Here is a 63,813-nt window from a genome sequence, read left to right on the forward strand (position 1 = left end):
TTGTTCCTTTGCAGCCTACGCATGCTGACGCAGCTCCCCACCTGAACTACTTCATTTCACTACTACACTATTTCACATGATGCCACATGATGTGCTAAATGACTACATTCTAGTTTTAGTTGTTGTACCTATTAAGAATTTTCATCTTCCTTGATCCCTACCTTGATTTTCACCTTCCTTGCACCTGATTTCCCTTGACAGAAAAATATGAAACAGAAGAATAAGAACAAACGAAAGCAGAACATTTGCTACAGTGTCCTCATTTGGTTGCAAGCTGTTTATCAGTACATCTTTGTAGGAGGAAACCTTAGTAACCAGGAGAAGCCCGCACCAATACAGAGAGAACATACACAATTACAATAATAAAGTTTATTTTAGATTGCATATTTAAAGGAAACTTGCAGTGCCTTACTATAAACTAAAGCACATTAAATGAATTGAAATTGAAGAAAGGAACAAAACGAAGTGGGAATACACAATAAACCAGAATCAGCCAAGCCAAGATCACACGGGGTATATAAAGTGATTGATACTAGGGAGCCAAGCCCAAAAGAGCATAAGGATAAGGATCTTGAAATAAACTCAAAACCTGACAGGAAGCTAATGCAAGGGCACCAGTACAGGAGTGATGTGATCACTTGTGCATTTAGCTGCCAAGTTATGAACATACTTTAACTTGATACACATAGAGAGACCAAGAACGAGAGATATAGGGCATCACATTAATTAATCATTTTTTCAGCTATACAGACATAGGCAGTGTAAGACATAGAGGGGCAACATTTCTCATAGTGAAAAAAATATATTGTTTGCATGATTTAGAACATAATGTTCAAAGGTTAGGCTAGGATCAAAGGCCATCCCCATAGTCTTCAGAATGAATCAAAACTCAAGCACACTGTTATCGGTTAGAAAGACTACAGCATTGGGCTTACATCAATTTACATTGATGTCAGCCAGAGAGTGCAGCAGCGCTTAAAGTGATCCTTGTGGTTCTCCAAGGAACACATCCATCCACTTACAAATTCTTTCCCTTTAATAAAGCAACCTCTGTATCTGGTTAATTTAGCTAAAGATGCCCCATTCAAAGCTCTGGTTGGGATCTCAAGCAGCTCAATTGAAAAGTGAGCACTGCAGAATGCAGGCTGGGCCCTACTGTTCAGTTATCACTAGTCTGGGTCTGTAATCGAGATTTTCTATGCAGCACTGCAGAACTGGCCAAGCAGAACCAGGCTGGTAGATTAAATGTGGCTTGAGTATTGCTACCTGCAATGCTCATACTGCCAGCATCCAGTCATCTAGTTGTCTCAGTAGAGCTGCGTGCTTATGATGTAGAGATAACTGCTGTGCATTGCCTTCATCATTCATGCGCTAATTCTAGAAGCAATTAGACAGTTATTGGAACTGAAGATGATCATGAATATCATCTCTAAATGTTGGAGGGGTTTAGGAGTGGGACAAAACATGTAAAATTGTAAATCAATAAATGTAAAGAGAAACAAATGGTAAAGATGAAAATAACTTTTCTCCAACTTGGCTTTTCATTTGGTTGCTGTCACATTTCCTCCAGCAAAGAGCTGGGATCATGTTTTTTTTTCTTTATTTAAATCACATGCCTCATCACTATCCCAGGGAAAATTGGCAGGGGAAAAGCAGGGTGTGAATGGAAAAGCAACAAGACTCGAATAGCTGCCTTTAACACAACAGAGATCAAAACCAGGAAGACTCTGACAATGCTGTATAAAAGCTGGGGAAAATTCTGAGGCACAGACACGCAAGTATCATCTAGGTCATGAGTCTGCAGTAAGCTCTGACTCTGTGATTGGAGTGCGTGTGAAACTAAGAATCTCCTTTCTTATTTGATTTTATACCTGTTTTTCTTCAAGGAGATTAGCTTTATAAATACAGTGCCTGACAGGTAAGATTAACTACTATACATGCACATACAAGATGAAAAAAAACCCTGAAAAAGATGACAAACACATTCAGGTATTTGAATAAGCTTTGCTTGCCTGTCTGTTGTAGTGACAAATCCACAGTGAAACAGTTCTTCAAAGTCAATATCTGTGAATATGTGTCAGTTCTTTCTTTTAGACACTGTTCCCTAACCTTTTTTCATATCTGACTCACGGAAGTGTACTCTCGAGCGCCTTTTTGAAAGGCTTTAGTATTTTAATAACTTCACTGGTCTTTTGTACTCTGTGTGGAGTGAAGATTGTATCAATGATGCCTGTTTTATCTGTTTGCCTGACTCGTGAGTTGCTTTCTTCAGATTCTTGAGAGAGAAGAGTTTCCTCCTTTTTAAGGATGTATAAGACAGTTCAGGTGAAAGTGTTTCATTGTATTTATACAGCTCTTTTCGTCACAACAGATCCCAAAGCACCTTACACCGTGAAGAGAGCCCATTTCATCCATCACTGAGTGACAGCACCAGTATACAGAAGATTAGCTGGAAAAGTGAGAAATTATGGCACCAGGTGAATTAAGGGAGAAGTTTAGGGAGGCTGAAATTGTCTAGGCCAGGGACAGTTTCAATCAGGACACCAGGGATAAAACTCCTACTCATTTGAATAGTGCCTTTAGCTTTTTATGGACCAAGTAGTCAGGACAGCTTACTGCCTCATCTGAAGTGTCATTAGTCATCCTAGTGGGGCATCAGGAATGCTGGTTCTTGAAATGTGTTCTTTACTAAGTAAAGCAGCACAAACAAGCCTGACCCAGATCTGCTCAGACAACAGGGTCTGATGTCATTCAACACTTGAGATGAAAATTGGTGCTTTCTTGAGTCCCTGGGGCTGTTTTACAAAGTTGATCTACTGTATGGTTTACTGATTACACCACAAATAACAAAAAAAACAGAACCTGCAAGCAAAAGTATATATACGCATAATACTAACATGGTCTCTATGGGTGCTTATGCTTCTATATGTGATTGAAACAAGAAACCAAAAAGTTACTAGAGGCTACATGAAAGTTGCTGTTGGAGTGAGGCAGAGGGTTATCATCAATCATGCAAACAACTAAAGGAAACCGTTTCTTTTGACAAAAAATGATATTCCATTGGAGTAATTCTTAAATAGAAGCCTGTAGAGTTCCTATGTTTTCATTTTTGTTCTTGTTTTCAACAATTTAAAGTGGCAATGTAAAGTGTGAGGGGTGTGATTTCCTCTGCGGATTTCAGTTTCCAGTTTTGCCATTTAAATGAACTTAAACATTGCCTAATCATTTCTTACCATTAACGCTTTTTTGTCTTAATCCTCAATAAGATAGATAGATACTTTATTGATCCCGTGAGGGAAATTGCAGCTTTTTTTTTTTTTTTTTTAAACTTTATGTGCCTTAAAATGTAACCCTTACATATCTGAGCTCGCTTTTCAACTCATTGCTGTTGAACTTCCCTTTAGTTAGAAAATTGAGTCTCGATAAACGAAATAATGAGGTATATAAATTATCCATAGATTTATTGCATTTTTATACTGTAGTTCAGGGGTTTACGGAGAGGAAAGCACAGCTGAAGCTTGTGTATTACACTCTTGAGTGCACTGCCCTCTATCGGCCAAAATAAGTAATAAGGGTCGAAGCGATGGTGAGAACGTCGGACTAGCAAGCTTCTCAACACCTCACTCTGGTTTGTAATTAACGGCAGATTTCTTATTTTTCCCCAAGACCTTACCTCGTAAAACTCTAAGTGTGAAATTAATTGATTAGCTAGCACTGGGTATGCCTGGAGCAATTTAATCTACGTTAACTAGAAATGTCAGAGTAAATTTCTATAACATAATCCCGTTTGGGAAATCAGGTTGAATTGAAGAACAGAAACCCTGTTCTCTGAAAAGTACACATTTTCACTCGTGGCAGTTCGCCCAGTTACGGTTTTAATGCCGAGTCTTAATCTAAAGAGTTATAGGGGTCAATTTGATCTATTTTCTCAAATCTGACGTTTGAGAAGCAAGTTTTTGTCCAATACCTTTATATAGCTAAATATTTCCTCTTAAAACAATATTGGTAATCTCATGTAATACAAGACTATATTGTTTCAATTATTGAATCTAAGTGACTCTGTATACAGTGCTAATAATACCGACTATCTAAACAACTGGTCACCTTGCAACCTGAACTTTGACATAATAGGTAAGAAAAACCTGGACGATTTTTGTATTTTTTTACTGTATAGGTAGTGAGTGGAAGATTAGAAATAGACTTTAAAACTGTGACTGTAGTTTATTCCAACTTTATTTATTTTTTATTTCTTGGGTTTTAATTAACTTAATTTATAAAATTTCAAAGACGTGTGAGTGAAAAATCAGAATAATATTGTAACAGTTTCGGTCCCTGGGACTGTAATTTCATTTCAAGTTGTATTCTTAAGCGACTAGTATTATGATGCTGAGGTTTTTGTTGTCTTAATGCCCCGTTTTATTGCTCTGTTACTGTGTCTTCCGCAGTTGTAATTAAATTGCGCTGCATCGGGGGGCGATTGTGTCCAGATAGCGCAGCCTTCTTTACAGAGAAATAAACTGTGCCATTTTCCTCTGCTCCTGTAGGGACTCACGCATGCCATTCTTGGGTGGTGTCAGTGAGGTATATAGGTTGTATGTTAGCCTCTGTAGCAGGAGTATGCTACTGCCGTCATTGATGTATTTGTCTTCCTTTGCCGGTTAATTAAAGTGGGATGCACTGGACTGTTAAAACCAAAACGAAGCGGAGCCCACCCAAGCGATAAATTCGGTTACCATACGGTTCCTTCTACAATTTCTCAAGGAAAAAAGTGTTTAGAATTCACTGCGTCTGTGAGGCTCTGACTGGGATGTGGTTAATTGCAGGAGTGCTGCAATTTTGCGAGTGGAGAAAACTCAGCGGAATTGGAGACAGTTTGAAAATGCATTCCATCCAGCAAGCGTGTTGAACACCTGCATCCGACACGTCTCTCGGCCTGTGCTTGAATTCAGCAGCCTCTAGATCCATATTTTTTTTTCCTTGAATGAGTTTTTCATTCTCTGAGTGGTATTTAGATTGATGACAGAAATGGAACGCATTTTCTGCACAGTAACTGTGCCTCCAAGCCGAATCCGTCATTGGCGATCAGTTCATTTTAATGTGCCTTGTTAGTGCACAAGTTAACCAAAACGTTAACCCCTGTTGGCACCATAACTGCGGGTTTTCACTTCTTTGTCATGGCAAAATCCTGCCGATTGAATGTAAAAGACATATGAAAGCAGTTTCTGTAATAATCCCTGCCTCTTGTCTCTAGATGTGTGGGTGCGTTTGTGTCTGTGTGTACCATGTAAGGGACTGATGTTTTTTCCAGGGTGTACTCTGCTCCTGTTGCTGGCTGGGTAGTCTCTGTGACCAGTATTGGATAAGGAGGTTAGAAAATGGATGGATTGATGACATTCTCTTCTGTGGGTTCTTACAGGATGCTTTTATGACCTATCAATGGTGCAATGCACTGGGCAAATAGAGAAGAGAAAAAATCATAAATCTCTCTCCTACACTTTCCACCTAAAAAAAAAAACTGAGCAGAACCTATTTTTTCCCCATTTCATTATCACCTTCTGGAGCTTGGTCTGGCTCTGCCTATGTATGTGTCACTTTAAAAACTGAGATTTTTTTTCTCTTGTGTGTAGAACTTTCACCATTCAAAAACAGTTTATTTAAAAAAAAAATCTCATTAAAGCCCCTCAATTCTTCCCAGGTTTAATCAAGCGAGACTGCCAAGCTCTTTAGCTCACTGTTCTTGATGTTTGTGTTGTTTATGCAGAACCCATCTGTTTTCCAACACAGACTTCTGGCAGAAGGTCTTTCTCAGCCTTCTGCTTCCGTCTTTGATGTTGCTGTCAGAAGCAGATACTTGCTCTTTTAAACACAATCTTGACTTTTTATTAACATTCAAATGAGCGCATCCAAAGTCCAGAAAATAGCATGAGGACTGCTAAAAGTTACCCCCACCTTGGCTGCCAAACTTCTCCCAAGGTTAAGAAAAGAAAGCAAGCACTCCAGTATGTGTCTTTTTCTTGAGTTCAGCAGCTACAGTATATGAAGTGTGTCGTTTGATGAGATGACTGGTAGTGAGCGAGGTTTTGCCAGAAAAGTTTACGGCGTTAATAACAGTTAAACTTATTTTAGTGCTGATGGACCCTGGAAGTCGGAAACACATTATGGACGAGAATGGGTTTACAGTAGGTGTGATGGAAGGTCTTCTTCAGTTTAAGAGTTCATGCATAGTTGTGTTGAGGACGAAGAATGGGGAAAGGGTGTTTAATTTATCCTCACTGAAAAAAAATACAATACCTTCAATACCTCACAAATCACTTCATGCTTTATATATGTTGCAATAGATATCATATATAGTATATTTAGTTTCTGCATTGCTCATTTTGTTTCCTTTCCAGAAATGGTTAATTCATCCATAAGCTGCAGAAGCCAATGTTTTATTCTTAAATCAAATGTAGGCTAAAATATACGTTTTTAGTGATTTACTTACTGGGTCTCAATCAGTAATCCAAATGTGTGAAAGTACACCCCTGAGGTGTTGAAGCTAATGAGCCATCTTGGAACACAAAAATAAGAACAATCACCCTTTGCAGGGCTTGCAAATGATGAATAAGTGGGATGATATTAAGACAGGCACTGCAGTAATTTGTAAAATATGCCCTGCAAAGTTACTGTCTTGTTTTCCTTCATCCTTCCATTTTCTAGCTGCTTCGTTCAACTCAGGGATGTGGCAGAGCTGGTCACGGGCGCAAACCAGGGTACAACCTGGATGGGATGTCAGGATGTATGGAAATGTAAATCCAAAATATCTGGACACCTCTGACAGTTCAGGTATCCCTTAAGCAGGGAAATCAACAATAATAAGGGTGTAAATTGAATGTAAGTGTGTATCTGAAGTGGATTTAATTGTATAACCCCTTAAATGTCTTAATGAGAGCACTTGTGCTGAAACATTGGTAATAGTCGTCAAATGAATTAGGGGGAATTTTTGAAAAGCAGTAGAAGTCCATCCATCCAACTGCTTCTTTCAATTCTGAACTGCTGAGGTGCCAGAGCCTATCCCAGCCAGCAACGGGCACAAGGCAGGGTACACCCTGGGCAGGACGCCAATCCAAGACAGGAAACATGCACTCTCTCCCTCCAGGGCCAATTTTCCCAGAAGCCACATAACCTAGCAGTACATCTTTGAACTGTAGGAGAAAAGGCGAGGGAGTGCTGGAAGGGACTGTGGGCCCTGTACAGAGACTATAGAAGAAATCCCTGTTCACTGAGCTCCTGTGAAGGACTGGAACAACCGCAGTATCAGAGCCGGGATGATGAAAAGGCGTGAACAACAACCAGTGGTAGGGCTTGGAGGGACTCTTTCAATGTGCAAATCTAGCCCCAACATCCACCTGCTCTTATTGATTGATAAAGGACAATCACCTTTTCTTAGAACAGGTGTAATAGAGTAGAGATAGCATGACCTTGCTTGAGTGTGTACTTAAAGTAAAGTTTAGTGTGATAGACAAAAAAACTGTGGGAGAAAAGCAGAGCACCCAAAGGAAACCTACACGAATATAGGGAGAACATATAAGCTCCACACAGATAGCACCCCAGGACTGGAATTGAACCTAGGGCCCTAGCACTGCAAGGCAGCAGTGCTAACCACTGTATGACCATGCAGCCTTGGCAGTGTATGTGTTTCTCTTTTTTACTGATTGACCTCATCAACCATTTAACTTCTCTACAGTGCTCCTGGCTCTCTACCTTCAACAGCAGAGGTAAGACAACATCCTCTTGTTGAGAAACCAGAAAATGACTCAATTAATGCCCTTTTCAAAGCATACTAATTCTGAAAATTGTAAACACTTCTCCCAAATCTCTCCAAATGGCTTGAAGTTACAGTAAAAAAAAAAGAAGCCTGACGCGTTTCAGATTGAAATGAGTTTGTTATTTTGGGGGTTGAGGTGTGTGTAAGCAATATTAAAAATAATTGCCGCAATACGGTCAGAGGAGGCCAATGGTGATAAATTGCCTTCTGACGGCAAGATTTCAGAAATAGATTCAGCTGTATAATGAGCTCTAACAGCTTGTCCTGGTGTCATTAATAAAGATGCAAGGAATTTTAAATACCTTTATCTCAAACTGCAGTAAGGAGTGTAAGTTTCTCTGTCTAAAGAATTATCACTTGAAAAGCTTACTGTTATGTCAAGCAGGGAAATAAAAATAGCATATTCTGTTATTGGATGCAATGCATGTGATTATTTTAAACTCGGAATAATGCCAGAGCAACTAAATAATGCAGTCTGTTTTTCTCTGTTTTATTACATAACAATAGCTGGGAGCTTAATTAATGCCTCTTTGGCACAGTTAATATTTTAACATATACATTAGGAGCGTTTTACCCTTAAATTGTCTAATAACTATACAATGTTATTTTCATTTTAAACTGACTCCAAGGAAAGTTACTGGTTGTTTTTAACTAATTGCAAGCAAGCATGCCAAAAGTAGAAATATTCTTATTTAAATCCTTCTGCTGTTCATTTCCCTGTGTAATGCCCACAGGGGTTTCTCATCTGCAGTTTCTTATGTGATATATGACATGATCATCACAATCTAATTTCTTAAACTCATGCAGGTTTCAAAATATAATTTTATTGACTTAAGAAACACTTGTTAGTTTAGGTACTCTACAGACTAGAGATACCTGGGACTGGAGTGTGCCCATTTTTTCTGTTGCTGTAAGTGTGTCACGAAAACAAGATACCACTTTGAAGGGACACCAACCCACAGGAGGTTAAGACCTCAGGAGTGCTGGTACCTTTTTCTACATTGATCATGTTTTTATATAGAAAAAATCAGAGTAAAATACCTCACCTAAAGATGAAACACCGCAAACCTCTTGTGATGGATCAGAACCATAATACAGTGTTGAGAAACTCAAGTTTTTGAACCGCCATAATTAAAGATAATTAGGGGAATTACAATTTCTTACCTTCATACGCTATTTTAGACAAAAACATTCTTTCTTAAATAACCAAATGGATTTACTTTTACCTGTTCAATGTTATTTGAGGCATAATGATGAATGAAGTAGAAAAAAATGAGTATTTAAGAGTGTGTGAAATAAGAAGCAAACCCCTAATTTACTTGTGAGTTTGATCTTCTCCATACAGGTTAGTGGAATCTCATCATACGTCCTTACATTTATATAGTGCTTTTCTGGACACTCCACTCAAAGCCCTTTACAGGTAATGGGGATCCCCTCCACCACCACCAATGTGCAGCCCCACCTGGATGATGCAACAGCAGCCATAGTGCACCAGTGCGCTCCCCACACACCAGCTCTCAGTGGGGAGGAGAACAGAGTGATGAAACCAGTTCATAGATGGGGATTATTTGGAGGCCATTATTGGCAAAGGCCAATGGGAATTTTGGCCAGGACATTGGAATTAATACCCTTACTCTTTTCAAGAAACGCCCTGGAATTTTTAATGATCACACAGATTCAGGACCTCTGTGTTTTACGTCTCATTCAATTGACAACACTGCTTTTATGGTATAGGGTCCCCCTCACCATACTAGGGCATTAGGACCCACACAGACTACAGGGTGAGCGCCCCCTACTGGTCCCACTCACACCTCTTCCGGCAGCAGCCTTAGTTTCCCCAGGAGGTTTTCCATCGACATACTGGCCAGGCTCACACCTGCTGAGCTTCAATGGGCTGCCACTTGTGAGTTGCAGGGTGATGCAGCTGGGCAGATGACTGAAAAGTTGGACATTTTGGCTACAATGAGAAATGTTTTGTGTGGTGGAAATCAAACACTGCCTTTCCACAGAAAAGCCTCATCTCGACCATCTCTCAGCCATGGTGACTCAGAGGTCGCTTTGCTGACTTACAACCCAGACAGCTTATCATCATTGACAATGCCGTCCGTGAATGTGGAGTTGGATCAGTATATTTGGGCGAAAAATGCCAGGCTGAAGCTGATCCCAAAATGGGTCAAGCAGCAAGACAATAATATAAATAAGGAACAAGTAAAGGTTTATTCCAGGCTGGAAAGAGAAGAAAAGAAACACAACGTTTCGGCTAAACTTTGTGTTTCTTTTCTTCTCTTTTCAGCCTGGAATAAACCTTTACTTGTTCCTCAGCAGCCTGCGCATGCTGACGTAGCTCCCTACTTGAATGATAGAAATATACAAGCAGATTTTACAACAGAATGGGGGAAGCAAGAGAAGACATTTTAAATTTGATTGATTTGATGTCTGGACATAAACCCCACTGAAACATTACAGAAGGACCTGAAGCAAGCTTTTCTTGCAAAGGAATGCCTCCATGAAGGAGTTCTGTTAGGATGAATGGGTTAAAATGAATAAAAGCCAAAGCGAGAGACTGATAAGCAGTTACAGAAAAGTCTAGCTGAAGTCATTGTTGCTTTAGGAGGTGCCACCAGTTACTCAGTTACAATGATATTTCCTCTTCTCATTAATATTTGGGTAGTTAAACAGTTCAAATATATTCCACTTGTTTTACACGTGTTACTTGTTTTATGAAGACTTGCGTGAGGGTTTAAGTCCATTTTAAGTCAAAAATAGATGAGGATATGAACCAACTTATTCTCTCCTCAGACTCCTTTGTAGACAGTCCTATAACGACCCCTTTCTCCCCCTCTCTTTTAAAGAGGGAAACAAATAAGCAAAGTGGGGTCATGGTTCTGGATCACATTCAATAAGAAACAGCCTGTTTAAGTAACATCTTGTCAGAACATTGGGTGCTGTATTCCAAACACTTAGGTTCTTAGATGTTTATTGTTTCCAATAGAGATACTGTATAGGTGTTTTGAATTTGGGGCCCAATGTCTTTAATTACAGAATGGAAAGTAAGGCTCATCGGCAGATTATTTTTATTTAAATGTTTATTTAAAGCCTGACATCTTTGTTAGACTTTTTCATGTCCTTTCATTTGCTTTCTTTTTGCTTCATTTCAGGCGTTCTCCAGGAGCTCACAGTGCCATATGGAATTTATAGTACATTTTCTCCATCTGTTAGCAGAAAGTCACTCCTTTCTGTTGAGTGTTGTGGCATAATTGTAAATTAAACTTTGTATTTGAAGAGTCTGTGTAACAGAGGTCTAAGTAATGACCTCTTGCCCCACTCCTTCAGCTGTGACTAAGTCTTCTGTAAGGCTTGAAAACTGAATGATTGGGCTTGTAAAGCTGGTCTTGATTCCTCCTGTACTGTACAGGACGAAGTTACAAGTCATAAACAACTTGCAGTTCGTGAGTGTAAAAATGGAAAACAATTTCCTAATGAATGTTTTAACAGAGTATCAGTATTTAATTATGTATAGTAGTTATTCATTCAAGGGTTTGTAACAGTTTCAAAATATAAATGTCCACACAATGCAGAAATTGTTTTGGGAAAGTTCACCAGCTACTAACTTACCTATAGCTGAGAAAGCACCTGTTTGACCAACGTAAACTGAGAAAGCACCTGATTGGGAAACTTAAATTGATAAAGCACCTTATTGGCCAATGTAGACCACAAAAGCATTTGATTGGCCAACATAAACTGAGAAAGCATGTCATTGGCCAGCTGTAGCTGGAAAAGAACCTGATTGGTCAAATCCATCTGAAGACCCGAGTAAGATGTGCTGTAGCAAAATGTATTAGTAACTTCAATTGAGGAGGACCTTATTCTTCTTTTCTATTCCATTGAATATCTTCTCAAATTGTCAAATGAGATTTTGCCAAGCATTCTTTCATCTCTGTTCCTAAAACCCTCCTTTCACTAAAGCTACTGAAATTCTGGTTTGAATTTATCCATAAATGTACACGAGCTGGCTTGGGATGAAACTGCAGTCTTTTGGTACTCATACTAGGTAAGTTATGGCCTGCTTGTTAAATAAAAGTGTGCTCCTCTCCTCTCTCACACACGGTGGACCATATCGACCGTTTGAAGGGATACAGCTGCTTGAATCAATAATGGACAGGAAGGTTAAGATGTATCATTTATCACATGGCTTCTTAGTCCTTAAGTAATGAGGCAAAAACTTCACCCAGGAGGTAGATATACTGTAAGCTCTAAAGCTAGCAGAGTTCATTACAGTGTCAGCTCGTTTCCAATTTTTGTATTGTTGTCTTGAGAGGTTATTGGAGCTCTTGGCTAATGGGTTCAACAGTGCTGTAGCATTTTGAGTGGGCACTGCCTGAACAACATTAGTCATGACTACCGTGTGTCAGAACAGTGCCTGTTCACAAAAAAAGGAGACTAGGCTGCACAGAATAAAACAGCAATGTCCTTAAATATATAATGTGCTTATCAATATACATTTGCTGATAAAGGTATTATCATATTCAGTAACACAGTGGTTAGCATTGCTGCCTTACAGCACTGGTGCTCTAAGTTCACGACCTGGGGTACTATCTGTGTGGAGTTTGTATGTTCTCCCCATGTTTGGGTGGGTTTCCTCTGAGTGTCCCTGTTTCTTCTCACCATCCAATGAAATACTGGTAGGTTCATTGGCTTCTGGGAAAACTGTCCCTGCTGGGAGTGTGTACATGTTTGTGTCTGTCTGCACTGTCCCGTCCAGGGTGTATTCTGCGTTGCACCTGTTGTTTACCAGAACACGACCCAGCTCCCCTGTCACCCTGTATTGAATTAAGTGGTTAGAAGATGGAAGGATGAAACTGGCATATTTGTTTAAGAAAACCATCCATTTTCAGAAAATGTCTTATTTGTGGACAGTGTCCAATAACCAGGACCCTGTCCTAGAAGCACAAGGCCCATGTAGAGACTAGACCCTGGATACCACACCACTCCACTACGGTGGCACTTCAGAGAAACAACAGAATAACGATGAGCCTGCCTTTAAAATGACTGATGCAAGAATCATTCCACTAAAAAGGTACAGGAACATGAAGGTTCCTAGGGATGAGTAAATATTGAGAATCTGCAGGAAGCATTAGTCCTGGCTTGTCTTTGGATGGAGGGGGGTGACTGGAACCTCCACGTGAAAGCCACACTAATACAGAGAGAATGTGCAAACATTGAATGTACCCCAGTCCAGACTCAAAGTCATGCCCCCAGAAGCTATGAGGTAGCAGCTCTGTTCACCGTGCCACTGTGCCAGTACGTTTAAGAAATGTTGCATGCTAAACTGGGCTATTTTGTATCATTTAAATCATTTTCAAGTTTAATTAATCCTAGTCAGTGGTTATGCATATTCCACATAGGTCAGAAAAGGGGAAATCATACAACGTGATACGAAAGGTATATATCTTACGTATATGAGTCAGCATTCAGTCTACAGCCTACTCAGGTACAGCAGTGTCAAAAGCAAAGTTGAAGGGTCAATTCTGACTCATTGGCTGCACATTGCATTCCGATATTCAGTGATGTTTACCTGAGTCACACTGTAATGAAGTTGCTGGTGTGAGTCCAGGGTGGGATCTGAAATAAGGCAGTCATGGTCTCAGATCCCTCACCACGATGATGCCTAAAGAGCTGGCATCCCTGACGAGGCAGCAGGTATATGGTGTAAGACACATTAATTTCATTCTTCTTCAGACAGATGAAGCTCCGCGTTGAAATGCTTGGGTGAACAGTGAAGATCTGCTCTTCACTGTATGTTGGAGCCATAAGCACACAGCTGTTCTGGGAATACTTCCACTGAAATGAGGGGGATTCAGTTCTTCAGGTGCAATTTGCAATTCGAAGCTCTTGGTGCGAGTCCAATGGAAGGCAACTGATCCCAAGTTATCAAGATCTCAGAACACAGACACAGCTGCTATTGCTGAAAGAGCTCATTTGAGAAAAACACTCATTCTTCAAAGCTGTATGTGCATAACTAAAGAAGCATTCATTACACTGACACAAAACCCACGTTTAGCATGGTACATATGAGACGCAAGCATTATTTTATGGGTCTAATGCTTTTAGCCAAAGCAATTTACAGAAGTTGCAATTACTTATTTTCCTTTTAACATGCTTATTTAGGTGCCCACAACCCTTTAAACAGGAGGCTAGGGCCCTAACCACTAATCCATACAGTGCAGATTAAGGTGCAACAGGAGACCGGCAATACAATAATGCTGAGCCTGCCTTTAATGACTGATTCAAAGCTCATTACACTGAAAAAGTATGGGAATAGTAAGGTTCCTAGGGATGAGCAAACATTGAAATGATTCTGCAAGAAGAATCAGTGCTGATTAAATCAATACTTCAACCCATGATCCGATTGTGCGTTCCAACCCCAGGACTGGAAGGTGTCTCCCAGAATCTTGTGGAAAACGGAAACCTGTGATCAAGTGGAAAAAGTGGATTCGGTGATTGATAATTGTCTTGGGAGTTTATTTCAATCCCAGTATTGGTTGCAAGGCACTTACCAGTTTTTATACCATGTAGTATAATGCCAGAATTCGCATACAGCATATGTTATTGACTGGGAGACATCGGGATCCACAAAACAAGAAAGGAAAAATGACCTGTGAAATTTTCCTTACTTTAATGCTTCCTTAATGTAATTTAGCGTTTTAAATGATCCCCCTGCTAAGATTTGATTTTTTCGATGAAGGGTAAAAGCGTGTAGTAATTTATTTTGGGTCACTGTCCCAGGCTAGCTGCAGCATTGATTTAAGATGTGCAAAGTGCCTCATTAGGACTCAACGATGTCCATGGAGAAAACAAACAGTTTTTACTCTTCTTAGGAGTGTATTCCTGTTAAGATCTGGTGTCTTTGATGCCAAGATGAGTTAATTGTTACCTGATTCTAACAGTAGGCCCAGACTTTCTCTAGTTTCTATGGCAACATTCTCATTCCTTTGAATTCCTTCTAAATATAGGACATACTGCTAAGAAATTCCTTTGAAGGAAAAAAAAATAACCCTCTTTACCACCCCCTTTTCCCCTAAAAAAGTCCCTGTAAAAGAATCTCATCGCCTGCTGGTTCATTAGGCTTTTCTTTTTTTTCCTGTTTTTTCAACAGCATTTCTAATTACTGAATTTTAATGAGAAAAGCAATGTATCCAGCCTATGAAATGTAAATAGCCCTCATCAGAATTCTTGTTCCTAAGACTGTTGACTGGAGATGTGTTGAATCACATTGACTTACTTTGCAGAGGGTCTGTCCAGGGTTAGGCTTCTCCGCACAATTCATAGTTTTGATTAAGGAAAATGTGAAGTGCTCTAAAAAGTGATGCTGAGCCTTCGTATTTATTCTCTTGTTTTGCGCTGCACGTAATCTGATTGTAAGAAAATTCACAGTAAACACTTTTTAATTGAAACAACTTTTAGTTAACTTTCTTGAAACATTAAGATGCAGTAGATGTAAATACAGCAGGTGTTGAATAAGATGAGATCTAAATTGAATATAGATAACTCTGTTCTGCTCAGGGAAATGACAGAAGAACATACACACTCTGTAATGGTTTGGATTTTAAAAGTATAATCTAACCAAAAGAAAATACATTCTTTCAATTCCTATTAGTGCAGTGACTCAGAATAGTGCAGTGACTCATAACAGGTGGGTTGTGACTTTACCTTGATTGAAGTACTTTATCCCCAGTTGCTCCAGTTCACCCAACTATTCGAACAGGGAATAGGATTTCTGAGGGTAATTCCTGCAATTGAGGAGGAGAGTCACATGCTCTCCTGGAACCCGCTGTTGCCTTGCAGCTCTTGGGTCCAGAGTTTGATTCCAGGGTTGTGCTCATTCTGTGTGGAGTCTGTATGGTCCCCTGTGTTTGTGTGGGTAATTTCTGAGTGCTCCTGTTTCCTTTAACCTCCATAAGTTATGCTGGCTAGTTAAGTAGTGTCTGTAGATTGTCCCTGTGTTCATTAGTGAGCAAATGTGGGGTGAGTTATTGTCTTCTCTAGGGTGTAGTGTTGCCTTGTGCCGTAAGTTTCTAGTCGAAGATCCATATTTCAAAGTTACTTTTAAATTACCTGCCCCTTGAATGTAATAAATGGTATTTTGCAGTATTAAGCTTGCCGCCTAAAGACGGTCCATACAGTCAGGACTAGGAAATGTTATATCGGGCTAACAGTCGTGTGTTAACATCCAGGTCACATCACTGTGATTCAGCAGAGTTTAACAGATTGTTGCAACAGCCGAGGGGCAAGAATGAACACAACATCGCCACCTGGTGCATGTGTGTTAAGGTTTGCCATTTCCGGTTTGAAAAGTAACCTGGGTTTTATAATAACTACCTTATTATTCTAAAACTCATGAATCATCGTGACTTAGCATTTCAGCGCAAGCCTGAGAAATGTGCACTCAGGTGTTGCGCAATAGCGTCCTTCATTTTCTTCAGCGCAAACTGCCTATAAATATCTAATGTACACTTTAAAATTACAATACTTAAAAACGGAGGTGAAATAACTCTTCAAGAATAACATACAGAACTTAGCTGGAATCAGTCACTTAGCTAAAACAGTCACCCAATACAGGACTGTAAAATATTTCATGTTTTGGGTCAAATGGAATATTCCACCGTTTACTACTGTACTAGGATTTTTATCACTTTAAATAATAGACATTCGGATAAAAAACATACACTAATTGTGTGAATTACACAGAATAAATACACTTTCTGTTTAGGCTCCAATACTTGTCTTTGCGGTCATTTTGCGGATAAAACTTGGCAACAACTCCTCCAGCGAATGGTTCCGTCCTGTTGCGTTGTGAAGCGAACACTTCCTTGTTTTCGGAACCACACTGACTCTGTCAAACCGAGATGTTCGCAGTTGTTTCAAGGATAAGATGTAACATAGCGGAGTTTAACAGAAACATTTTATTTTCTACAAAAGTATTTACTGCTGAACAGGGACGAATGGATAGCGAGAGGAATGAAAACAAGTCGATACACTCGGACAGCATTGAAGAAGTCCATAACGTGCCCATGAAGGTTATTATCCGACCCATTCCACCGGTTCTGGATGAGGAGAAAGTGCAGAGTCTGATGCATAAGATAAAGGTAGTGTCATTTCGTTTTACAATATCAGCGGGTAGCATCTAAATGCAATGTTGAATTAAAAGTTCTGAAATAGTTGATGTTAAGACATTACCTTTGTTTGACAGTACAAAGTTGGTGATTTGTAAAAAAAACTTTTAGAGTACTTAAAATTACTCTCCACTTTCAAAACTAAGAGGAGGCGGATCATTTTGCCCGTGTGCAAATTGCACGTCTCTTGCATTTACTACGGAGAGCGCAGTTTACCCACATGGAAGATAAGGGGCGGAATCTGCCGATGTAATACAGTACGTTGACTTACATGCAAATGGTGCTCACGATGAAAATATAGATGACTATGTTTTAGTTCTGTTTTGATTACGCAGTGGCAGATGACAGTGGTTTCCTATCACTTTCACCGTTTTTCTCCTGCACATTCTCCTTTTTAAATATATATTTTTAACAGTGAATGAACAGTTGTCGCTCCGTGATAACGTGCTATGAAGTATCTGTCTGTATATGATGTTGTAGGAACCTAAGACGGTGCACTGCGTCCCTCCGATTGATGTGCTGTGGATTAAGGGCCGAAGAGGAGGCGATTACTTCTATTCTTTCGGGGGCTGTCACAGGTTTGCAGCCTATCAGCGATTGAACATGGAGACTATACCGGCGAAAATTGTCAAATCAACCATTACAGACTTACGTACTTACTTAGGGGCCTCGACCCCTGATCTGCAGTGATCCTAGCACCTGCTACAGACTGGGCTGAGCTTCGTTTCAGACTTACTGTATATCTACAGTATATAAAGTGGGAGAATGAGCTGCACCGGTTAATTCCACTCCATCTTCAGTTAATCCACTTGGACACAGGTAATACAGACAGAATTACTGGACAGCGTGGACATACCGAACACAGAAGTTTTTCCAAAAATCAGAGGGACTCTATTCCAGTCAGGTGTGCCGTCATGCTGTGACACAATGGCAAGCCAGCCTAATGAACGTTAACTATCTAAATCTTGGTTTTAGTGTTTCCTAATCTCAGGACTGTGTATTTTAGCACAGGACATTGTAGGAAATAGATTTGTAGAGTTAAATGTATGCACCACCACTTCCAAAATAAACAGGGACAATGGGACATGCAGTGGAAGATCTCTACGAGATATGTCTTTTGATTTATGGGACTTGAGCACACTAATAAGAGAAGGATCTGAGTGGTGAAATGGAAACGGTGTATTTTTGAACGGCAGCCATGCATTCTGTGTGCTAATTTGCTGGCTGAATGTCAGAGAAGCATCGTGTGGAAACAGCTGCACAGAACAGGAAAGAGACAACAAAAGAGGCCAGGAACCTCTCTGATTGAGGTCAGAGGCACAGAGCACTAGCCGCCCGCTGGTGCTGCTGCTCAACACGTCAGATTCTATATTTATTGTCACCCCTTTATTTAAGGAAGACCCGTAGTATTGTTTGCTAGCATGGGACTTTGGAATTCCGTGCAAGGCTATGTTTAGATCACATCCAGGTATTGGTTTGGGGCCGAAGCCTGTATTAAAATGACAGGCTTCCATTAATTAAGAAGCACAAGATCTTCTTTGGGTTTCCTTTCGTTTGTTTTTTCCCCCATGTGTGTCACGGTATGCTGTAACTGCAGAATTACTATTATTAAGTAAATGTACTGCAATCAGAAAGTGCAAATTGTGACATTAAACCTCTATGCAGGGAAACATTTTCAAGTTTTACTGAATGTGCATGATAAGGTGCAGCCCACAGTACTGTGCAGTTAAAGGAACACGCAATGTTTGAATTGTGTGATGGAGGTCGCCACAAACTGATTTTTGCCATGCTGAATTCATATGAATTTATCTTTTGACTTTTACCTTTTAACAATATAAAACTGGGGGTTACCAAAGAAAATTGCAGCTGCCAAAGGAATATTTTAGTGGACCTGTTGTACTGATTTCTCTCAGTCATTGTAGTGATTAAAAGTGATTAAATACGAAGTGTTTACTAATAAATGCAGAGATAGACTGACCAGCAGATGGAGGTGTTGAGCTGTTTATTTGTGGTGTTGATAAAATATTGCACCTGTGGATTTCACATCTGCAGTGGTTTTAATTATCTTTTTTTTAGTTCTAGAACCTCTAAAGAGTGCTCTGATCTTTTTTAGTCATGATACCCTTTGCTTTTTCTGATGAAATTGTTGAGCATTGGGAAAGTCATGAAATTGTGTGTATATTATCTAAAAATAGATAATCTGCACACGACTTGAACTAAATATTACCGTTTTATCTGTTAAACCTAGTTACAAGTAACTTATATTAATTTTCAATTTTAAGTGCTAGGATTTCTGTTGCCAAATTTCTGGAATATTATTATTGATACTGAATGTTTTTGACCTTTTAAACGTGCTCTTGCACATAGTTAAAGTCAGATCAGTAATTATGTTTTGATTTTATGACTTTTATGATTGAGTCAAAATTGGGTGTTTTAAGGTAAGTGTTTGAATGAGTTATATTTGCTTAATATTTGGTAAAGAACATTTTCATGCAGAAAAAGTCACCACTTCCTTTGCGTGCTGTATCATATTCCAGTTATGGAATTCACATTCCGTGAGATTGTCCTTTTTTGTGAAACTGTGAATTTCACATGGGTGGCACAGCGGTTAGCATTGCTGCCTCATGACACTGGGATCCAGGCTCAATTCCAGACCTGGGGTAATGTCAGCGTGGAGTTTGCATGTTCTCCCCATGTCTGTGTGGGTTTCCTCTGGGTACTCTGGTTTGGACAGTCCACATACTAGTGGGTTAATTGGTTTCTGAGTAAACCGGCCCTGGTTTGAGTGTGTGTCCTGCAGCCTGCAATGTTCTGGTGTCCCATTCAAGGTGTAGCCTGCCTTACGCCCATTGCTAGCTGGGATAGTGTGTGGCTTGCCATCAAACCCTGTAATGGATGAAGCAGTTAAAAAAATGGGTGGATGAATTTCTTTTTACGTTACATGTGGCCTGAGCCATTGGGATGTACGGAACAGGTATGTGACAAATGTTCTCAATGACAGAGATCATACATTAGACATTACCCTGTTCAGTAGGATTACACAGTTATACTCTGTAACACAGAATGCGAGCACCATATCACCATCAAAGACACTTCTTGGTTTGTTGTCAGAATGGAATCTAGCATATCTAGGGTAAAATGCATACAGTACCTGGAATAGCCTATAATAACCTTTGTTAAGCAATCTAATTGAGTGACATGGACATACTGTAATTGTGGTAAAAAGAATGAGGTAATATACTGATCAATGTGGTGGACATATGGGAATCTATTAAATATGACTAAGCTCTATTTGGAAGAAGGCACAGCTAACATTTAAATTAGTCAAACTTTTTTTTTTTAGTCTAATTCATTTTTTTCAGAATCTCTTGGATCAAAGTATTAGAAAAATAAGGGATGCTGGCATGCCAAATAAAATACATCAGATTAACAACAGCCCTGGGACCAAAGGGTCTCTCGTGTTGTTTCTCCTGTTGTCATACCACATAGAGCAGATTTGGAGGGCTTCTGATGATCAAAACAGCTTCATTAAGGATACAGTCCGGGCCACTTGGTGGGATTTCATCAAATCAAACACTGTGCTGCCTTTTTGTTTTTGTTTGCGGTCAGGAATTTTCTTTGGTATGAGATGGTAACCTCCAAAAACCAAGTCGTGGTGCCGCTAATTAGTATCGCAGTGATGTGCAGGAACGTTTCGCCCAGAGTCTTCCTGCAGAGGGCTGCGGCTTGGGGAGCACGGCCCTCGGCTTCCTCCGATCCCACTCGATCCCCAGCCGTTCCCCGGCAGGCAGGGGACAGGATGTGCGCGGGGTCAGGTGTCATGAGAACGGAGTGCTTCCATTTTCCAGGCTGGACTGAACCCGCCTGGCCACAGGGCCCCCCAACGCCATCCCAGTGGGAAGAGCAAACTCTATTTTTAAGACTCCTAGAGCGCGGTCGCTCCCGCTGTCCCCATTACAGCGTCCAGTCTACAAAGAGTCTGTAAAAGGATGACTCCAGTTAACCCTCCTGACCCCTTTCTGAGTCGGCCTCATACTTAGATTAAAGGACACACAGAAATGCTCCAGAAAGGTTTTTTTTTTCCTCTGATTTCAAGGTGGAACCAATCAGTCTTTCAAAAATGAGGAGTGAACCTTTCTCAGATCTAGCATGTTACTTGTGAATTTGGAATGTGGGTGAATGAATTTTAATTGAAGTGTAGCTTAGATGCATAATAGCCTGTCTGACACCCGTGTGTAATTGTTTTGCCCTTCTGCAGCACGCTTTAAATAGATATACAGCCAAGTTTCTCAGGTGGAAGTTCTGCCTGAGGTACTGTATGTTTGTCCCTGCAACCTCCAAGATTGTGTGAGCCGTGCTTGAAGTGACGTTTCTCTCTTTGCACATTTCAATGTTGTAGGGTTCCCTAGATGTATCTGTAGCTCTGGATAGGGATGTGCCAGTGCTTTAGTCTTTTTGATCTGTCGGTCGGCCTGGGTAGGATTATGGAGAGCGGGGCTCTCTCTGCAGTGAGATAAGCCCCTCAGCCTGGAGCCACAGTCCTGCAGTCCCTCAGTGACCCTGGAGGAAATGGAAGGGATTGAACAAGAGGAACCATTCCTTGGCTGAGAGGATTTCAATGGAGCGTCCCAGAAGACCTGTAAATTTCTCCAAAGAATCGTCGCGTGTGAGAAGATTTCCTGTTGCTACATGCCATCACAATAAACAACTTTAATAATATTTTTAAACAGGTATGTGCCGATTTGAACAGATGGACAGACTTTACCAGATCTCTTCAGGCTCCCATATGTACGGAAGCTTATTATATGCGTTATTTAAATGAATGTTCTTCTCACTTAATTTTCTTTTAGTTCTGCGATTCCTGTTTTTCTCTCTCTAGCTGATTGGGAAAGATTGCATGCTTTTAAATACATGTGGAAAGGGAAGCAACTGCATATTAAATTCTCTACTCTGGCAGCGTAATATTCCTGAAGGGGGCTTAGCTCTACTAAATATTTGATTTTATTTCTACTTCTGAGTTTTATGAGCACCGTCTGTTTAGTTTAATCCTAGCATTCCTGTATGTTGACATCCGGATGATCTAGATCTTCTTTCCTCTCCATTTAAGACTTCAGCTTAATTTGTGCTAGTGTTCACCTTAGACACCATATATTGAATTGTGGGCCTATAATAATTTACTTGTGCCTTTCAGGGTGTATTCTGCCTTGTGCCCATTGCTTCCTTGGATCTCCTGTTCTGCTGCAACTCTGTATTGGATAAAACAGTTAGAAAATGAATGGATGGAATTATGTACTTGATTACAGCTAAGTGTTCAGTAAAAAGTTTTCTGAAGTCTGAAGATATGTTTTTTATAACCAAATATTCCGTAAAGGGAGTCACCCTTTCTCTAACCGACTCTGGAGAAGTTCTGGTTGATGTATTTTAATGAGGATGGTCTTTGCTTGTAATAGGTCTTGGTACCGTAGCTCAGTACTGGATTCCTGACTCTTTTTTTGTGGGTTTTTCGAGTTACATCTCCATTCTGCAATGCTTGCCTATAGTCCAGTGCAGAATCTGGTGGGTTTCAGGGGCGAAACAAAGAAATCTTTAGATCTTTAACAGATTTCTGTTAGAGGCTTCATAAAAAGACATTGTATGACAACTTCATACAAGACAGTTGTCAGTGTTTGGAACCGGCATAGGAATACTACATACAGTAAGAAGACATTTCCTGGAACAGAATCTGTGACAAAATAAATCCTGCTTCCAAAAATCCCAATAATTGACTCATCCAGTTAACCTCACAGAGTGTACAATTTGGAACCAGGATTTTTCTTTGTACACTTCTCTAAGTACAGTATATTCCTTTCACCTAGTATTCTTTTTATACGATAATTCCTCTTGCAACAGAAATGGATCTAATCCGCTAGTTTGACTGCCGCTAAAAATGCTGATGCTTGCTGAGAGCCTATGATTTCCCTTTCTAATTATATGGAGCTCTCTAAATCTCAGGCTGATGGCACCAAGAAGGAGATGTGAGGGGCTTGGCGTAGTGCTGCTGACATGGTTAGATCTGTATTACACAACTTGGGGGGAGATTACACTATTGGTGGGGGGGACTTGGAGTGGGGGCTGTTCAAATGAGGGTTTTTTTTTGTTCCGAAATTTAAAATATATATATTTATGGAAGTTCTTAACTGAATCTTGAGAGGGATGACGCCAACCAAGCCACTTTCCTCCCAGCTGTACTAAATCATCAGAATCTCCGATGTTATGACTCAGAGCTGTACATTTCATATTCCAGTCTCTCCTTGCTGTATGTCTTGTGCATCTCTCCTTCACCCAATCTCCATCTTTGCAGCTACGCCTTGGTTAACTCTTGACTTTTTACGGGGTTGACCTTGTCTCCTCCTCTTCTGGCCTATAAATGTCTCTCTGTGCACATCTGATAACAGGTCCATAAACATGCTCAGATGTGTCTAATTCTTCTCTGTGGTCATTCCTCATGAGCATAAATTGTTAGACAAAAAAAAAAAGATTGCCTGTTGTGAGGGGAAGACGCTATCCCTCTCTGGAAGTAACTGTATCCTCAAAGGGTTCTTGGCATGTGAGAGCCTATCTCGTTCTGCTCAGGGAGGGAGGGGTTCGCACCTGCTGCTTTCAGAGACTGATGCGAAGTGAGTGATCCAAGCCCCCCCAGCTCCAGCAGTGCTCAGCCAACTGTGCGCCACCACTTAAAGAGTCTCCGTCAAGCTGGCTAATAACACAGCCTGGGTTCCAGCTGACACGTCAGGGCTCAGTCTGTGTTCTGAATAAGTACCTCTATTAGTGCAGTCACTCGGTAGACAACGAAACACATTACACGTATGTGAAAACCTACTCCCTAATTTTTCTGTACCCCATATGCTATTTGAAACTCTTATGGTTTATGATTTGTTTGGGAGCGTACCACTTTCGCAAAAGATTCTTTCTAAAATCATGCTGGTTTTCTAGTAGGATGCCCTTGCTGTTTTTGTTCTACAGTAATGCTGCAGACTTCTACCAAATTGACAGGTTTGCAAAGCCATACTCGTATTCAGAAACTGCAATACCCACCTTCACACAATGGCCCCTCTACAGAGCAGATCGGATGAAGAGGTGAGACATTACTTTACCAACTATAGGGATTGATTATAGGAATATTGAGCAAACCCAAAGTGGAATTTAGCCAGGACCCTGGGGTTAAACACATTCTTTTTTTAAAAGTGCCATGGGATCTTTAACAAGCCTGTAATCAGGACCTTGACTTATTATGTCACCAGAACGACAGCATCTCCTGTAGAATATTGTGCTCTGTCAACATTCTGGATCATCGATTTGGAAATTCTGGAATGTCACTGGTTGACCAACAAGGGTGACAGCAGCCGCTTTGTCATCCATTCCAGTACTGACCTTTGCTTAGCTGAGTTTCTTAAACCTTACAATGACAGATTGTGCAGTGCTGGCTATGCTGTGTGTATAAATTGTGCAGAAAAGGACATGGTAAAATGCGACCTATTAGACATCCGTTGAATTTATCTTATTTTTATGGTTTATGAGGTAAATAAGGAGTTGTGTTCTTGCTTTTTAAAATTCCCGATGAGCATATGAGAAAGCATACACTGAGTGGGGGAGGCAAGCAAAACTGTAAAACCTTTTATTTTATGGAGATATTTCCCCTGTGTCAGCCTTTCTTTTTAAAGAAAACTTTAAAAAAATAACATTCTCTGCAAATGTAAACCTTGTTAAAATTGTAAAGTGCAGCTGCCTTTGGAAGTCTATGAGGGCTCTATGTAGGTGTGAGAAAAATGTCCTCTCTGTATTGTTTTGTACAGAATATAATGAAAGTATGAAACTATCCAGCCTCAGACACGCTGCACTCTTTTTCCTTGGTGAGCATCAACTGAGGCAGGGTAACAGCAGCCAAGCTTGTGAAATTCCACAAAAACTGCACAATGAGAATTTTGTCAAGGGTTTTCCCTTCAGAAATCCAAGAACAAAACCTGCCTGTTTCAGGAGAGCGAATGAGACCCTCTCCAGCCTCGACACGCAAGGTGGGCTTCTTTCTCCATCCTGGTAATGCAGTTATGTTTACCCCTCGTCTCTGCAACACAGTCCAGCCCATCCGCAGACCTGAACAAAGGGCCTTCCCGAAGCCTGCCTTCACTGCTACACAGCAGGCTTTGATTGCCCTTGATCCTTATTATTCCTCGGGGTCGGCCTCAATAAAATTATGAAAAGTGACCTCCGGTGAAGCTGCTCGCTCATTCGTTCCACCCGGGGAAGGATTACTTGAGAGCTCCTTGGCGGGGAGTTTGTCAGCGCTGAAGCCTGCCGCGTTAATCTAGCGTGTCTCTGAGGTCTCTGCCCGGAATCTGAGCAGACTGCCCGCCGCAGCAGGCGTGTAATGCATGCCAGACGAGTACACTCTGACCTCGCTGGGAAATCCTCTCCACAGCGACCGCAAGACAGGCTCTCGGCCGCTTTTGCATGTCAGTGTGCCTCAGGAGAAGTGTGAGGCCTATCGGAGCTGCTTGGTGGATTCTGACTGTATCTTTATTGTGATCTGAGGTTCTGGAACCCTCACTCTCTTTGCTGCTGAGCTCCGGACTGTCATTAATTAGTACAAATGATAATAGTAGTAATGGTACAAAAGTCTCATTCTAACTGAACTGCCTTTACATGTTGGGCATGTTTGCTTTGCTCTGTTGTGTTTGTTGTGAACTGAGCTCCGGTAATAGCACAGACCTGTTTTATAAGAAGAGAATTCATAGCCAGTGGAAACAATTTGCTGTGCCTTTTAGTGGAAGCCAGTTTACTGGGATAATTCAAAATCTACTGTGATGCCACCATAGTTTATTGAAAAATGGTTGGCTGTTGTATTTTTCTGCATTGAATATAGGTTGTGGCCAGCTTGTTTTCCAGCTTATCTCTGACGCTCCACACTCATGTTCTATTTATAAATAGAGTAATTCAGATCTGTTAACTGTTCAGTGAACTCAGTAAGGTTTGTTCTTTGCCCATTCTGACATGAGGACAGTGTCTGGCACGTTGTGGGGGTTTCAGCTGTCCCTGAAGGTTTTCAGTGTTGTGGTACTTGGAGAGTTGCTTCTCAGAAGTGGCAGACCTGTTTACTGTCTTCATTGTATGCTTCTGTATGGTGCAGGAGGCATTAATACAGAATGTTCTGAAAGCTGACTGGGCAATGTTTTCCATTCTGTTATGTTATACAGTATATTCATTTATTGTATTTATGTAACTGCATCTTGCCTTGTGCCTGTTACTTCCAGACTAGGCTCTGGCTTCTCCAGGACTCTGTATTGGATAAAGCAGTTAGAAAATGGACAGATGGATGGGTAGGTATGTTATGTACTAGCAGCCCTGCTATATAGCAGATCAAGTGTGGAAATTGCTCCAACCATTGAAATAATGGGGGAAATTTAGGGAAGTCCAGGTTGTGCAAGCTCACAGTAGATTTTAGTCCGGACTCCTGGTTTTACAAAAATCCTTATTTACCAAAAGTATTTTCACTAAGGATAAAATGGATTCATTAAGGAGATCTCTCCCAGCACAGGACTGACCGGGCCCAGCTTTGCTTTTGAGATCTTTTGAAGTCAGACAAAAAAAGTGGTAAGCTTCTCTTTGGGGAAGGCCAGATTTGATTGCTTCATAAAACGTCATGTATCCAAACGTCATACTGTATGTTAGCTGTGATTTACCGCTAGGTAAGTTCTTCGGGTATTATTTACTGTAGCAAGCAGCTGAACTTCTACTCAACACTTAGAAAAGCAATGTAGATATCTTTGGCTGAATGTTCTTGTTCTCGGCAATATCCATCCATTCTCAGTTTTATCCGGTTGAGTTGAGATTTAATCCTGACCGCATTTTAAAATCTCCCCTATTCCATCTTCTCGATTCTGGCCACACTCTGTGGGTTGAGGCGTTCTTACAGTCATGCGCAGGCTTGCCTGTCAAGTCCATTTGTTCAACAGTACGCTGCTTCTAAATGCACTGCACGTTGCTCTCATTCGGTGTTGTCATTATACAGTTAAGGTACGGAGCACTGCTCTGCCCTTGCAGGTCAATCGTGGTGCTAATCACACACCTGACAGACTCAGCTTCTTTGGTATAAGAAACTGGGGGTTGGGGGGGGATTGAGGGGGGCAGGAGGCTTGGGAGCCGTCAAGCTCATCAGTCACAGATATTTACTGACAGGTCCACCTGTCTTCTTCAGTCATCTGCCCTGAGGTTCTAATTAATCCCATACACATTCTCTCCCTTGTAAAAATATTGTGGAATCCTTTTAAGTAGTTCTCCCGTTATTCCTATTTATTCAATAAATATACAGTACATCATAGGAATCTTCTCTATTTGCATTACAATATACTTGCCCCCAGAAATTCCTCACTATTTTGTGATAGTTGCATTTCTCCCTATCTCCAAGATTGTTTTAGTGATTATATGTATTACTGGTATAAAACTCCACTCTCCATAGATGCAGGTTGGGGCCAACTTATTGTGCATCCTGTCTCTGACTCTGCATAATTACTGTATGTTCTAATCTTTCTGCTAAAAAAACAAAGGAATATTTTTAGTCATTCCTCATTAAATCCAAGAACGTTGCAGTGTCTTAAATACAATTAACACATCGTGTTTTTAGATGTATTCCTTTCTGTGCTTCGTAATAGACTGTGCGCTGTGCAGTCTTTAACAAAGTTGGAAATATTAAGCATAAAGTTTTATAGGATTTTTATTGTAGGACATAAATGATGAAGTACAGATGGGAAATGGAAACATTGTTTCAAGTGTTTCCCTGCAGGATTGCTTTAATTCTTCTTTGAACAGTTTCCAGTCTGCAGCATATGTTATTTCCTCAGCCATACTTTTGCATTTCTGGCTTTTAATACGATCCTCATCAGAAGCTGCCTCGAGAAGTGAAACGAATGATTTCACTCCTGTTCTCACAGCATTTCTGCAAGTGCCAAAAATGGCTTTCATTCATAAGAATGTTCTCATTTCGACTCTTCGTGGGCCCAACAGTGACAACAGGGATATCAATGGTAATGGCCATCAGGAAGAAATGACTCAGTCAATTTTTTTTTCCCTCTAGTTTGAGTGCAGCTGGGCAGTGCTTGGGCGAGTGACTGGAAGGGTCCCCATGTGGGAATACAAAGCAAACCTCACAAAGTCAACAAGAGCCCTTGCACTAGATCACAGAACTGCTTCTCCTCCACCCCCCATCGCTGTGCACTGTCAGTGTTAGAAAAATATTGTCGCGGGCCTCAGATCTCCTTGTCACATCATTCCACTCCACTGATTTTATTGGTGAACACTCGAGCACTGTGCAAGCTCTTTTGTAGTGGGATCTTTCCCAGTGAGCTTTTTCGGTAGTTTAAAGGAACCATCTGCACTTTCCTGTAACTCCACTACTTACTAAACAGCGTAGAGTGGTGTGTGTCGTGTTATCCCCGCACATCAGCAGTTAAAAATAGCTTCTCTAATTGCTGATGGGCTCCAGATGTTTGTAGCCCAGGGGAAGATAAATCGTGGTGCACAAAGATGCAAAGCCAGTTGGAGATGACCGGGGCGTGGTAGTAACATTAAAATATGTCCCCTCTTCCCCTCTTCTTCAGATTTTTCACACACTGCTTGTTTTCTCTCAGCTTCAGGTGAAGCTCTCATAATTTCTTGTGCGCTTCCTCGAAATCACAATTGAGACGCCTTTTGAAAAAGTAATGTGAACCGGTAATGGAATATTTAGTTTTAATGGGAAATGATAATCTGTGAGTGAACAACAGAAAGTCACACAGCGAATGTATAACAGGATATGAAACCAGCAGGATGTGAAATAACAGGAAGGCACTTTGTACAGCATAATATACTATATAGATTTCTCATGACACTTCATGAGTGATGATCATACCCATTCTGATTATGAAGCTGAAAATAGCAGATACAAATGTGGTCATCTTTAATTCTGCACATGGATTTTTAAACCATGAAACCTGTAGTCTCTAGCATTGCCAACATTACCAACACAGAGATATCAACATCTGTATTTTTCTGATGAAAAAAACAAAGGAATCCCTTTATTAATTCACAGCGAACTCAATGCAAGAAGGCTGCAGTGTTTTACAGTAAGTAAAAAAAACTTAGATAGTGTGCTGTGTAGTATTGAAGCAAGGTGGGAATATGATTTAATATTTCTACTGATTAATTCATTTTTTAAGCTGAACAAGCTTAAACACTTTTCTAACACTGAGCCATTGGTGTTGTCTTGAAATATCTCTTTTATTACCTCTCAGAAACAGAAACAGTTAAACAAAACGGCAGAGGAATTAGTCAGTCACCCCCTGCTTTAAGGAATACAATATCTTCTTGTGTTTTAAATCATTCCACCAGTTCATTTGAATTTCTCAAGACGTTTTACAAATTTAGCGCTGTCCCAGATAATTTGTGGGCCCAGGTGTCAAGTGTAATTGTGCTGTAAATGTGCTGAAAAACAGGAGCTCATTTTGGGAGGCTTGGATTGGTAATAACAGTTCTTCAGCAAATGTCTGTTCTGCCCATTATAACTTCTGTCTCACGGTAGTACGGTCAGTGCGGTGGAGCTCCGGTGTCTTGTTTTATAATGGAGTAGAAGTTGTCGGTGGGTCAGTATTGTTAGTGCAGCTGAAGTGAAGAGCAGAGCTTGATGTGTCGGGCTGTGTTTGTCAAACATGCCCTCAGTTGACACGGCCGTTTCAAGTCATGGGGTCTGGAAGCCATTTGCCCCCTTTAGTTGTTTTCTCAAACACTGACGCAGGGAGCCAGCAGCCTGAGCTTCGCCCCCAAACATCTGCTCGGCGTTTATTTACTTAACACTTAACTATCTCCCTGCTCACAAACAAACCAAGTCAACACACAGGCAGGCCAATTGGCTACTGGGAAAGAATTTTTAATTTTAAATCTTTTTTTTTTAGTTTTAGTCCTTGGGCAATAGAATATTTCAAAATGTTTTTTTTTCTCTGAAAGACTACGCAGTGCTTTGTGAGTGCTTAACATCGGTGGGAGGGGGGGGTGGGGGGAGTTGTACAGTACCTACGAGACCATGAGCACAATGTGTGGGTTTTTCATTTCTGCTATGTGCTTTTTAAGAGCAGTTTTTCCTAATCTTTGTTTTAATGGCAAACGGCAGGAAACAGATTCCTGAATTTGGCTTTCTGCCTTGTGGTGTCAAACCCTGCACATTTTGTTTGTATGCCTCAAAGTGGTTTTTCCTTGCCACTCTGTCAAAGAGGAGGTATCTGACTCATGTATTCTGATGTCTTGCAATTACAGTTGTCTATTGCCCGGTCCGTCTGTTAAAGCCAATTCCTTGCAATCCTTCAAGAAAAGGGCAGTTGAGATCCCTGGATCAGGAAGCTACAAGGAAAAAGAAGGGGAAAGGCCAGATAAGCAGAACCTTAGATTGTTAAGGATACAGAAACTGCTCACATACAGTTCAGGTTGAGCCGTATGATCCAGATGTTGTAAGACACTGCACTGTCTGACTGTGACTGTGACTGAATGGGATGCCAGTCCACTGCAGGGCACTGACAGGCGCAGACTTGCACAGGTCTGTAGTCGAACCCAGGGCCCCAGCACTGCAAGGCAGTCCTGCTAACCACAGTGCCACCGTGCAGACCATGAAAGAAAAGAAGATCTGCTTTAGCCTGATTGGCGAACAATTGAAATTGCTGAGCTCCAGGTTACAGTACAGTTTTTAACAGGTTTTCAAACGGCAGTTGAGGGTTTTAAAACAAGATGGAGTAGCCACCCTTGGGGAAAAAGGTTCATTTCCAAAATGGACACTTTGGCTTCAGTGGTTAAAGTAAATATATAGATATAAGGACAAAACTTCAGAAGCAGTCATCAACCTTTGATTCTTCTGGCTTTGATCTTTTAGTCGTGGTGATTGTGCTTTTCTAGATGTGCTCAATTGCCTTTTATAGGCAATTTTATAGGGAATCAGGATGAAAGGTGTCAGATGAGGAAAACAGTGATGCCGCGGTGAGGTTTGGACTCGGTCTTTATAAAATAAAAATGCGGTAAGTTACAACGCCACAGCTAAATAGAAGACGTGTGACATGTCTTGCAGTGGGTTTTTTGATTGCCGCATTGTAGATTTTATTTTCTATCAAGTATCTGTTGTTTTTTTTACACGAAGTGTTCAGTTGGCTCTGTCTTCTGTTTCCCAAGTGTGTGTGTCAGGTTATAGAAGATTTGAAATGTGCTCAGTAAATCAGAATGTACTCCCATTTCGTCTTCTGAAATGTAACCTGCCAGGGTCTGTAGCCCTCCTGATTCAAGCAGTAGTCATCGGTAACTCATGTGTGACTAATGCAAGGAGCCCCTCACCCTGAGAGCTCAGCACTTACTTCACTTTACCTCCTCCCCAAAGAAACACAGTCCCATCACAGCATTCCAGAGGGTTAACTCTTGTAGGAGCCACTTACCACAATTGCTCACAGGCATGTGGAGTTTTGGTCACAGGTGGAGTAATGAGAGGAAAAATATTCTTGTATTTACTGAAGCGGTACTGTATGTTTCAATGACCGCATGCTTGTGGTTTTTTCATTTTTTGTGAATGACCTGTTCCCAGTTCCCTCTTCTGATGAGTAGCTAAGGTTTTTCAGTTTTCACCAGAGGGGGCAATGCTCAAGCCAGCATTTGTTTCTGAGACCTAAAGTCTTCGTACTTCAGAAAGTCCTACAATGAATTTTGTGTTCTTTAATGTCACAACACCTTAGATGAAATTGAACTGTAACTTTGTTCTTTTGTATTAAGCTACTGCAACAATTAGAATTTTTCTGCTGTTTTTCTTTCCTTAATGCTTTCCTATTATTTTTCTCTGCTGTGACTGTGGTTCATCACAACGGGCTGATAATACCAAGGTATATAGTTAGAGGGCAGTCTCATTAAGATCAGTGCTTCTTCTTCTTCTTTCATCGTGGTAAACCAAGGTTTTATTTGGTACTACAAAAGAACATGGTACAACCTTAGGGTAAACAAAGTCAATTAGTGTAAAATATACATGATAAATGTCCATTATTGACCACAGAGATTTATCAGGTGAGCTTTCATGAGCCATTTCTCAGAAGCAAATTTTCAATGTAATATTTCTATGTCCATGTTTATGCCATTTGAGGTCTTGATGGAGCTGTCCAGCCAGGCTGTGGAGCACGACAGTGGGTTTCTTTAAGAAATGGCTGGGTAAGATTCTGGGGGCCGGTTAGCCACTAGTCATCAACCTAGCAAGAACGGCCAGGTGATGTCCTCTTACTTCTCCCCCTGTTTGTATTCCTATGTCTGGACCAGTTCCCGTCCTTTCCTGATTAATCAGATCCAACTCGAATAGAATTGTCTCATCCTGTAGGAGTATGTGACCATCAGGAATGAGTAACTCTGTTTACACATCAGTGATGAGGACTATGAGCTGGTAGCGGAGACAGCTGTAATGAAGATCCCAGCTGCCTTCTGCCATCTATATTTTTTGACCTCTATATTAAAAACTAAGGGGGACCATTTTTTCCGCTTTTAATGTGGCATTTTATATTTTACATTAGTTAACCCTTCCTGGGGCTTTTCCTACTTCACTGCTTCCCAGGAAGACAGCTAGTGAGCTCTTTTCACTGACTAGTGCTTTGATCTTTTTGACAAGGACATTTTTTCCAGGCCTTTTTTTTTTTTTTGCCTGTGTTGCTTTCGTTTTGTTTCTCGATTGGGCCCAGAGATGGACCCCTGAGAAACTGCCGATCAGCATACTCTGATCAACGAGCTTCTGGCAACCCAGCGAGCTTTTGTCACCATTCTCCGGGAAAGCCGAACCTATCCAGTTCATTCTGTGTGATTCGTTCGTTCTCTGGTTTGTGACAGTCGTGCCAAGGAATGAGAAGGAAAAGTCAACCCACAGGAAATGATGGACCGTGAGCAAGGTGTTGAGGCCATGATGTGATGCCTGCCACCATTAGTCGTGCACTTGCACGAGGTTAGGAACAAACGCAGGCACAGAGCTGTGTAAAAAGCTGGTTGCTCTCCTGGACTAAATTTCTAGCACGTTGAAGGCAGCATTTTACAGCCCAGCTTTTTACAGGTTTTTAATGATGGGTGGGATCTCCCAGGGCCCCAGAGTGCTTTTAAACTCACTTCAGACATAGAACTCCAGGGGAGCCCATTTGTAAAATCAAGAGGTTTGCTTTTTTTTTTTTACTGGCCTAGATTTTACTACTTTTATGAAATGGGGGGGGGGGGAAATGTGACTTTTGTTTGATGTAGAAAGAGTTCAGTTTTAACGTGCAGAGAGCTGCTGCCTCCCTATTGAAAGTGATTTAAGGAAAGTTCACTTTAGCTGGCACTGCAGAAATATGGAAATAATCTCTTGAGAGTTTTAGAATAGGGCTTATCTTTATAAGGCAGAATAAGTTAACAGTTGTAAAAGAGTACTGTGACCCTGCTTGGCTACTTCCACTTGTGATTAACTGTGTGTTATTAAAAAGGTGGAATTTTCCTCATGATGATAGCTCCAGTGTGCATAAAATTCATTCTTGCTGTTTCATTGTTTTTCATTAGTTTATGAAGTGTCTTTGCAGCCTTTATTAATGGTTCCCATGCACAGAAGTACAAATATGTACCGTGACTGTCTTCACAGGAATGCAAAATTGCCATGTGTAGTAAGTGCTTGCTGGAGACATAAACTGATCGTATTTTTATAAGATGGTGGATTAGAGTGCCACAGGTTTATGACTTGGTTTTCCCTGGAGGTTAAGTTTGTTGCTGGTTGCTTTTGAGCCAAGGGCAATACAGAGACAACCAGCCAATGGTTTTGCACTTAGGTCTGCTGAAATTTATGTCAATGTAATGCCTGTAGCACAGCTGTCTATACTAAATATTTTTCCTTTTATGCCCTGGAAAGATCCATGTCTACTCATAGCATGTTAGAAGTCCTCTCAAGCAACAGTGGGGAAGCAGTAGTGAAAACCCATTCCTCATTCCTAAAAGTGTCATTTTAATGTCTGTGCTCTGTCTCTATTGCATTTTCAAACAAGTGTTTTTCATGCATTTGCAAAATCATTCAGTTTTCTCACCATGCCTTCCTCATCCGGCTATTAACAATTGTTGCATGGGCATCCTGCATTATATTTCTGCTTGCTCTGTTTTGTGTTTAGTATTGTGTCAGGACTGCCTCTCTAAAGTGGGAACTTCACAGAGATTGGTGTTCCCTGACATTTCACTCTGTCGCTAGCTGCCACCAAAATAAGAAGGTGCTTTCCTTAGCTGAGCAGAAGGGATTAAGCCTGTCAGCGCTAAGGTCGTCCGTATGGATGTGGCAGGGAGAGAGCTGGCCTCTGTCGGCGTGAGGCCCTGGCCACTTGGGCATCCAGTGTCGCTGCAGAGTGATGGATGAGGGGGAGCGCTATCTAGGGGGGGTCCCTGTGTATACAGGTGGAACAGATGGGAGTCACCTGACCTAAAGTTTCCACTTCAGCTAGAGCTGGACTTGGTTTGTCTTAAATCACTGAGTAAGACGAGCTGACCACTTTCCCTGCTTTGTACTCTTTGGGGATCATTAGAGCTGTGCTACTGCCTACAAAGGGCTGAATTACAGCACTAAAACTGTAACATGCCCTGTATTGGGAAGGCAGGAAATGCATGACCTGTCATCTTACCATTTTGTGTAACTTTGACAGATGTACAAACCAGTGGGGGACAAGAAACCTACAATAATAACATCATGTCTTTTCAAGATCTTTACTCCAGTATAGTGGCTACTGCAGTAGGACAGCAAATCAATTGTAATACCTTCAGCACAAGCTGACCTGGGCTATGAATTGAATTCACATGGTATCAGGTGCAATGGCAAAATACTGTAACGGCCACAGCCCACTTAGCAAATGAGGTCCAGACACTTCGATCTGCTGTTGGAAAAATAGATCAGTTTCAGTGAAAGTTGTTCATTGAAAGGCAAGGCTCAGTTTGTAGAAAACCAAAGAATAACTGTAATGCTCTACTTTTCAACCTTTCCCTAGGAAGCCAACTGTTTGAATGGAATTTTGATTAATATGTTTCACATTTAAGAGGAAGGTTTTTATGTTCTGGGGTCTATTGTAACAATCTTACAGAATCTGGAGGAAGTCCATATTAATTTTTGTAGCTATTTTATTTCCTATAGCCCAGCAATTTTATTTCCTGTAACAAGCACATTCGTGTATGTCTTTCATTGTGATGTTAATTTCAAAAACATGGAAGACAGGACAGAAGAATTATTGTAATAATCTTTGTCGTTTTATTGTTCTTGGAACACAAAACAGCTGTTAATAATCCAAGGGCAGGGAGCACCTGATGATTTATATTCAGTCAAAAATACTTTCTGCGTCCTTAAACTATATTGGAAAAAAAACATCTTCCTTTTTTACATTTCACACTATTTTTTTATAGTTTTTCTGTGGGGTTACCTTGAGTTAGATATTTGACCTGTATCTTGTAAACTGTTCCCGTTGTGGATAGATTACAGTGTCAAAGGTGTCTGAAATTTCAGATCTGAAAGAGATCTTGACAGATCTCCAGGGCACCTACAGCAATGACCCTGTCTGACAAGCCACTGCTGACAGCTGGCCCATGAACTTTGATGATAACAATGCACGCAGAGAATAGAGCTGGAAACAGGAGTTTGACCTCCCAGAGGGTCACGATAAAGCTGAGCTTCATTGGCGAAGACTCCAGTTTTGCTCTTTCCAACTGAACCAGCGGTAATCAGCAATGATCAGAGAGCGTCATGTGTGTACTGCGAAAATTGACAGGCGAAACTCTTGACAGCAAGATGCGCTGTTGCCAACACAAACTGAGAGAGGTCAGAGGACATATCAGATACTCTGAAAGGGGAAAGGGTTTGATCAAAATACAAACATTCCTTTGCCATTACGCTCAGTCTTAATCATCCTGTGTTTGTCATAACAGAGATTCAATCATTACTGAAAACACAGCAGAAATGTGGTGTAATCTCGTTACCTTTTGATACTTAGAGGAGGAACATCATTAGTTTTTGTGGTCTACATTGGAGTATGACTAATTTAGTTGTCTAAATGCTTTTCATTATAATTTGAGATTTAGTTCTAGTTTAAACTACTAATCTATTATCTTTAAAAATCCTAATGAAACTGCCAAACTGTAAATTAATGTCCCAGAACTAAATCATGTGCTTCTATTTTAATTGCATTTGCTTAAGATTTATTACACCAAACGCCCCAAAATGCTGCAATTAAAGCATATATGTTTTAAGATACTAAGTACTTAGCTTTGTTTTTAAAAGAAGCACATGTGCACTGGCCACAATGTCCTGGTATTTCACACAGCCAAGAATTTAAAATGTACTCTTTGTATAAATAAAAAATAGTGTATCCCATTGTTTACACTAAAAATCTCAAAGGCATCATGCAGTGCAATTAAAAATAATAGTTTATGTATTTAAAAATAATGAGAAACATTTTAGAGTCATGGTAGCATAAAAAATGAAAAATAAAAATACAGCATTAGCTGCTGGAAGTAGATTAAAATAATTTGGAATTGGTAGCATTGGTTAACTACCAGATCCTGTGTCAGGAGAACACGAGTGATTATAATTGTGGTGTCATTTAGATCCTTATTTTGGGTTTCAATTGCTAGGTTCTGCCTTGTTTTATACTTCCACTCTAAAAAAGCAGATCCTTTGGTGACAGTGCCTACTGCTGTCTTGCTCCTAATCTGCGGAATGCTTAGGGATCTAAGAAACAATGACTCCATCATCATTACCATCGAAACATGGTTCCTAAGAAACAATGACTCTACCATCAGTTGGTGAGATTCACACCATCCGCTGTCGCAATGAAGCCTCATCCATCATTCTGGATCCCAACCATCCTGGCCACAAACTGCCCCCCCCCCCACCCGCGCTCTGGCAAAGCTGTACAGACCGCTAGACTCAAGAACAGCGTCTATCCCACTGCAATGTGCATCGTTAACAGCTAACTGCAATGCCTCAGGCTCAGTACACATCTGCACTATGCTTACTTTTTGCATGGTCTACCATATTTTTTTCTCACTACTACATACTGTATGTATGTCCTTTATTGGTCCTGTTGTTATTATTTATTATGTTTGTAATGTACTGTCTACAGTGTGTGGTGTTGTCTGTTGTACTGTGTTTGTCCTCAGAGATCAGTGCGATTAAGAATGACAAAGTACATGTACTGTACATCTGGCACTAAACTCCTCTGCTCTCTACTACTATCCCGTCCTTAGAGAAATACACAGACTTCACACCTGCAGCTGGCCGTGCACGTCGCCTTCTGCCAAGCGCTCAGTTTGTGCCACTGAAGAAAAACAAACCTCAGCGGTAGGGGGGCGGGGTGGGGGTGGGGCAATAAGACCATAAACCTGTCCCAGAGCCCTCAGCGTGACATCCACACACTCAATCTGCAACACTGCACCCCTAAGACACTACACTGCAGCACTGTGGCACTTGACACCGCGACACTGCAGCACTGTGGCACTGTGACACAGCGACACTGCTACACTGCTACACTGCACCACTGTGGCACTGCAACACTGCAACACTGCAGCACTGTGGCACTGTGACACAGCGACACTGCTACACTGCACCACTGTGGCACTGCTACACTGCTACACTGCTACACTGCACCACTGTGGCACTGCTACACTGCTACACTGCGGCACTATGGCACTGTGGCACTCTGGCACTGCGACACCGGTACACTGCTACACTGCACCACTGTTGCACTGCGACACCGCAACACTGCACCACTGTTGCACTGCGGCACCGCTACACTGCTACACTGTGGCACTGTGACACTGCTACACTGCTACATTGCAGCACTGTGGCACTGCGGCACCGCTACACTGCACCACTGTGGCACTGTGACACTGCTACACTGCACCACTGTGGCACTGTGACACTGCTACACTGCACCACTGTGGCACTGTGACACTGCTACGCTGCTATTCTGTGGCACTGTGACACTGCTACACTGCAACAATGTGACACTGCAGCACTGCAACACTGCACCCACAGCCTTCAGGGCGATGCAGTCTCTATCACCAGTCGTGCTGTGGTATCTCACCCAGGTGATATTGTATTCATCTGATCTGCTTGCTTTCCAGTGTGCACACTGTAGTAAGATTTCAGTATTTCAGATGTGCCGGAGTGCCACAATGTCCTGGCTTTCTTGACAACATTACTAAAAGTTATCCTTTGTAGGAGCAAGGCTTGGGTTAGTCTGGGCTAGCAGTCAAGGGCAATTGGTAGCAGAGTTTTGTTAAGAGACTGTGTTTCAAGCAAATATCTGCATGAATGTGAAGTTTATTTTGGAAGAAAAATAGAGTTTACTCATAACAGCAGGGTTGTGGTAATCAACGGACAGTTTTATGGATGTTTTTTTTTTAATTCAGAGTAGGTCTACATAAGGGAAGGAAAAAATGGTAACAATGTGTTCTACAAAACACAGTCTATTGTGAGAGTAATTAGCCATGAATGACGTCTCCCCTGCTAGGTCATTTAGGTTCAGTTTTCGTGACTGGGAATTTTTCATTATATTACAAAACACAGCTTGCTTCTGCACATTATAAAATGTAATTAACCTACTGGGATTGTGTTCGCTCTCTGGCACAAAACCCGACGGTTTCAGTTTGTTTAGAATCTAGCTCCCGCTAGGTACAGTACCAACGACTACAAGCTTTATACTTCTATCTCCCTTTGTGGCAGTGATGATTAGGAGGCGGTATAAAACTGGCAGGTTAAATTGTGGCAGGGATTTCAAGGAAAATGGCATGTTTTACATGTAAATACAGCATGCTTGTGTTCCAAATATAATTAATCCATCATGATTTTACTGGCGAAAAACATCACTTTAACCTTGAGAGTAGATTTTCTTAGAAATATTTGTTGGGTTTCCCCGTTTTGCCAATAGAAGTTAAATTGTTATTCATTAGCCAATAACAAAATATTTCATGATATACATTTCGAAAAGAGAGCAAAGGAAAAAAAACTATTTTTTTCCTGTGGAATGGTAAGTTAGAAAGCAAACCTCTTCCCTGTAAATGCAGTTAGTCTGAATACGCAAATAATGGTTATACTGTGCATTTCGTTCGTTTCCCCTCCACTAATACTGTATATTTGCTTTTTGTATAACCCTCACAATAACTGTTATTTTACACATCAAAAGTAAAACAATACATACAAACCCGAATTATCTTACAGAATACCATTTCTTATTATTCTAATACTAATGATTGACTTTAAATACAATTACCATATTTTAAAAGACGTTAAATGTGTAACGTTTGTCCTGTATCATTAAAATATTGGCTAAAGCAAAACCACGATTTATCTAAAAAAAAATTCTTTCAAAACCGTAGATTTCGTGCGGAATTAAAAAGAAATACAGAGACATAAATGAAATGTTTATAATACCGGCACAAAGTGTTCTTCTACGTGAAATTACTTCACAACCGAACAGTTCCATTGCATTCTAATATACAACACTTTCTGCGTTCCTTTAAGTATTAATTACAGATAGAGTTATATTGCTATTTTACGGCGAATATACAGTAACTGTATACCTGTCTATTAAATATAATATCGTTTAAAAAATTAGAGGATAGCATTTTAAAAAAAAAAACATTCTCCTATCGGTCCGCTTTTTCAATGTATTACCAAAGCCAGATTTTAAAGTGTGGAGTTTGTATAAATAGTATTTAAAAATGCTTATTGCGTGCACAAAAAATCGAATTGATATTTGAACAGAAATTAAACTACTGTACTATTATTCCCCTCGGCAGATACTGTTGTTCCCAAAGAAAGGTCCAGTCCTGTACAGTGCCTTATCCTGGGTTGCGAGACTGAAATGTGTAAAACATTTCAAATTCCTCTCATTAAGACTGCATAGGAAGCAACACAACAATAATTCACCACTGAACCAAGACCAGATCTTTAGTTCATGCATACTGAAATGAATACAGAAACAACAAGCTTTCAGGATTTTTTTTTAACTAAGAATAAAATATTAGCAATAATATAAATTTCAAGAATCAATTTTCCGCTAACAAATCTCAGAGAACGGATTTGCTGTATATTGTAACTCTCCCTCTTGCAAGTGAATTGATATTAAAACCCGTGCAGTGAAGACCGTTTGAAGCACTTGATATTATTGGCTTTTGATATTATTGGATTTCTAACGGATTTTAATTATACTGTAAACTTTTTCCTGACGACTGAAATAAGGCAGCTATTAATCCCATATAAAATTGCAAATACCGATGTAATATTCCCGCCCCCAAAACAATACGAAAGAAGTTCACAAGGGTGCAATACGACCTTTTTGTTTTTAAATCTGTTTACTGATAAGGAAAATAGCAAGTGCTGTAGTGGCTTTCTCTCTAAACCGCTTATCCTATTTTTTTCCATCGATAAACAGCTCTGAATGACAATAATAACCAAATTAAGAGACTGTTGCATTAACAGACATTTTAATATTCGTGCAATAAATACACCCTTAACGGGAAAATGGGTTTAAAGAGCTCTTGATACAGTTGGTGCAAGATGAAAGCCTGAGTCAGAGTAAGTGTCTGATAGCTGGAAATTCGGATGGGAGATTTTCTCTGTCCGACTGGATTTGCATGTCTGCTGCAACCCCTCCCCTTGCGGTATAAGACGTCCGCTGAGGCGCTTCGCCGACCGCTGAGCCTGCAGAGCGCTGGACCGACCAGGGGATATACCGGCGGTGGCTCGTAACTGTAGAGCTGGTCTCTCACACACAAAAAAATAATCTTTCGTTTAAAAAAGGGGGAAAGAAAAAGGTGTCAATCAAACATTTCCACTGACGTTTTCAAGAGGGGATTGTTTTGTTAGCCTGTGTTTTTTTTTTTCTCCTGCCTTTTCGTGCGCGCCTCCTGAAGAATCTGACATAAGGGGAAACAGCTTCTGGTCCGTTGGCGAAGACCCCGGCAGCTCTCTCGATGATGGCATTCGCCATGCTGCGGCCTATGGCAACTCATCTCCTCTACCCCGACCTCAGCATGATGTCGGAGGACGAGGAGAACCGCAGCGAGAGCGACGGCAGCTCCGACCAGAGCTACGGCTGCTGCGCCGGGGCCGACAAGCGGCGGAGAATGTCCCGAAAGGCCGGGGTCGGCGGGGTGGTCGTGGTCAAGCAGCGACATGCGGCCAACGCCAGGGAGAGGGACCGAACCCAAAGCGTCAACACGGCTTTCACCGCGCTCCGGACCCTTATTCCCACCGAGCCGGTGGACAGAAAGCTGTCAAAGATAGAGACACTGCGCCTGGCCTCGAGCTACATCTCTCATCTGGCCAACGTGCTCTTGCTCGGAGACGGCTGCGAGGACAGCCAGCCCTGTCTCAGCGCGGTGTACGGCGCGCAGGGAGATGGAGAAGGGAAGCAGCCCAGGACCATCTGCACCTTCTGCCTCAGCAGCCAGAGAAAAGGGGTAAGCGTGGGTCCCTGCGTGTCCTTGCGTGTCCCTGTGAGTCGGTGGAGCCCCACCTGCGCGTTCACGTCAATGTGAGCGCAGCAGCATGTACCGACTGATCAATTTGACGCCATCGATGCCCATACCGCCATCCTTAACATTGCCTTCAACCGCACGAACTGCAGGTGTTTCTTATAATCCCGGCAAAGGGATTTTGAGATTTTAGTCCTACCGTGGGGGGAAAGAACCGTTCGCTGATCATTCCTGGAAGCTTTCCAAGCAATATAACAAAAGTCTGTTTGTCATTAGTTGATTCACTGTCAGCGCGTACAGATAAACATAAGGAAAAATGTTACCCAGAGGATAGCATTTTTTAAATATAGATGACTTCTTCTCAAACGGACTACTGCATCCAGTATCGCCTGCTAACTTTAAAGTACATTAACATTACTATAATACATTACTTAATATTCTTGCATTTACTATTCTTGTTTTAATCCAATACTAAACTAGCACGTTTTACGATAAAATAACACAGAACTGGAAATAAATCCGAACGTGGCATTAACCGGATTATTTCCCTCCACTTTGATTATCGCACCGCGTTTCTTCATGGTATTTTTTCCTCTTCTTAATATAAGCGAAGACTGAACCCAATACAGGGAAAAATTCCTTTCTGCAGATGTACAATGTTGGATATGCAGCATGAATATTAATATATGCGTTATTTATTACATAGTATTTCCTTCTATCAGAAGTCTGTACCCCACCTTTTACTACAGGAAATGAAGCTAACCTTGTCACCTTTTTCATTTACAGTGTTCACTTAGTGTAAACGGAAGAATTGGCTACACTTAGCAAAACAGATACAAATACTGTATAGATAAAGCAATATGTTTTTTAGTGCCTATTGTAATATTGTCCCCCTAAGAGAGAGGATACAATATTCAGAACTAAGAACTGACAGGCAGCTGTTAACTTAAATGTTCTTAAACTTTAGGATTGCAAAATCTGCGCGATGTAATACAGTACATACCAGTGGAGTCTCTTAGGCTACACATCCTGCGCAAGGGACAGAAATGCTTGGAGATGCTACAATTTAGTGTTTTCATTTGATATCATTCTAATAGAAAACGCATTCGAGATTCGAGAATAAAACGCTACAGTTAAAATTACCTGTGGGCTGAAATCCTGACCTAGGTTTAGCACTTTCACCAAACGAAATAAGCCTAAGAATTGTTTCATAATTACCTTTGTCTCTCGAACGGAATGTTAACGCAATGCACACAGTTTAAATGCTTAATTTGGTGCGGAAAACGTCAGGCTAATTTAATAATACTGTCCTAAATTTAAACGTATCTCCAGTGATTAATGTTCAAAGTTGGACTTGAAATCAATCAATAATCTTTGATACGTCATGCTTGTTTTTAACAATTACAGACGCAAAAGAATTAAAAAAAAAATAAAATTCCAGAAGTCAGAAAATTAGGATATTTCAGACCTTTAGAGTCTTAAACTTTTAAAAAGAACTACATTTAAACAAACTATTTAAAAGAACTAAATTTTTTATGATCATGCCAAAATTCCAAAATCAAAATATTTAAATTTGTATTTTCAGATGACAGCAGACAGTAAACTTTTAAATGACGTACAGTACCAGCATTAAGACGTTCTGTTGGAAATCATTTTAAAACATTACATTTTGTTTTGCAGTATTAGTTGCTGTTCTTCAAAAAATGCTACATGTTAAAACGCTTTTTGGTCTTGCGCTAAAATTGTTCCTTAGACGAAATAATATCTTATTTCTCTAACTGGGTGTTCTCTCCATCCTTACATTTTCATATTCCAGTTTCCTGAGGACCTTACGTCCAAGTCGGAGAGCTACAAAGAAAATATTATTATATAATGTTTATTGACAGGATAAAGTTCTCGAAAATGTCGCATCACCTCAGTTTTTAAGGGGGCCGTGTTAAAATATTTTCATAGTATTTGTTTATATACAAATAAACAAAATGTAACACGGGTTTCACAACTAAAGAAAGAAAAAAAAGAAAGGTAAATACGAAATCCAAACTTTCTCACATTTAACCTAAATAATTCGCAATATGTTAAAATTAAGAAATCTGGGTTCAGAGGACGTTTGCAGCTCCTGGCTTTGTAAAATCTGCTCTTAGCCTTTAAACCTTGTGCAGCCTAGAAGTCGAAGAAAACGTCGTTTGCTTCATATTTTATCTCTAGTATTGTTATAGATCAGGTTGTCAAAATTACAAAGCCTCCCATGACAACACCACGGCCACCTACTGTAACTGTTTAGCAATAATACATCAACTGAAATCGCAGTCCAAATTTCCCGATATTACACGGCAGATCGCTTTTCTTTCACTTTTCTTTTGTTTTGCAGCATTAGTTACTGTTCTTCAAAAAATGCTAAATGTTAAAACGTTCTTCAAAAAGTGCTTAATGTTAAGGGGGCGGTGCGGTGGCTCAGTAGCTAAGCGCCTGTGGCTGGAAGGTTGCCGGTTCGTATGCTGCGGCCGGCTGAGAAATCCTACTCCTTTGGGCCCCTGAGCAAGGCCCTTAACCCCAACTGCTCCAGGGGTGCTGTATAAATGGCTGGTCCTGCGCTCTGACCCCAATATTCTCTCCCTGTCTGTGTGTCTCATGGAGAGCAAGTTGGGGTGCGTGAAAAGACCAATTCCTAAAACAAGAAATTGTATATGGCCAATGGAGTGATCTTACCTTATCTTCTTGCAATTCAAGAGCATTAGGGTTATATTAATATCCCTGTTGTCACTGGTTCATGCTTTCAGCCCACAGTAACACTCGCTCAATCAGGCCCTTCTGTACCTCATCAGTTTTAACTCTCCCAGGGCACCTCAAGCCCTGGCTGTCTGACCTGCTGGCGGGCTGCTTTCTGACCTGAACCGCGGGCTCGTTGCAGGTGAAGGACAGCAGGGACTGTCTGAAGATGAGGGGTGTCGGCTCGCTGCGGATGGGACGGAGGTAGAGGGGCCAGCAGACCCGCAGACCGTGCGGACACCGAAGTCAATGTCCTCAACTCAGGGAGTCTCCAGCTGGGCCAACCCCGGGATAACATGCTGAAAACCAGAAGGCTCGGGGAAGAGCCATTGTGGAAAAGTGTATCATTCTGGGAAGAGAAAATATGGACCTATTTAAAAGTTGGGGATGTCCAGAACTGCACCAGCCTTGAGGGATCCAAGAGGCTCCAGTGACCTGTTTAAAGGCAGATTGCTGTTCACACTTTAATGCTGAGCATAAAGTAGTATGGCATGGCATGACCTTTTTTTATCCGTGGTTCTTAATAGAGTTTTATGAATTTTGTTGGGTTTTTTATGTTTACTAGTGTGGGACAAAGTATGTATTCGCCTTTGAAATAAAATTTATTTTTTTCAAGCAGTGTTTTCAGGTGATTGCTTCTGCACAGTTTTCTTCAGACTTTTTGGATTTGTGTATCCTTGAAGGGCCAGCCCAGGCACACGTTCTTTCGGTTGCAAAGGATGTTGGCCACAAAGCTCTGTAATGTGCTTGTCGTCGGTCGTGGCATCCACTTAAGGACACTCCTGAAGTAGGAGAACCTGCCTTGGTACTGCTTTTAAAACTGAGTGGTTTTCCCCCATACCCCTAAGTTATAGAATCCTGAAAAAGTATTCAACCCGTGTTGGAAATACAAATATAAGTCCCGGTCAGGTGCAGGTGATGTCTTAGCTGTTTATATTTTGTTTTTTTTTCAGGCAGTTGTTGAAACCTCCTAATCCGGAGGTTGGGGTTTTTATATGTTCAGCACTAGTGGCACAGCCTTGTGAAAATGTGGAAGAGTGTGCTCAGCAAGGGGAGGTCTGACCTAATGGGAGGAGAATCCAGCTGGGAATGTGGTCGGGTTAAATGGCCAAATTAATTGCCAATTTAACGTGACCATATGTACAGAGACTCGGGATTCACCTTAGGGGAGTTTGGGAGGAGTCTGGAATCCATAGAAATGGGCTTTGACACCAGCTGCCGCGGAGATGAAAAGGATTGGTTTGTAAAGTAAATACAAGATTACTCAGAGGACAAGAGTTTGCATCAGAGGACACGATTTGTCTCAGAAGCAGGGGTCCCAGTCTTGTCCCAGAGATATGTAGCCCAGCAGGTTTTTAATTCTCTTTAATTGTGATGATTTAAGGAAAAAAGACTGGACTTAATGGGTCCAAACTACAGAGAAACTCAATTAACAGTGAAGACTAGAGCTGGGAAACCCTTGTTTGGTAGATGTGTTTTTTTTTAAATAATTTTGTAAATCAGGCTCAATCTTACAATGCTTAATTAGATTTACTGTGACAGTCAGGGATGCTCTCCGTCACAGCTAGGCTCACTAATGCTTGTCCATTAGCAGAAGAAGAACTTTTGACACAATGGGCTTTTAATCAAGATGCCAAGTTGCTTTATTAACAATAGCATTTTCCGGTAAGTTTACAGGAGCTCTGAAATTCAGGACAAAAAAAAAGCCTAGTTCTCTCTCTACTGCCTACACTAAAAGTATCTCAAGTCACTGGACTTTGGATGGCTCCTACACTTAACAGACACATCCACAGACTTTTTCTTTTAACGAACAGTCTCTCAGATCTTTTGCACATTCTTGTGCAACCGCTCTCAGCGGTTCAGAAGGTCTGTGATAACCAAAATTTGACAAAAAAGACACAATTGTCCCAGAAACATTATGCCTTGTCCCTCAGAGAGTTTGGTTTCTATGGAAACCTGCTCTCACTGAAAGACCTCATGTTAACAGGGATGTCAGAGCTGAGCCTACCACACCCTTCTACACATTGAGGAACACATTAAATATGGAACAGATGTGCCTATTTTAAAATTAGATGGACGTATTGGCAGTCTAACGGCTTCCTAGGAGTTGTAGTTCTTCCCGCTGAAGTAAAAAGAGCTACAATTTCACATCCTGGCCTCAGGTGCTATTGTGAAAAACTGGAGGCATTTACTGAAGTGCAAGCCATTTTTAAAATGCTGTTGGGTGTATTGGCAGAAAAATGGTTCAAATTGGCTTAATTTTCCCTCCAATTTCTCATTCTCCAGATGTATGCTACTTCCAAAGCTTAAAACAAACTTAAACAAGAATTGACCTTTAATCTTTTTAAAAGCAAGGAAATTGAAAGCCAGATCTTTTTTCCCAGAGGCAGTTTATTTTTTACTTTATTATTTGTCTTGCAACACTTTAACTTCAATTTTATTTTTGACACTGTGCTGAAATTGTGCCGGTGAACACATTATACTTTAATCTTGTCTGATCTGAAAAGAGCTCAGTTCAAAACCAAAGGGTTTCAGTCTGCACAGGATTTAACTGCAGTTTGATAGTTGGCAGAAGAAAACTCCAATCTGTTTGTTGAGACCAATGCCCTGTTGATGCTTTTTAGGCATAAAATCCATCCCTCTTCATCCCAGATGGGAAGCCAATCCATCATAGGGCAGACACAGTCATGAACATATTCACAACCAGGACCAAATTTCTCAGTAGTCAGTTAACATACCATTATGTTTTTGGACTGCGAGAGGAAACTAGCGCACACTGTGGAAAAGCTATTGCTTTTTATACAGTATTATCTATATAAGAAAATTTATAATCTATATTGTTATACTCTATATTACTATCTTACTAACAGCAACAACTATAATAATAATAATAATAATAATATAATAGTAACGATAATCAAGGTAAAGGAATTATTACTCTTTGACTTTGGCGTCTAAATCTCACTCTCACAGATATTATCTCCTCCCTGATGCAGTTGAGATAAATGAGAAGGAGGCCAGGACATTGATGATGATCTTACAACAGTCAAGTCTGAAGTGTTGTGGCTGGCATCTAGATGTGCTTATTCAGAAAGGCATCCAAACCTGAGCTTCAGATGGTAGAAGAGGGTACTCAATCTATCAAGGGAGATGATCAATTTGTGAGGATAATGCTAGTTTTCTGGTCTTAAGGCTAAGGGGTGTATTGTGAGTATTCTCGGGCTTTTCTGTTCAAGTCTTTTCTTACATTCTTTCTTGCAATCAGTGCTTTGTGTAGCCAGAAGTTTGAGCTGCCAAAGCTTTTCTGGGCTAGAAGGCAACAGAGGAAAAGTCATTCGGTTTCCTACTGAGGGATGGTTTCAGGCAGCCGTCATTAAGACTGTGAGCTGAGATGGTGACAGTGATGATGACCTGTCTTGTCAAAGGTTAGCAATGCAAGAACAGGGGCATGTGTGTGTGTGCAGGTGCACAAGAATTCGACAAAAGGTCCGTATAATGACAATACCTCTTGAGCAAAGCACAGAGGTGCTCTGCGCAAGTCTAATGTCTTTTACATCTCAACCTGGTGATGTCTCTTTTAACAATGCAAAGTGCCCGACTATTTATATAGGGTCTACTTTCACCTTGTGTGGAGTTTCATTTTAGTGCCGTACTGTATAGAATTGTGAGTAAAAATAGAATAAGAGTCAATGGGAAGCCCTCATACAAACGTGTTTGTATGGGGTGGGGGGTGGGGGTATCCTTTAGGAAGACGCAGGAACTCCTTAAGGTTATGTGAGGAATGCACGCTTTTCTTCCATATAGGGCACCGAGCACAAGAAAGGGAAAAACAGGAAAGCCAAGGCGCTGCTGACACATCTCGTGGGCAGAGTGCGTGTCTCAGCCCTGGGATTGTTCTGTTCCAGATATTTCGAGATCAAAGGCTCCGAGTCACGGGACCCATGCCAGGAACCACAGAGGAATCGGTACCAGGAAGACCAGAGCACCACTGTGTCGTGACGGGACAGCTACTACGCCCGCCTTTGATTCCAATATAGTGCCTTTTATGAGTGAGACACTCCCAGGTACTTGGCAAGTCACGGAATAACAGGAACCTCTGATATCAAACGAACTTGCGAAAACATGGCACTGAATATGCGTCAGTGGGGGAAAAACAGATACTTAAGGACGCACGGCTGTAGGTGCTGTACTTCGAGTTGCTAGGCAGTCGTGACAATGCAAGCTGCAAATGCCCACTTTTTAAGAATAGCTACTCTCTGTGATCAGAAGAGATCCTCTTTTTATTTGGAGCAGCAACCAAGGCAACAGGGGAGGAGATGTTAAAGACATTTCATTGCCAGCAACTACTGCTGTATTGTTGTGCATTTGATAAACTTTGATTTGATAAACTTTTGATTTGATGTGAGGGGGCATAAGTAAGATTTAAGCAGATCACCTTTTAATTTACTGGATCTTAACAGTTGATGATACGTTAATATTGCTTTTCTGCACTTCTGCCATGTACGATACCATGCAGGGTATTTTGCTGGATCAACCCATTTGCTCTTTTTTACTTCAACACGTCAATAGAACACAAGAAATCAGTTGTTAGACTTAAGGACCCTATTTTACTCAGGTGTTAACCTCAAAATGAATAATTCCCTGTAACGCAATCTACTGTATGTGTGTTATTTGACCCACCAGTATTATCACGAGTATGGAGTATCGGGCATGCAGGGCAGTGTGGTAGTTAGAGCTGCCACCTCACAGTTCCAGGGCACTGGCTCTGATTGCCTTGAGCACCTGTCTGGGTGGAGTTTGCATGTCCCACCCCTATTTGTGTGGGTTTTCAGTGTGTGCTCCATTTCCCTCCCACCCTCCCAGAGACATGTAGTTAGATTTGATTGCCTACTTTAGATCACCATCATTCCCAAAGCTGTGCTCTGCCTTTGCAGGGGTAACTGTGAAGACTCTCGGGCTGCAGGATAGATCAGAGGCTTGACGTTCTGGTGAGGTCAGTTTGCTCTCAATGAAAAAGAGCCCACAAGCACAGAACTCAAAGGCACCTTTTCAGGACACCAGGTAAAAGCTATCAAAGGTATGTTGGATATGCACATTTTAAACACAGATCGTTTTTAAATATAGATCTCAATTACAGAAGTACCACTCTAAATCGCAGAGGATGTTTGTTGCTTAGAATATGGGAGAGAAGTGCCAAACGATCTACAGGACAGAACACATGCTCAGTGTAGGAAAAGCATATATTCCTGCAACATGATTTAGTTAAGCTTTCATGCACCAGTGCCACTATCAGACCTCCGAGAGAATGAACTGCATAGCATCCATTAAATTGCAGTTGAGATAACTCTTGAGGCAATGGCGATGTCCATCCAACGATATGCTACAGAACCGCAGCATATGCCCAGAAGGTTGTCTTTCTGCAGACAATCATCACTGAAACAATAAGACTCTCCTTGTTCTTCTTTTATCTTATGTTTTGCCTGAAATTGTGAACTGAGGAAACGGGTCTGGTTTGAGCTGTCAAATTGATAAGAGACTGGGAACTTGCTCTTTAAGTTTTTTTTACTTTCTGATGGATCTGGATATTTGTGGAACGCCAGGCTTTTGAGTTGGACTTTTTTTTTTGTGGGAAAAGAGGAATTTTAAAAATAAATGAACAAAGTGCTGGAGAGGGAGGAAGGTTAATAGAAATTTTCTGAGTCCCACGGGGAGTGAGCCCTTCTCAGTGTAAAAGCGTAATGGTGGTGAGAAGAAACTCTGTAGGAATTTTCTTTTCTTGCTGTTCTGCAGGTCTGGGACTTCAGCTAATGGTTATCTGTCTGGGTGGCACACTGACTTTCCCTGCCTTTGGGACTTTCGATAATAGCTATGTCCAGTGGATGTAACCTTGGGAGCAGAAATACTACAGACTCCTTGTATAGGTCACGGAACGGCACAAGTTCATGGTGGCTCTGCATACTTCCCTGGAGGTTTGCAGTCTGCATCCCAAAGCTTCTATCTAATTGCATCATCTTCCTTTGGGATCAGCCCAGCACATTAATGCCAAAGAGGCGTGTACTGTAGGTCAGAACTGATTACGTCAACATTCGTTTTGACACAGAGCTTATGGGTTATTTCCAGCCCTGTGGAATGAATTCTCACCTGAACCTCTGTACAGCTTAAAAAAAAAAAAGGTTGTTAGAACTGAAGGAAATCCAGCAGCATTGTTTTATATCTCCCTAATGAACTCGGTCATTTTGAATAAGCTGTGGTTTGAATTCCCCTTGAAAGTTCTTTCAGAGCTGCAATGCTAGCTGGACTGGCTGAATCAGTATCACTGCAGGTCAGAAACGGAAGAGTTTTTCATCCTATTGGTGAAAAGATAAGACTCATGTCTGCCTGGTTTTTTTTTTGCTGACAATTGTATGGAAAGCTCCACATGATGTGTCCTGAGTGGGTTCCACTCTCACTGAGTGCACAATGACGCCATATGAGATATTTAAATGTGATAGACAAGCCTGCAAGAAACCTGTGGGATGAAAAAAAACATTCCTCTGGAAAGAGATGAATCGAGATCGTACAGACACACTGCTACAAATGATACTATACAGAGCTCTAATGAACATCTTTCATTCAAAAACTGGTCCATTTAAATATTGACTTCTTTATTAAATGAATTCTCAGAAAATGCATGACCTTGAATGCCCTTACAAGCAAACAAATGCTTGGCAGTGGCATTTGAAGGGTTAAGCAGGTAACATGAAAACAGCTCTGTGCCAATAATAAGGTGGCGATTCTCCCATCCGGAATTCATGGGGACAGAAAAGCGGTGTGTTTACTTTGGAGAGGTCGGACCCTGGTGCTAGTGCCCTCTCATTAGTTTTTTTTTTCTCTTTCGCTGTTTCCTAAAGCCCTGCCAAGAAATTGTTTGTGAAGTCCGAGAAGCCGCAGAGAATGGGGTCGGCGGGTTTCTGGTGTCACTGCTGTGTTTTTGTGAATCTCACGGTGGCTTTATTGAAGTCTGGTATCGATTAGTCACAGCAAACATTACCCAGCACCCTGTGCCTGGACCCGGCTGCAGCTGTTGGAATGTCAGAGGTGTAAATCACAGGACCGGAGAGGAGGAGGGGCAGGGCAGGAGAATACTGCCAGGCAGGGAAAGACAAGCTGAATCAGGCTTCTTCGTGGTTTAACCAAGACAGAAGCCACTGGAAATGAGAGCATTATTGTTCAAATAAGATGCATTTCTGATCCACTTGTGTTATCCAGCAATGGGTATTTTTAACTAGTAGACAGAAAACTCTCTTAATGAATGTATACTGTTGTATGGCAAGGTAAAAAACAATAAAGTATAGTATATTGCAGTGCAGTCATGTTAAAAGCATGATACATATGCTGGAAATTCCCTGCAAACTTGGTGAAGTACAGTATATGCAGTATCATGACATACAGCTGCAGCACACTCCTATGACTATTAACAGTAATTCATTTTTGCAAGATTGATATTTTTATAAGAGTAATTATACATTCTTTGGACTGTATTCTTTGGATAAACCCTCAAATGAAACTGTAATGCCTAAAAACCAGAACAGAAATATAAATTAAAATTAATTTAGAATTAAATTATGAGAGACAAGTGAAGAATTAGGGGGACTAATCTGAGCTGGTGGAGGTGTACAATAGTGTTCATGAGTTTAATGCCAGAATTTTACAATCTGTTAGTAGATTGAGGTCCTGAGTCATCTTTTATAAATCAATTAGAATTCTAAAAAAGGAGGACAGACACTATTGCTTTTATAAAAAAAGAGTACTAATTATACATAGCACTTCAGGTGGGTAGCTGCGTTAGTCTGCAAAGGAAAAAAAGTAATAGGCTTATTCCATGCTGAAAAGAGAAGAGAGAAAACACAACGTCTCGGCCTTCTTCAGCCTTCTTCTAATTGTACATAATTCCAAATCATTTTGTATCCCTGGAAAAGATACAGTAGCTCACAGTGTGCACTGCAGTAACTGGCACATTGAAATAGACAAGGAGTAGTAGTCGATAACATTGCTTCAGTTTCCATTTAGTGAAAATATGTTCAAAATCTTTAAACAGTATAAGGAATGCAAACAAGGATGCATTTTGATTGCTCGTTTAAGGTGCTGTCATCCCAAGGGGAAAAAAGAGCTGAAATTCCAATACAATTCTGGGAGGCTGCTTAGCAGCACTGTATGAGCAAAGTTCATCAGGTTTCAGAATAAATCAGCTTTACTTGGGCTCTCCTGTCGGAATCTAAACTCAACCTAAGAATGAAACGCCAAGAGAGAGCAATTCAAGTATTGGCCGTTTACATCTTTTTAATGCATGTCACAAGGGTATCGTTCTTCAACCTGTATATTCTCCCCAGATAGCCTTACTTAGAATTCCTCTCTGGTCACTGAAGTTGACTTCCTGAAACTGACTCTCAGCACCTGAAGGGCCTTTGTTAATAGTTCAGTTCATCATACTCAACATTTATTGTAAAAGTAGTTCAGGTGGGGAGCTGCGTCAGCATGCGTAGGCTGCAAAGGAACAGGTAACAGGAACAGGAACAGGTAAAGGGTATTTATTCCATGCTGAAAAGAGAAGAAAGGAAACACAACGTTTAGGCTGTGGAGCCTTATTCAGGTGTCATTTATTGTGAAGTGCTTGCCTACTCAGATGGATACTAATGGCGGTCACAGCCCTGCTTGGCACTCTCTTCATGTGCCAAGCCCAGTTTCTCTCTACTTCACAATGAAGAGCCAATAGGCTCCTCAGGTTTTCCCTAGATAATATAGCTTTAGCAGTTCCAGAGGTTCTGATGCTCTCCTGGATGTACCAGGAGAAGTTAAACAACAAGAGCTCCATAAAAATGATGATCTGCCGTAGTGGAAGGATGCAAGACGCTAGTTAAAAACATGCAGTAACGAACTAAGTTGTTCAAACGTCCAACTGAAATTTCCATAAAATGTTGCGTGCCAGACATATTGTTAGTTTTTTTGCAAGTGCTATTCAAATGTTGCAAAATCCAAGAGGGAAAAAGAAGATGGAAGGTGTCTTCTGTTGTTTCGGCTTGTTTGAGGTTGCCTAGTTACCCAGGCCTCACATGGGCCTGTCCCTCAATTGTACCTCGGAAATGAACTTATTTTGCCAGGGGTCCAGCCTTCCAGACATGTACATGTGCTGCTGTCTGGGCTAGCTTCAACTGTCGGCTGACGACCGGACTGGAAATCACTGAAAGATATATGGAAAGTCCATTATGTGAGTGTAAACAGTGCAGGCTGTATGCCTGTGTGGCTCTTCTCTTGCCTCTCCATGTGTTCTGTCAAGGCTGGCCTAATTAGGACTTGCTGGAACCCACTAAACAGGCTGAGGCCTCCTCTAATGGCTCCCAGAGGCTCCCTCCGGCAGGAAGATGTCACAGAGGCACAGGAAGGAAAAACATGCGCGGCCTACCCCACGGAGACACTCTCTGTGCGGCTAGTTTTGGGTCAGTGCCAGGCTTGACATCATCCGGCACTGGGACCCAGATGTAGAACTCCTAAATTTAATTCCTGAGCCGAGAAAAATGAGCATTCCAAACAGGTCCGGGGGAAAAGAGCCCCTTGTGTGTGTGTGTGTGTGTGTGTGTGTGTTTTTTTCTCTTCTTATTTTGTCCAGCAGCTGACACAGACAGGAGGAAGTGAAAGGAAACCCCTGGAAAAAAAAAAGTCAAGCGCCACAGAATAAATCTTAATAAACATCATACATGTCTGTAAGCTTTATTTTGGACCGGCGAGGATGTACCTGCTCAGGGGACAGGCACACTGTTTTTATTATTGTTATTATTATTTTTTTACCTCGGAAACGAGCTTCTCTGTCTTCCCGGAGAGATTTCCTACAGGAAGACTTGCAGCAGGGGGTCCAGTGGAGCTGGAACACATTTCCATCGCCTCACAGACTGACACCTTCAAGTGAAAAATAGCCTGAATGTGTGCTCTCTCGTGTAAGAAGAAAGTCATTTGAAAAGCAGGGAACGTCTTTGGCTAACAACAAGGGCAGTTCCATCAATGCGTTTGTCGTTTCAGATCCATTTATATTCCACACAGAGGATTTGAAATCTGATTTCTCCTTACCTCCTGCATGCATTTTGACTTTTTCTCTTGCTTACACAATGTCATCAAAATGTGTTCTCGAACATGGCTGTGACTCTTCTTGCAATGGTGCTCTTGAGTGTCTTGAGTGTCCCAGTCCTATGGTCAGTGGCCATCAGTAATGCCAATGCATAAGAACTAATATATAAAGAAGCACACGTGATACTTTTGTCCAAATTCTGGTTAGTTTTGGCTGTTTATTCCACAGAAGCTAGTTGCAATGTTTCAGGCTTCTGACCTCATTCTCAACCCTGTTAATTCCCTACACTCCACAGGAATGCAATCTGACTTCCACGAGTGTGAAATGTCATAACACTCAGCCTTATTTTCCTGGCGCTGTGCGGTAAACGATTAAGTATCAAGCCTGGTTCTTTCCGATTTGTGCAAAAGTCATTTTTGAAGCAAGGAGCTTGACGTTCCAGTGTTTTTAGCTTCATATTTATCTACAAGAGAGGGGATCATGAGAAATCAGAAAACGTCAGTAGAATTGGCCTCTTGCTTGATTTGTGACTAGAATATAGGCAACAATTTTAACATGATGTGGCCCATTTAGGCCTCACTAGGAGTAACCAAGTCAGAAAATATTCTGGAGCATAGGATTTAAAAGTCACTTCCACTGCTCTGGTTCATAACTACCTGGATCCCTCACTTTAAATGATGTATTTACAATAGGCTATTGCTTACTCACAGTGTTAAATAGTTATGGGGTGTCACTGCTCTATAGAAGAGAGCCATGGTCTCCTGGATGTGTAAAACACTCTTTGTGTGTCCCTCCTGAAAGTGGGAAGGACTTGAAAGGCTGGTTGTGTAAGGGAAGGAAATCCCAGGAAAGCTTGGAGAGAAGACCCTCAAAGGGAGGCTGGAAAGAGGAGAAAGACTGGCAAGAAACTTGCCTGGGCAAATGCCATCTCCTCTCCACCTTGCCCTGTTGTTTCATTAAGTGGTACCCCAATGCCCCTGTGCATGACATGACCCCAGAAAGTAATCGGTTCCAACCAAGTGCTGTGCTAACGGACACTGAGTTGACGTTATCTTGATGTCACCTAATGACACTGATCATTTACTGTTTTGCTGCAGCTGTCGAAACAGTTGAAGCTTGAGCAAGAGCAGTTTGAGCTTTCCACGTAACCCCTTAAAGACCAGAACCTCGACTTTTTAAAACGTTCGAGCTCCTGGGAGCTTCTTTTTCATAAAGATAAGGTCTTGGGGATTGTGAAGTGGTCCCACAACCATAGAAAACTCTGAGCAAGCTCCAGATTTTAAATGCACTGCAAAGCCACAAACTGGATGTCCTTGAATTGACCTTAAAATAATTCATTAATGAAACTGACTCTTGTGAATAGTAATTTTGTTATTTGCTCTTCCATGTTACATTGTGTTATGTGGTGGTATTTTAAGTACCGTTTTATATCCAGAACAGTGTTATAGGGGGTATTTTCTTTGTTTTAAGACAATTGTTTTACGAGAACATATTCTTAATGTTGTTGGTTTTTTTACGTGATCTGTAACCTGTTATGTGGTCCTGTTTGATAGGACTCTGTGGAATTTGCTGTTCATGATGAATGCAAATAATACTAAATAAATCAGAGAGAGGGAGAAAACTGAGGAGAATGTTTTTTTTTTTTAACTGGAGGAAAGAAAATGATTCAAGGCTTGTCTGTGTGTGTGTATTACACAATCTGTGTGTGCAATGCTCAAGCGATTCCCCTGTACAGTTTAGGAAGTCTTTTCAGGATTTATTTTTTACTGGAATACTTAGTCATCATGACAAATGGCAGTTTCAGCAGCAGCAGCAATGAAACAGTCCTGGCACATCCCCTTCCTGAATACAACAATCAGTCCTGACAGAGCTATAATGCTCAGGTTAACGCAGCACAGAGCACAGAGCAGCAGGCGCACAGAGCAGACTGGCACCTCAGCCTGATGCTGACCTACAGTATATGTAGCTGTACAGAAAACTGTTTCATTGTATTTTGAATGCTCTTTTGAAAATGGCAGGGCTCTAAACACAATTAATATGATCCTTAGTCATTTAATCTCCATCAAGCCAACAGAAAATCATCCTCGCTATACTCTAAGTTTAAAACCCTTCTGAGAGTAATTTTTTGGTTTCAGGGTGGGCTATCCAGAGGGAGCGCAACAGTATCTTCGCCCTCTGTAAGGGTCCGAACTAGGTAACACCCGGCCGGATTGAACTTGTGCCCAAACCGCTGAGGAGCGAAGAAAATGAGTGAAAAGAAAAGGGTTCACCAGGAAAAAAAAAAAGAATGAATGAGAAGTGAAATGTCTTTACTGAGTTCTGAGGAGCGCTCTTGAATTCCCAGCAGCACGCAGGCTTCCAGACGGTTTTCGCCACAGCAGGCTCGCTAAAGAGCTTCTTGGAACAACTGTGTGCGCGGGGTAATATTTTAATAACATCCTCTCCATGGCTCTCGGCTGGAAATAAACACTATTGTGCCATATTTCAGACGGCCACTGACAGGGGAGATGGCCCCTGCTCAGCTTGCACATGTCAGGAATATTAATGGCTATCAGACACGCACTCTGGCACTCTCAAAGAGAGAGACTTGGATACGCTGCATCCGATTTTTTATGACCCCTTTTCCATGGAAGACAAACCTCTTCTGGCCACCAGACAAGGCAGGCGGGAGAACGGGGGTCCGGATGGGGGAGAGAGGAGCGCTCACACACACACACACACACAGGAGCCATTGTTTTTGCAAAAGGCCGAGGGGAAGCCGTCGGTTCCCTGAGAAGGAATAGCAGACAATGCAAGCCATCCTCGGCGAGCTGGACCGGCCCGCGGTCCTGGCTCTCACCCTGCTCTGCGCCGGGGCTTCAGGAACCGGGCGGGGCGCGCAGGGAGAGGTGAAAAGCGGGTTAATTTCGAGATGATGTTTCCCTGCGCAAACAATAAAACAATGACACGGCCGGGGACTGCGTGCGCAAGCGGCGCAGCGGACTGGAAACGGCACTCGTTAAGGGAGCATCAATTCGGGCCTAATTACTGATGAGCTCGTTTAATAAGGGCTATTTACTTTCCACCTCGAGGAAAAGGGTGCCGGGGTCAGGGGGAGCTTGCCTCCGAACAAGGCCTGAGAACGTTGAACACGCTCCCTCCACGTCCTTCTCACTCCGGCACAACAAAATACACAGCACTCCCACACCGAACGGAATAATTGTGTCCTCTCAAGCCTTATAGCGGAAATAGGTTCCCGGGCCACTTCAATTATTACTCCTCCTCACCTATCACAGCATATGTGATGAGTGTCAAAAGTGCCAAGCTGAGAGCAGAGCCAGGAGCTGGTTGCGTAACACCTTACAAATGACATCAGAAGGCCTTGTCCCGTTACTGCAGCACTGGCTGAAGCGTAGGTCGTTGTTTTGCGCCGCAACTTTAACCTCCAGGGACCCTGAAGGGGAAAACTGAAGGGTGATTTCACTTTATTAAGTAAAAAACTACTGACCTTGCCTTCTGAACTGAGTAACACTCAGGTGGGGAGGGTTGAAGCCCTCAGCTTAAGCACAAGAGTAAAAGAGCTCCTCGTTCAATTTATTTTGGGCAATTTGCAGCCGCTTTTACCCAAACACATTAACAAATGTTCAGGCCGGGGGTGGGGGGGTTACAGGTGTTCATCTACAAGCACTCCTGTTTTCCTTCTTATCCCAAGAAAAAGCGTGTCCTTTTTCTTCTCTTGTGTGAAAAAGACGATACCTGAAAAAAGCAATACCTCGTTTTTTTTTTCTTTTTTCAAAGCCTTACAAGAACTGAGTGGATTCTAACAAATACACAAATTGAAAAGCAGGGGGAGGGGAGCTCAGAGGAAAAGCAACCTGATCAAAGAAACTGTGGAAAGAGCAAAGCCTGGAAACTGTTTGAAGGCAGTGTAAAGCCTATCCCTGGTACCAGCAGGTATCATTTGGCTTGCTGTATGGGAAAATAATTCTTCAAGTCGCTAAACTGGATCTGAAGCCCACAGCAATGAACAGCAAATCATTAACAAGTAACATCTTTGAATAGCCTGGCGACAGATTTCAAAGTAGAGCAAGATAATTCTTCAGATTACCCCATAATCTTAAATTTTGAAAAGAAAGAATATTCCAAAATTAAGGAAAAGAAAATACATTAAATGTCATGTGGGCGTGTGAAAACAGTCTCTCTGGGGAATATTTGTCTGAGACTAAAGCACTAAGGCAGAGGGTCCTGCACCAATCAAAGTTCATTGGGTTTTACAAGTCAGGTTTAATTTTCTCTTTATGATAGCTTGTGAAAGATGCATTTTTGACTAATTTATCAGGTAATTTGTTCAGTGGACAGCTTTGAAACTCGGAGGTTGGCAGTTAAGAGTGCTTGCATTTTAATTTTAAAGGGGTTCAGAAGCTACATACCTTACAGAACTGTTCTCCTAGTTGAGACATTGCTCCACATCTTTAGAAAGAGGTGATCAGAGGATGATCTATATAACCCACTGCAGCACTGCTCTCCAAGGCCAGAGCTGGCCACCGTGCAATAGAGAAATACATTCCTCCAGAGCTTTCCTGTTTTCACTTAAGGAAAGTAAAAAAAAAAAAGCATTCCCATTGTAAGTTGCTTTGCAGATAGTAAAAATGCATCCCTGTGCTTGTGCACTCTCAGTTCTCAATGTATCCTTTTGACCTCTGAGGTTGCTGCTGGAAGGCGTGTTGGCAGACCAGTAGGTGGCGCCCATCTTCGGACCCACAGTTTCCAAACCAGTGCTGCAGTATGGTGACCAGACACACGTGACCATAGGAGGTCTCTTCCTCCAGGTAAGATCCTAACTACATTCAATCCATTAAAGATCATTAAAGCTCCCACAACACCATTCATAAAAATTGTGATCTTAACTCTGGTGTTGTGGCTGACGTCCATTCTGGGTTTCCTTAATCGTGAATAATTAACTAATGATTTAGTTCAATTTCTCACTTCTCCATCTGTCTGGCTTTATAGTAGGATTGCCGGTGCAAAATCACTGCCAAGAATCTCCTAGGCGCAAGCTACATTTTAGTTGTGGATGAAGTTGGGCCCCTATCCCCATGTATATGCAAAGATCCTTTGAGATGAAAATATAAACATAAGGAATTATGATGCTACAGAGTCACTTAGAACAGGGTCACAGTCTCAACTGTCTTGTTTATTTAGGTTTGTTAAATCAAGTGGGCTAAATGTTGAGATCTTGTGTGAAGGAAAGAGAACAAAACGATTGAATTTGGGGGAAAACGAAAGTATGTTGTAAGAACTTCCCGAACAACTTGCACCTCCTTCACCTTCTTTGCTAGTTTGTTATTGTTAAGGAAACAGGGATTATCATCAGCACTGCTTGAGGCAAAAAGTGCCAGGAAATATTTCTCTGTACCGGTCTCCAGAGTAGATTTTCAGTGGGACTCTCATCATATCGTAGTACAGTAATTTACCCATTTTTTCCATGCTAAAAAAGCTCATTCAGCACAGCAGAACTGCTATCCAGCTTTGAGTCAGCTTTCATGCATGTCATCATTTTCTGTACTTGTGTCTTACACACTTCTAGAGACCAGACTATCCACACTGCAGGGTTTGAGTCTTCTCTGGTGTGTGCTAGGTGTTGTGCTTTAACTAAAGGCTGATTTTGCTTTTGCACTGATCTGTATTGGCTTCCCCTCTCCACATCCGGGCCACCTGAAAATTCTTCTGGGGGGGGTTTCACCCCACATTAACTAGTTATTGATGACATCCGGGACAATAGCGTAGATACAGCACAACAAAATAATCCACCAATGACACATATCACTGTGCATGCTGCAAATGCAATCCTAAAAGTAACAGGAAAACTGTATTAAACTACTCCTTCGGTCGTAATCACAGTCTGTGTCAGTGTTTAATAGTGTTTTCGATGGCACTCATCCCTGATGGGGCCGATAAGACTTCACTTTCACTGCAGCTGCGCACTGATTTTCACATGGGAAAATCTCCCAGCTGCAGGGCTCGGCACTGCTGGCATTGCATTTCAACACCAGGAGCAATCGCTGGGAGGATATCCTCAATCAAGGGCCCAGAGTGCACAATGAACAACCTCGCTGACAGAAACATGAAGTTCGCGCAGGACAAAAACATCTGGGCACGCTAACAACCTTTGGGATCTCCAGTACCGTGCAGTGCAGCAGAGCGGGCTCCTCTGCTGAGGACTCAAACTCAACATGAGGTCATTTTTAAGGGGGCTTAAGCTCTCTGTAGTTCGCGCAGATGGCGGTCAACCCCAGAAGTGTGAGATTCCAGCACCTCCTGCTCGGGCTGTGGAGTCCCCTGGTGCTTGTGAATTTGGTGCTAATGAGGGAGCTATGGTACAACACGTTCAAGCACAGCCCTGGTAAAAACCATGCAGGCTCCTCCTTAGCACTGTGCTGGAAATGTACAGAGAATATTTCACACTGTGTTATAGATCCACTGCAAAGATGACTTAAAGACTAGTTCCAGTACATTTCTAAGCACCCCAAGTGGACAAACAGAAATCATTCTCAGACTTCCGATTAATTTCTTCTCCATATACACACACAGAGAGGCTCCAGTAATAAGCGTCTCATCTGAATTCGACTTGTGGCAATTTTATTGCTAAGCCCCACATTGGGAGCTACAGAAAACCATTCAAAAATAAACCAGCAACAGCAACTGTAGTAAGAGAAATGCAGCCATTTAAGCATTGTACAAGAACACAAAAAGGTTATAGAAGGACACTGAAAGGGTAGACAAGATGAAAGTTGGGAAATTAATGTGTTGATGCACTTGAATTAGTTCAGTTTTCTTTTGACACAAATCCTTTGCATTACTAAATGTAAATTAACAGGAACCATGAATGACAGCCATCCACTTAAAGGGCTGCCCTGATCAGCATAATGCACAAGTACAGTATCCTACTTGCTTTGTGTCTGCTCTTCCTTCTCCCTTGGCCTCAGGACTCCCTAACTTGTTTGTTGCTGGTTATGGAAGCATTGTGCTGCCCAGCTGGTCAGGCCAAAGGCCTCTTTCCCTTTCCATGTGCTCACCCCCCCTATTAATAAACCCATCCTGGCCCCTCTGCCCACAGGGGTGACAGGAGGAGACAGTACAGTAGAGACAATGGCTCGGTCCATTTGCTGAAAAACAACAGGAAGACCCACGAGAAACTGCAGCCTCATCAGTTCTGCACCCCGACTCGAGCTCCTGGATGGTGTGTTGACTGTCTATAAGAGAAAGAATCAAGCTCCATCATTGTCTGCAGTTATTAAACTGTTTCTGCACATAACTTAAAACTCACACTGCTTGTCACTGCCCCATAAGACCATGGATCTATTTAAATGATTAAATCCTTCTAATATTTATATAATGACACATTTAACTGTTGTACAGTTTCCTTGAAATGTGCTATGTATTGGTACTTGTATGCATTGTAAGTAAAGCTCGGGTACATTCAATTACCCAAATCAAAATACCACAAATATACTGTACTTCATAAGCCTAGTCATGGTGAAAAAATACAATGTAAGCAATCAAATCATACTCCTGATTAATCACATTCCCAACTCCCCAATTATAATGTGTGGATCACCCCAGAATGGGATCTGCAAACGTACAGTAAACATAAACATGTTTTTGCAAGATGATTAAGCTTAAGTGAAATCTATAGCAGATACAGTGGTCTGCTCCTTTCATCTCAGATATAAGTACAACCTAAGGAAAGGGCATCCATACTGCACTGGTAAGATGAAATCTCCTGTTGTTGAAGAGTTGAAATCAATTAAAAAGCTCTTATTAAGCGAATGATTTGTTTATCTATGCTGCAACACTCTATTAGATGAAGCAGCTGTGGATAAAAGACTGATGGATGGATCAGTTCACTTATGACAAATCAGAAGGAAATAAAAAACACAGATATCCTAAATACAATATTTGCCTTATATAATATTAATTTGATATATTTTCTGTTTCATTTTTGTTTTTACTGAACTATTTATCAAATGAATTCTCCGATTTCTCAACTGTTTGATTTTATGCAGCCTTGATTTCATTTATGTCTGCAGACAAGAGGTGTATGAATTACAGAACTGTGGAATGACCTAGTTATCCATAAAGGCAGAACCATGATAAGAAACAGGTGTTTAGGTTTCCTAGGGTACAGAGTTGTTTCTCTTGCAAAATGATGTTTAACAAGATGTATGAGACAGTTTTAGTGCCTAAACATTTACTTAAAACCAGAGGGGAAGTATCACAGGTGCCTTGTCATAAAAAAGATCAATGGTTTCCACCTTGAGGTACGCAGGGAATTAAAATCCCTCTGAAACATAGGCTGGGGTGATTAGTTCCGGATCTCTTGAAATGGCTTCCTTTTTTTTTGTGTCTGGCAAAATGATTAATCGCTTTCTAGACACACGGCATAGTTCAGGGATCTCCTACACTAGTCCAGGAAACTTAAAGGCTTCTTATCATTTTGTTCCTTCTTTCAATGGTTTAATCAAACTATGTATGGGTAAAACTGCATTAATTAGTCTATTACTATGAATAATGATTCATAGGGTTGATGCTTTTGTCAAAACAAAATACACCCATTTATAAAGCTGGGAATTTTACTGAAGCAATCTGAATACAGTACCTTGCACAATGGCAGTTTTAAAACCACAACCTTCCAGTTACAAATCAAGACCCTTAACATCTTATAGATCCTCATGAAAGTTTAGCTCTTGTATAATGATAAACTGAAGGCCAGAAGGAGTGGAATGAGAACAGATCTGGGGACCACTAGGCAATAATATTTTAAGCCCAAGTATTTGGGAGTGTTTGTTCACATCTGGTCAAAAATTGATTTGATTTGAGGACTCATTGACCTATTGTGGGTTTTCAGTCTGAATCATATACAGAGGATGAGACATTTTTTTAAGATAGTGTGAGGGCTATTTCTTGATGCTCGCAGTGTGGCCACACAGCTTGACCAGGCTAATAATATGTGACACTATAATTGAATACAGAAACACCGATAACCCCTATGGAATTCTCAAAACTTCTCCCTTAAAATAAACCAGGAGCATGATAGCTTTTAAGTGTAGAAAACAAATGCTTGGGGAAAAGCATCTTGCTGCTGGAGTGATGCACATAAATCAGTATTCATGCGCAACGGCGCCATCTCCTGCATGTATGGAGCAATGAACCCCAAAACTGATCTCCAATACACTCATGAGTGGGCTGGAGATATAACATTTCAACCACATGGCTTCAATGTGTCCAGGATTTGTTGTAGCACAAGAGGCTATTACAGGAAACAGCGCCGCACCCTTATAAACTTGTGGCTGCCAAGCTAGGAGAAAAGAATGCGAGATGTTTTTAAACAAAAAAAAATGCTTTTTTTTCTGCAGCCCAAGAAATAGGAACATCCCACTTTGAGCATTGTATTAGATTGTCTA

The 63,813-nt window shown here is 41.3% G+C and overlaps 2 protein-coding genes across 2 annotated transcripts; both read left to right on the forward strand.

Moving 5' to 3' along the window:
- Positions 1-16,633: 16,633 nt before the first annotated feature.
- Positions 16,634-17,800, forward strand: srxn1 (sulfiredoxin 1 homolog (S. cerevisiae)). The gene is made up of 2 exons (XM_088937744.1): positions 16,634-16,953; positions 17,461-17,800. Exons 1-2 carry the CDS (start codon positions 16,714-16,716, stop codon positions 17,668-17,670), a joined length of 450 nt encoding a protein of 149 aa, XP_088793870.1. The 5' UTR covers positions 16,634-16,713; the 3' UTR covers positions 17,671-17,800.
- A 22,925-nt stretch (positions 17,801-40,725) lies between these two features.
- Positions 40,726-44,892, forward strand: tcf15 (transcription factor 15). The gene is made up of 2 exons (XM_088937745.1): positions 40,726-41,493; positions 44,417-44,892. Exons 1-2 carry the CDS (start codon positions 41,005-41,007, stop codon positions 44,480-44,482), a joined length of 555 nt encoding a protein of 184 aa, XP_088793871.1. The 5' UTR covers positions 40,726-41,004; the 3' UTR covers positions 44,483-44,892.
- Positions 44,893-63,813: the final 18,921 nt, after the last annotated feature.

This window comes from Atractosteus spatula, chromosome 19 (genome assembly GCF_055471065.1).
Source record: "Atractosteus spatula isolate fAtrSpa1 chromosome 19, fAtrSpa1.hap1, whole genome shotgun sequence".
NCBI classification, from domain to species: Eukaryota; Metazoa; Chordata; class Actinopteri; order Semionotiformes; family Lepisosteidae; genus Atractosteus; species Atractosteus spatula.

Bases quoted from the DNA above. Each gene is read 5' to 3' on its own strand.
- tcf15 (XM_088937745.1), top strand. From the start codon at position 41,005: ATGATGGCATTCGCCATGCTGCGGCCTATGGCAACTCATCTCCTCTAC. The intron at 41,494-44,416 runs GTAAGCGTGGGT...GGCTCGTTGCAG, and splicing joins TCAGCAGCCAGAGAAAAGGG to GTGAAGGACAGCAGGGACTG.
- srxn1 (XM_088937744.1), top strand. From the start codon at position 16,714: ATGTTCGCAGTTGTTTCAAGGATAAGATGTAACATAGCGGAGTTTAAC. The intron at 16,954-17,460 runs GTAGTGTCATTT...ATGATGTTGTAG, and splicing joins GTCTGATGCATAAGATAAAG to GAACCTAAGACGGTGCACTG.